At 32.7% G+C, this 71,529-nt stretch overlaps 8 protein-coding genes across 14 annotated transcripts in view; 2 read left to right on the top strand and 6 right to left on the bottom strand.

The window, feature by feature from the left end:
- LOC112419868 (F-box/kelch-repeat protein At3g23880) overlaps window positions 1-2,893 on the bottom strand; it is a 4,765-nt gene extending 1,872 nt beyond the window's left edge. The window contains exons 1-2 of one of the 2 annotated variants that reach the window (XM_039832333.1): window positions 699-2,893; window positions 1-254 (exon numbers count right to left, since the gene is read on the bottom strand). The exon at window positions 1-254 is cut by the window's left edge and continues 54 nt beyond it. In XM_039832333.1, the coding sequence (XP_039688267.1) occupies window positions 1,663-2,829 (1,167 nt within the window). In that variant the 5' untranslated portion in view covers window positions 2,830-2,893 and the 3' untranslated portion in view covers window positions 1-254; window positions 699-1,662. The remainder of the gene's footprint in view (window positions 255-698) is intronic. The other variant, XM_039832332.1, reaches the window with a different exon arrangement.
- Window positions 2,894-7,601: 4,708 nt separating this feature from the next.
- On the bottom strand, window positions 7,602-15,301 carry LOC25488543 (putative disease resistance RPP13-like protein 1). 3 transcript variants are annotated; one of them, XR_005645421.1, is made up of 3 exons: window positions 11,479-15,300; window positions 11,202-11,353; window positions 7,602-7,927 (listed from the first exon to the last, which is right to left on the bottom strand). XR_005645421.1 is itself a non-coding variant. In XM_039832339.1 (3 exons), exons 1-2 carry the CDS (start codon window positions 15,131-15,133, stop codon window positions 11,492-11,494), a joined length of 3,537 nt encoding a protein of 1,178 aa, XP_039688273.1. In that variant the 5' UTR covers window positions 15,134-15,301; the 3' UTR covers window positions 10,955-11,353; window positions 11,479-11,491. The 3 variants fall into 3 exon arrangements, 2 of the variants coding, with proteins under 2 accessions (XP_039688273.1, XP_024633639.1); XM_039832339.1 differs by lacking the exon at window positions 7,602-7,927 and having other exon boundaries at window positions 10,955-11,353; window positions 11,479-13,510; window positions 13,616-15,301; XM_024777871.2 differs by lacking the exon at window positions 7,602-7,927 and having other exon boundaries at window positions 10,955-11,353.
- LOC25488544 (proline-rich receptor-like protein kinase PERK8) lies at window positions 7,904-10,634 on the top strand. Its single transcript, XM_013603429.3, has 4 exons — window positions 7,904-8,022; window positions 8,278-8,493; window positions 9,088-9,243; window positions 10,006-10,634. Exons 1-4 carry the CDS (start codon window positions 8,020-8,022, stop codon window positions 10,195-10,197), a joined length of 567 nt encoding a protein of 188 aa, XP_013458883.3. The 5' UTR covers window positions 7,904-8,019; the 3' UTR covers window positions 10,198-10,634.
- Window positions 15,302-16,534: 1,233 nt separating the features above from the next.
- On the bottom strand, window positions 16,535-22,016 carry LOC25488542 (transcription factor MYB65). Of its 3 annotated transcripts, none has more exons than XM_013603427.3 (5): window positions 21,700-22,016; window positions 21,294-21,438; window positions 20,015-20,391; window positions 17,327-18,290; window positions 16,535-17,046 (listed from the first exon to the last, which is right to left on the bottom strand). In XM_013603427.3, the coding sequence occupies exons 3-5, from the start codon at window positions 20,372-20,374 to the stop codon at window positions 16,808-16,810; spliced, it is 1,563 nt and encodes a 520-aa protein (XP_013458881.1). In that variant the 5' UTR covers window positions 20,375-20,391; window positions 21,294-21,438; window positions 21,700-22,016; the 3' UTR covers window positions 16,535-16,807. The 3 variants fall into 3 exon arrangements, with proteins under 3 accessions (XP_013458881.1, XP_039688212.1, XP_039688213.1); XM_039832278.1 differs by having other exon boundaries at window positions 21,294-21,429; XM_039832279.1 differs by lacking the exons at window positions 21,294-21,438; window positions 21,700-22,016 and adding an exon at window positions 20,953-21,228.
- Window positions 22,017-31,643: 9,627 nt separating this feature from the next.
- On the bottom strand, window positions 31,644-32,555 carry LOC25488541 (adenylate isopentenyltransferase 7, mitochondrial). Its single transcript, XM_013603426.1, has one exon. It carries the CDS (start codon window positions 32,553-32,555, stop codon window positions 31,644-31,646), a length of 912 nt encoding a protein of 303 aa, XP_013458880.1.
- Window positions 32,556-43,631: 11,076 nt separating this feature from the next.
- LOC120579323 (uncharacterized) lies at window positions 43,632-47,484 on the bottom strand. The gene is made up of 10 exons (XM_039831278.1): window positions 47,206-47,484; window positions 46,913-47,122; window positions 46,584-46,832; window positions 45,131-45,718; window positions 44,839-45,050; window positions 44,593-44,757; window positions 44,396-44,503; window positions 44,243-44,312; window positions 44,024-44,119; window positions 43,632-43,923 (listed from the first exon to the last, which is right to left on the bottom strand). The coding sequence occupies exons 1-10, from the start codon at window positions 47,482-47,484 to the stop codon at window positions 43,816-43,818; spliced, it is 2,085 nt and encodes a 694-aa protein (XP_039687212.1). The 3' UTR covers window positions 43,632-43,815.
- Window positions 47,485-48,165: 681 nt separating this feature from the next.
- Window positions 48,166-51,360, bottom strand: LOC112419835 (uncharacterized). Its single transcript, XM_024777810.2, has one exon. The coding sequence runs from the start codon at window positions 51,358-51,360 to the stop codon at window positions 48,166-48,168; it is 3,195 nt and encodes a 1,064-aa protein (XP_024633578.2).
- A 14,692-nt stretch (window positions 51,361-66,052) lies between these two features.
- LOC25488536 (protein NCA1) overlaps window positions 66,053-71,529 on the top strand; it is a 5,853-nt gene continuing 376 nt past the window's right edge. Inside the window, exons 1-8 of one of the 2 annotated variants that reach the window (XM_039831785.1) lie at window positions 66,053-66,187; window positions 66,968-67,255; window positions 67,345-67,576; window positions 68,028-68,173; window positions 69,235-69,322; window positions 69,433-69,579; window positions 70,467-70,616; window positions 71,321-71,529. The exon at window positions 71,321-71,529 is cut by the window's right edge and continues 376 nt beyond it. In XM_039831785.1, coding sequence (XP_039687719.1) covers window positions 66,990-67,255; window positions 67,345-67,576; window positions 68,028-68,173; window positions 69,235-69,322; window positions 69,433-69,579; window positions 70,467-70,616; window positions 71,321-71,392 — 1,101 coding nt within the window. In that variant the 5' untranslated portion in view covers window positions 66,053-66,187; window positions 66,968-66,989 and the 3' untranslated portion in view covers window positions 71,393-71,529. Of the gene's footprint in view, window positions 66,228-66,967; window positions 67,256-67,344; window positions 67,577-68,027; window positions 68,174-69,234; window positions 69,323-69,432; window positions 69,580-70,466; window positions 70,617-71,320 lie in introns of both variants that reach the window. The other variant, XM_024779382.2, reaches the window with a different exon arrangement.

The following is a 71,529-nucleotide window of genomic DNA, read 5'->3' as shown; positions in this document are numbered from 1 at the left end:
ATGATTATGCACACAAAAACTCAAATAAACCAAGCACGGTAACCGTGCAAAAAAAAAATTTTAAGCCTATCAATGCTCCCTCCCCGCTACTTGCAAAGGTTATCTTCCCCAAACCAAAAAAAGAAAGGTTGTAGCTTATAGTGAAATTTTCAAAATCAAGAAATCATCTTGAAATTTCCCAGATTCAATAGCAGGCAATCTTCTCAGGAGACTCGACACTTGCCTTAATAGTAAATTCTCACAAGGAACGTCACCTGTTTTTAAAAGAATTAAGGTTTAAATGGTTTTACTTCAGGGAGATACAATATAGGCAGGCTATGTATAATATATGGTTGAAACAGGAAACGAAAATATTATTCACAGAATCAATGGGCATTATTAGTCTATTACTCTGTTGAAAATGGGGTTGAAACTGATTTTTGAAATATAATTTAAGTATTAAAAGTCCTCCCTGCAATAACAGAAAACTAGTTTAAACTGTCACTAATGTATTTATTCTAGCTTTTATTTCTCCAACTCTTTAAACACTATTGGTAAAGTATTAGCGACTCAAAAGGCCCAACAAGTATTTATTTTTTAAAAAGGAAAAAGGCCTGACTAGTTCAGATATAAATAATATGCTTTTATACAACTGGAATAAACAACAAAAAATTTATCATCATGCGAGTTTTGCAGAGACATGATTGATACCCGCGTACCTTTTTCCATAGCAAGAAGATAGTGATGTTGCACCTTTATTCTGCTATGAAGCATTTTGCCGCGTTGAGAAAAATCGAGAGTTAAGGTAAGAAGATAGTGATGATTCAAATTCTGCAGCAGATGTTATTTTCAAGGTACCACAGCAGCTCTCAGGGGATGAAGCGGCGCTGTTTGCTTGTATTTTGCAGAGTATTTGGAAGCAATGCAACAATACACTTTGAAACAATAACCTTTGAAATTGATACATATTTCTAGAATATTCTAGTTAAAAAAAATGACAATGTCTATTAGAAAAAACTAGAATAGCTTAAAGTTGCTACATATTTTTCTATTAGTGAAACAATTTCAGTTGCAACCTACATATTCAGACTAAACAGCATCATGTTATGTTATTAATACGAGGACACACATCAAGTACATCCCAAAAATGGCTTTGAAGTCAAAGTCATGAACTAATTCCTCATCCTTCTCTTTCATTTTAATTCAATGTTCATATTTTGGACAGAATGTGGACTTGAACTTGATCTCCACATTACTTAGCAGAAGTTTTCCCTTCCATTAAGGATACCAGAAAAAGTAAGAAAAAATGGTATGGGGATAAGTCATGTTGAGAAGAACCAAATAGTAAAAGGCATGACATGTCATTTTCACAATGACCAGGGCATGTTAAAAAACATGATTTTGGGATAACATCTAAGTTGATAATTAGAAAATCTAACCTCAAACCAAGTAAATCAATGCACGATTTTGAACTATATAAAATGAAAGGCATGAGAGAACAAAACCTTCTAACAAAAATAAATAAAAATAACTACTGCATATTCAAATGAACCTTAACAATAATCCATGAAGTAACCAATCATCAGAACAAGTACAAAATAAATATCCTAAATAGAAATTGACATAAAGGTTTTAGTTTAGTCTCACTCTCAAGTGATATAGCCCCACATCTGCATTCTAGCATTAAGAACAAGGTGATATCAAACTCTCAACGCATACGTCACGCATGATTTTCGACTCACTAAACTTAAAAGTGCCATTTCTAGAATTGTGAAAAACCAACTTCCGTGTCCTTTCCCCTTCATAAATACAATCCAACAACAAACAGCCATCCTTAAAAATATGTAGTACTTCAATAGTGGCAAAAGATGAAGGAAAATCTCGCATGAAAGAAACACTATACAACTTAGCCCACGAGTCATTATTTCCATGTTCCTTCATAATCCAAACATCGTGACCAAACACCAGGCACAAACAATCCCTCAACACACCCAAGTACCAACGCAAACGCAGAGTAGATGTATCCACCTCCTTCGGCAGCAAAACTTCCTTACAAGACTCGCTTCCCAGATCAAGTGAAACAATACAATCTTGAAATTTGTTATCATACTGTCTAGCAACCAACCAATTGATGGTGCCACTCACAGATTTTCCCAAAAATTGCAAAGGAACACAACCAAAAGGAAATTTTGGAATGGTTTTCCAAGAATTGGTGCCCAAAGCATGAACTTTCACCTCATGGTTAGTATCACGTACGTGTAAACCAACCACCACCTTGTAAGCATTAGCAGTAACATCATAGCCAAAGCCATAGATTAATTCGTGACGAAGAACATTTTGTTTCTTTTCAAGAGAGGGCAATTCCTTGAATTTTCGAATGGAAGGGTTCCACAATCGAAGATTCAGGAAGCCTCCATGTTCACTTACAAGAAGTAGGATGCCATTGAACGAGCCAACACAGGAAAACTGGTTGGAAGGTAGCTCAAGCTGCGCGATGGAGGAGTTAGTTGTTACATCGTCGGTGAAAATAGAGTCGAGTAGGTAAGACTGTAGAACATTGTTGCTTGAGCGATTGGGATGGACGAGGTACGTATTTGAGAGGCGGAGGTGTTTTATGGCGAATTTGGGATCGGAGATAAGATAATTCCATGACTTGGAGACAGATTTGAGTTGAAGGAGGTGTTTCACTGGAAGTCTAGTTAGAATTTCTGAAATGAGATCCAAAGTAACAGTGGGAAGTTGTGGTGGCGCGTGAAGTGAACACGATGATGTTAGGGTTTTGGCTAATGTTTCATCAGTCAATGAAGGAGAAGAAACGGTGTCGCGTTGGTGGTTGCCTTCGCTGTCCATGTTGTTAGCACCGATTTGATTTGATGAGCAAAAAAGAATAGGGTTTAGCGGTTCTGTCGTCTTCTCTGCAGGTTTTAAGTCGTGACTGGAGAGGTGTCTATCTTGCTGGTACATGGGCCTGCTTTACCATTAGAACCAGCCCAATGTGAGAATTGCTTGCTGTATCAAATTCTGAGGGGGTGAAAAGAGCAAACAGGCACCCTAGATTTACTATGGACGATTCGGATTTATCGGAGTATAGTCGAGGTGAACAAGCACATCATTTGAGGTTGTTATTAGATGTTTATAGAATAGCTAAATGAAAAAACTTTCAGGAGATTAAATTACGGAATTGATACGATAAACTATTGTAAGAGCCATGGTTATTACCAATAAAAATGATATTTTTAAAAAGGAAAAAAGTTCAAACTAGCTCCAATGTTCTACTTAACCGAGTTAAAATCCTATGCCGCCAAGAAATGCAAAAGAATTTTGCAGGCAACATACAAAATAATGAAGGGTGGTGGCTCGACAAACGATCAAAATGAAAACTCGTATCATGCCATGGAAGCATTGATAAAAATCTGGTCATTTCCCTTTGGAGGAGGGGGCATGGGCATGGTAATATGGTCATTTCTCACGAACCTTTTTTACTCCCTATACTCTTCAAATCCAAGCAATACTAAGCTTTAATAACCAATGCCTAAGCAACAAAGAGAAGAAGACAAAAATCTGTGCCTACAGAGTTGGAAACGTGCGTCGAAGCTGTCCAAAGCAAGACATCTAGAAACGAGCAACAAGGCAACATTCACATGAAAGCAGTTTGTCCACCCCTTCTTAGTGTAATTGAATATATTTAAATTTATATATTTCTAAATAAATAAAAATTAATTTGATATGCTTTTTTTTGTTGCATTATTTTGTAATTTGTAATAAAACACGAATAAGAAGAAGCGAATTTGTTGCTTATGAAGAAAAGGATCAACGGGAAAAAGAGAGGAACTAATCATTAACATGGGAAATGATTATACAATAATTAATAATGGGTATGACATTAATGATTTTAATTAGGAAGCGGTACTCCCTCCGTCCCAAATTAAAAAATATTTATCCTAAATTGTATGTCACTTTAGAATACCAATGAAACATTAATGTTATTTTTCCTATTATATCATTAACTATTTATTACTCTTTCTTTTTTCAATTCTTTCATTTATCTTTCTCATATAATTTATTAAGGATAATTTTGTAAAACAACTGATAATATCTCTTTCCCACACAATATAAATTACATTTCTTAATATGTGTGAAATGCCCAAAACGTCATACAATTTAGAACGGAGGGTGTATTCATTTAAGATGTTATGCTTTCATAATTTTTTTCTCTTCAGTTCCAATTTGAAGTGTTGAACTTGGTTTAATACTCATTTAGATAGAAAGTAAGTTTGACAAAATCACGTTACTTGAGTGATTTTAGAAATCCAAACATGAACTTAATAAATGAATATTGTCTTGCATGTGCATGTTTTGTGTTTTTGATTTTCTACGTCTCATTCATTTTTCTTCTATTTTGATGTGCATTATGCATTGGAGTATACAGGTACCCCTATCTCTAACCTCTTTTTATTTGAAGTTTTCTCTCTGATCTGGACTACATTGTGTTTTAGATTTTCCTTGTGATGTTCTTTATGATAAAGTACAAATGTATATGTGGAAAACTACAACATTATTCCAAAGAAATCATGAAAATGAAGAATGTTAACCCAAATTATGTCATAAATTTATTTTGTAGTTATTGTAAATATAATTTCAAAAACAATATATCCTTCTTTGATGCTTTGACAATACCAAAGGAGTAAGAGGTTGTCGTTTTCCAGCAAAAACATTCAACAGTCTTGATCTATGGGACAGAGTTCGTGAATATGATGCAACGTCAGTTGCTGAAGACTTCACGCCGGTTCTTACAAAGAAGCAGAAACAGAAAATTAAATTGCAACAAGTCTTGGCTAAGCAGCCTCCTAAAACACGTGCTCGGGGTGACAATCATACGACTGCTTAATGAATTTCCTCTATTGGAATGTTAGAGGTATCGATAATTCTGATACTCGGATTGCTTTAAAGAATTTATACATGTCTCATAAACTTGTTCTAATTTTGCTTGCTACTGTGATGTGCAAGGAATGGTTTGATTGTCTTCTCTCCCTGATGGGGTTGTTTTCTTTAGGGATAGTTGTGGTTTACCCAACTTTAGATTTTCATAATATGTTGTAGGGTGTTTTTTATATTGTTTTCTTTATTCTTGTTTTTTGTTTTCTCTTTGGAGGTTTTGTCCTAGTCCCCCCTCCTTTGTATTTATTTTCCCCCTTTTTTTAATAATATTTTAGAGTTTAGCAGCATAAGATGGAGGTCTCTCGAATTGCCAACCTAGTTGGAATGTCGATGTTGCTTCTTGATGACTGTCCACTCTCCTTGCTTATAAAAAAAAAAATTATATTCCTTAGACTTTTGGTCCCACTAAAATTTTCTATCTATGAAATTAATCCTTACTTTTTATTCAACTCATGTCTAACCTTCATATTTTTCAATGAAATTTCCCATAAAATGGTAGAATATTATGACAATCTCTCCCAAAAGAAATTAGAATTTTTTAACAAAACTTGAATTAAATATGAATTTTTATGTTTTTGAATGCTAAAAAATTCATATTAAATTCATGTTCTGTTAAAAAAAATTAATATTTTTTGGAAAATATTGTCATAATTTTCTTCCCATTTATGAAGAATTTCATTAAAAAATATGAAGGTTAGACATGAGTTGACTAAAAATTATGGACTAATTTCATGAATGGAAAATTTTGGAGGGACCAAAAGCCTAAGGAAAATTTTAGAGGGACTAGAATCAAATGTTGGTATATTTAGGAGGACCATTTACTTATTTAACTCTGATTTATAAGGTTGGGTTGTCAAATTTTGGGGGGGTCTGGAGTATAGGGGAAAATTGAGAAATCTTTCACGTTTTTTGAAAGAGAATTTTTTTATAGGGTGATAAACTAATGTTTATGATTAATATATTTTTAATTTTAAGAATATTATAACAACATATATTATAAATTTAAAGAGTTCATATAAACCCCCCAAAACCATCTTCCAATACAATTTTTTAGTTCCCTCAAACAAGAAGGGTTTTATATTTTGAAATTAAATAAGCCCCCAAAGCCTCTCCTCCCAATTTCCTCTATTTCTTCCACTTCCTTTTTTTCCAAACACTCCCCTCCCTTCCCCTGCAAACTCGCAAACAAAGCCTAAGAGTATGTTAGGCATGGTTAAAGAGTTTCACATCGGTTGAGAGGTTGTCTGGATAATAGAAGCAATCATCACCCTAGATCATAAGTCGATTTTGTGGGTTTGTGTTATCACACGATGATAGGCATGTATGAACACTACAAAGAGAGCTTTGACATTTATTAAAGTATATACAAAAACTTACAAACTGTGATTTTCAAGAGAGTAGAGACCTTTGACATTTATTAAAGTATACTCCCTCCGTCCTAAATTATAAGCAAAAAAACAAAAATCACATTTATTAAGAAAACTAAAACATAAGAATTTGTAGCATAGTTTTTTTGTATTTTCTTTGGAATAAGTTTTATGGGAAGATGTAAAAATAATTTTCATTGGCTATTGGTTATGAAAAAAATAGAAGAGAGAGAAAATTAAATGTAATTTGTATTTAATTTCATGAGAATAAGCAAAAGTTTTTATTGGAAAAGATGATTTTTTTTAAAAACAAGATTAAATATAATAAAAGTTTGTCTTTTTTGCTTATATTTTAAGACAAAGAAAATGAGTTTTTTTTACTTATATTTCAGGACGGAGGGAGTATACAAAAACTTACAATCTGTGATTTTCAAGAGATTAATGTGTAAATCTCTTCAATATTATTTATTTTTTCCTTAATTAACAAGATCTCTTGAACATTGTTTATTCTAGGTATATTCCAACCTTGTATAGAAATTATCAATCATTATCTTCAACAATGTTTCTCTAATGACTATATCTCTTTAAAAATAATACAACATATATATAATCCAAATAGATATCATCAGGACTCTCTCTTTTGGAGTTTTCTTCGTTTTGTACTATATTGCTTTAAGAATTTTATTCCTTTCTTAGCAAGTCACATTAACTTTAACTTAAATTAACTAAAAGCTAAAAAGTTGACAACTACAATAGAGAAGGATCTCATGCAAAATAATAAATAAACTAAATTCTTATAGTTTCAAGCCCTAGTATCATTCACTAAGCATCCTTTGGAATCGTAGTGTCAACATTGTCCCTTACAAAATCCAATTTTGAAGGCTATAATTCCTAGGCTAATAGAACCTTTTTCAAATGGAAAACACTACAAAAAGGGTTAATGTAGATTCTAGCTCTCCCTTTTGCCAAACAAAAATGTCTCACACTCATATCAACAACCATGAAGAACATCATCAAATAGTTGAACAAACATCGGAGAAATCTGTTTGCTCAATGTGCTACAACAAGAGACCAAAACTTGATTGGACAAAAAAAGAGTTCACATATGCTGAATTATATGCAGCAACACAAGGATTTTCTGCAAAGAACTTTCTATCAGAAGGTGGATTTGGTTCTGTCTACAAAGGAGAGATTCTTGGATACAAGATTGCTGTTAAACAATGTATTCATGCAAGTCACAAACAAGAAAAGGAGTTTAAGTCTGAAGTTGATGCATTAAGCACAGCAAGACATGAAAATATTGTCATGTTGCTTGGATCATGTTCTGAAGGAAACCATAGGCTTCTTGTTTATGAATATGTCTGCAATGGTTCACTAGACCAACATTTATCACGTATGGTATATCAAAATAAAACTTTAGCAAATATATTAGTTAATGCATCTCCTGATTATGCTTTTACCTTGCAAACAACAAATTGCAGGAAAATGCGGCTGCGATGCCAGATACCTCAAAACCCTTTATTTCTGTTTACTTTAGAGTCTAAATTTACAATAAGGTGATACTCACTTTGAATACAATTATGATGCAGAATACTCTCGTAAACCTCTTTGCTGGCAAGATAGGGTGAAAGTAGCTAATGGAGCTGCCAAAGGATTGTTATACCTTCATCAGAACAACATCATACATAGAGATATAAAACCAAACAACATTCTTCTTACACATGATTATGAAGCTATGGTAAGCTTAACATAATTGAATTTGTTACATATATATTTAGCATAATCAGATGTCGTTATTTGTTATTGTTCGTTTTTGTACTCAACCTGTAATATTGCTATATTTCTTTCATATACTTTCAGCATGAAGTAATGTGCATTAAGTTTTTAGAATATAAATAAAGGATTCAACTGATATGCATTAACATCGTAATGATTTTTTACACTGTCAATCAATCTTAGAGAGAAAACTAAATTGTTCTTATATTCTTCCCAGCTGGGTGATTTTGGTTTGGCCAAAATTGCAAGTGAAGAATTATCATGCTCAATAGAATGTCCTGGAAATCTGGCATATTGGGCCCCAGAATATGCAGCATATGGTAAAGTATCAAATAAAACAGATGTATATTCTTTTGGAGTGGTTCTTGTTGAGCTAATAACCGGAATGAGGACTACTGACAAAAGACTTGGAGGAAAGGGTCTAGTAGGATGGGTAAGAACCTCAATACTATTTGAAAGTACATACATGATGCAATATAATACTTGTGATCGTGATTTTAATTTGCGGTTCCGGTTATGTTGGAAATCTTGCAGTAATATGCTAACAAATGTGTCCGTTGCAGTCGCAATTGCAATTGCAGGCCACAATTTAGAAATGTGATTGTGATTTATTTTATTATGTCATGCTTTCTTACTTTAAATAGCCTTTATAATTTTTCATGTACTTGGGAGGAAGTTTAAGGTACAAACAAAAAGGTTATTGGGATATGTAATCGTTGAGTACGTTTCATTTTCACTATTAAGTAGGTACGCGCTTGAGTGTAGCGATGCGGAGTGAGGGATAAACTTGTAATCTGAATTGTAGTTTTTAAACATTGCATTGTACTCTGTAGCTCTAAGAAGCATAATCACGAAACTATAGCATTCAGTCTGCTGTCAACCACAATAATCCGAACTCTGTTACCATTCGTTTGTGTTCTTGAGTGTTCTTATTTATCTGTTTTTCTTTAGACCTGGATTTGCTGTTTTAAGAATAATTTAAGAAGTCCAACATCCGAGGAATTTCAGTTAGTCATATTTTTTCCAGGCTAGACCACTACTAAAAGAAGGGAACTGTCAAAAACTTGTTGATGGAAGGATAATGGATTCACATGGACATGATTGTCATCAAATCTTTTGGATGAGCCGTCTAGCTGGAAATTGTTTAAACAAAGATCCTCAGAAACGACTTGATATGAATACAGTAAGTTTGCATTTCTTCTATTTCTTTATCTTCCACTTTCATTTTGACAAAGTCGAGCTGCAAGACTTAATTTTGGGAGTTTACATGACAATCGAAGCCTAAGTTTATTCTGGAAATGGATTTGATAAAACAAATTTTTGTCTGCACAATCACCGCATTAAGTAGATCTAAGTTGTTGAATGAAGATCGGACAGTCATACCAACATTTTGTATTTTAGATCCGATTTGGCAAATTTAGATATGCACCATCCAATCTTTTAGTCACCTTCTGAGATCTATTGATATTAGCAACCTATGAAGCAATGACACAAACACGGACACGACACTGACACTAACATGTTGACAGCGGTAGTAATTTGAGAAAAGGACAGAGTTGAATTTAATCACGTGTATTGGCATCGTGTTGATGTCAGACACGGTTTTAATCTGATGTTCCGGTGCTACATAGTTATCAACTATTTGACACTAACACAAACACAAACACTTCAAAATAGTAAGTCTGCCATGTCATAACCCATATCAAACACTTATAATTATGTTTTACAGTTTTTCATTGTTATTTATCTCTTTTGATTTTTGCTATTGTAATAGGTTTATACTAATTTCAAGTGATGCATTACAATTTTTAAATCTATCATATTCCTTTGTTCTTGTCCTGCCATATATCCGAGCTTCTTAACTTGCTAAGTACACTACATATTTTCCATATAACAAAAAATATATCTTTCATTGTGATTTTTTTGTACATATTATTACTACTAGGTGGTCAAAGCCTTAATACATATAGAAGAAGGTTGCAGTAGCTGCATTGTGGAAAAAGACAGTAGTACCCTTCCCATGTCCGACTATTCTAAATCAAAAGATGATATGCGGGAGCGGGACTCTTCAGAATCAAATGGTGCTAGTTCCAAGTCGAGGACAGCATATTGCTACTATAAGTCTAGTGAAAACTAAAATTTGATATTGGGATGTGTTCGGATTGACTTATTCGAGCTTATCTATTGACATAAGTACTTGAAAGACTGTTTGGAAGAACTTATAGAAACAACTTACTACATGTCCATAAGTTATTTTTAGCTTATTTATATAATCTCTTCAGTGTAGCTTATGAAAACAGCTTATAGCTTACATGAAAGCAATTTGATTTTTTTATCTCTTGTTAAAAAAAAGCTTATGCATAAGCAATTATATGATAAACACCTATACTATAAGCATTTATTTAAACTGTTTATCCAAACTTGGCTTGGTCCCCGATACCATTTTCCATGCATCATTATTTGCGGACGATACCATCTTTTTGTGTGAAGAATCTTGGGATAATTTGTGGGGCTTAAAAACCATACTAAGAAGCTTCGAGTTTGTAACGGGTTTGACAGTCAATTTTCACAAAAGTAAGCTCATAGGTGTTAATGTTGAGGCTGCTTCATCTTTTCTAGCATGTCAGATTGAACCTACTCCATTCAAGTTTTTTGGCATCCAAGTTGGAGAAAATCTGAGGCGTAGATCGACATGGAATCCAATTATAGAACTCATGCAAAAGAAGTTTTAAAGCCATAATGATTGACATCTATCAAGAGGGGGCAGAGTCACTCTAATTGATTCAGTATTAAGCAGTCTGGCCTTATAGTTTTTCACTTTTTTCAAGGCTCCCGTGCAAGTTATACACAAGTTAAATCAAATCCAAAGGAAATTTCTTTGGTTTGGCATAATGGAAGACCGAAAGGTTTTTTAAGATTACAGTCACGTAACATACAACGATGTTTGTTTGAGAGTACAATCTTTGCATTTACATAAGCATTACACCCATCAATAAGTTATCATTTTTTGTACATGCATAACACGTATATGTTAAAACAGAGTGAAAAAACTAAACAATGGAATATTAGTTAATCAAATTGAGTGTAACTTTTGAAAGCTAATAACCAGCATCACTGGCGAAGGGTTCAATAAAAACTCACTTAAAATTGAGGCTCATTGACAGAATTGGAGAAGTGGAAAACAGGTCACCGGTATTGGAGAAGTATGTTACCTTCATGAGCAATCCACTTCAGCAGCAACACACAGACACACACAATTGGCGAATTCTACTCAATGGTAGCACCTATTTGGGCTGGTCGCAAGTAGAAAAAGAAGAATAAAATATCCATATTGGCACAACAACAAAGGAACAAAAAATTGTATTTTGATGATGGCTTAATAAGAAAGAAACAAAAAAGAAGTATTTCAGTGACTCACCCAAATAGGAAACTCATGTGATCAGTTCGCCATCGATAACTATGGAGAGAACGTGAGCAATGTTACGCCACTTTTTCCCTTGCTTCCTCCGCACACTTGCTTCTAGTAATGGACAACGGTCCATAATTAGCACTGAAAGAGATGTAGGCAATCCTTTTTTTGGCAACGAATTGAGTTTGGGAGCATTAACAATCTCAAGCTTTTGGAGAGAGGTGAGATGTTGAAGCCACTTCCCATCAATTCTTGTACCATTAAAACCACGGATGCATAGCATCACAAGCGATGCTGGTAGTAATGGCACCATCAGCGTGTTCACCGTATCATCGCCGTTTATTCTCAACACTGAAAGACAAGTGAGATGTTTCCAAGTTGGCTTAGTATACTTCCACATAATCCCTCCAACAGAGCCAACAGTCAGTTCCTGTAAACTGATAGGCAAATCATCTATGACAAAATATTTAAGATTTGGTAGATTATCAATTTCCATTTCTTGAAGGCCAGTTAGAGTGTTCATTCCTGAAGGTAGTGAATGAAGCTTATTACACTTCCATATTGCAATATAAACAAGGTTTGGAGTAGGCAATCCACTTAGTGAAAATGACTCCAATTCCTTACAATCCCATATTTTGATGCTTCTAAGAAATGAGAGACTCTTTTCCGACGCTCCTTCTCCAATTAATGTGTATTTCAGATTTTTACAACCCTCAATAAACAAACTCTTGAGGACAGGAAGAGCACCCAAGGTAAATGATATCATTGAATTACAGCTATAAGATATTTTCAATTCCTCGAGCGATGTGTAATTGTGCAAGTCTTCATCAGGAAGGAACTCTAGATTCTCACAATTACTTATTATGAGAAATTTCAAGGTTTTCCGTAGACCATCTGTTGGGAGAGACGTCAGAGATGGGAAGCCTTCTATGGTCAACTGTCGAAGAGAATTCAAAGGGAACATCAGCTGGTTGAATACATGATTTGATGATGGGATCGGCTGCACCAGTAGAGGACATTCTCTTAACTCCATTTTAGATAAGGAAGGAAATTTGTCAATTATGTTTCCTACACTCAGTTTCGGGCACCTACTTAGTGACAAAGTTTTTAGACTAAGAAACTTTGTATTCGTACCTCCAATCAAGTTTCGTTCCTCCCACTCTTGCACATCCTCAAAGGGAAGGATCTCCAAGGAGGGAAATGGTTGAAATGAAGAAACATCACTTCCATAGAACTCAGTACCAATTGCTTGTACTGATTGCATCTCTTCAATTATGAGTTCTTTCAGATTACTCAATTGACCGAGCGGTGGAAGCCATAAACAATTATCACAATTTGAGATCCTTAAATACACCATGTTGCTAAATGAAAAATCACCCAACCAATTTGGAAAGCTGATTCCACCATAGCCTTTGATGGTGAGACTTTTCAAATTTGTTGAAGGTTGCAAATGTTCAAGTACAACACATTGAACTTCTGATTCAGAAAAAGTACTACCACAGTCCCATTCTAAAGTTAAGTCGTGTATTCTCTCTTTCATCTTCAAATTGGCTTGAAAAGCTTCAGAGGGGTCCTTAACATTTTGTAGTTGTGAGATGGAAATTTTTCCATTTAGGTGGGGAAATTTTCCTAGCTCTGCAACCTTCAATCCACCATTATGTTTGCTGACAACAAAATCAGACAAAGTATGCAGATTTTGTAGTTTAGCTATCTGTACGGGCATCTCCCTCAATGCAGTGTCACTAACGTCAAGGTGGCATAGATTAACCAATTTTCCCATGTCCTCTGGCAATTCAATGAACCTTTTACATCCTGACAACAACAAGAACTGAAGATTGTAAAGCTGGCATGTTTCAGAAGGCAGCCTTTCAATCTCAGTATGAGAAAGATTTAAGTACCGCAGGTATAACAAATTTCCAATAGAGTTGGGAACCTCAGTGATACTCTTGTAGTTTGACAAAGACAACACACGTAACTGTTTCATTGTTGGCAGCAAGTCATGTACTACCTTGTTCGCTAGCAAACAAAGAGGAAATTGTCCCTGTAATGGCAATGCTAGAAAGGTACGCAAATCTTTAAAACCAAACAATTTATCAAATTTATTAAATGACTCATATCTCTCTCTATTGTATGACAAAGTATGTACCCTTTCATGTAAGATTTGTTTGTCAAACCTGATACAGTATGGATATGAAACCCTTGAGGCTAAATCATGGGTGAAGTTATTCATTTCAAACCTTGCTTCCTCGCCATCAATAGATCGTCTCTGTATTAACGACCTTGACACTAGTATATCAAAGTATTCTTCCCCAACTTTTTCCGAACTTGCCTGACTTGTGGAAGATTCTACTAAGCCTTCTGCAATCCACAACTGAACTACCCTCTTTTTTTCTAAGATGGACTCCTTTGGAAAAATTGAACAATATGCAAAGCAGCGTTTTAAAGGAGTCGAAAGATAGAAGTAGCTCAATTGTAGACCGGCTTGGACCTCATAATCTATCAATTCCCCAATGTTAACTCCTAGCACATACTTCCAGTTATCTACAGACAATTCAGTATGAAGAAGAGCCCCAACTGATATTGCAGCTAATGGTAATCCGTCACATTTTTTTGCAATTTCTCTACCAATTTCTTCTAGATCAGACCGTTTTTGGTTGTCCAATGCTCCAAATGCATGTCTGGCAACTAAAGACCAGCAATCTTCTGTTTCCAGATGTCTCATATAGTGGACATAAAAAAAGGTTTGCATGGATATTGGAACTCTTTCATCTCGTGTAGTGATGATGATCCTACTTCCAGTTTCCACCACATTAAAGATGTCCATCAGTAATATCCAATTGACGGATCTTGCATCCCACACGTCATCCAATACTAGCAAAAAATTTGGGTACATGGTATTCACCTTACTTGTGTCATTTCTTTTTGTATTCAAGTTAACATTACTGGTTTTTTGTGATGTAATAGATTCAAGAATGGTTTCAAAAACACTTGAATCATCAACATATCTTAAGAGACGTACCCACACTATTAACTCAAATTTGTCCCTTACTTGGGAATCATTGTAAATGAGTTTAGCAACGGTTGTTTTACCAATCCCTGCCATACCCGCAATCGAAATAATTCTTATTTCACTATCACTAGACAACAAAAGATGTTTAAGTTTGTTTTTATCACTATCTCTACCATAAATACAAGATTCATCAGCCAAAACATGGCTGGGATTGGAAACAACTAATGCACCTTTCTGTCCATCTCCTGAACTCAATAACTCTAATAATTCAATTATTTTTTGCAATTTTGAATTAATCACTCCATTAAACCATTTGAAGCGAGCAGAAAGATTTTTCAGAACCTGATAATTAGGATTTATTAATTGATAGTAAGCTCCATCTTTGCAGCTGAACGCCTCAATATTGATTTGGTTAAACAGATTGTGAACTTCAAAGACAGCATATCCCAGCATATCCTTGATATCAGCAGCAGCAGCATCATCATTAAGTAGAATTAGAACCCTCAAAAGTGTTGTCTTCATATTTATCAAGAGTGAAACGTCAAGCTTTGCGTGTCGAAAGATGTTGACGAACTCACTAGAAGAAAACTTGTCTAACAAAATCTTAGCAGAAGTTGAAAGTGAGACGAGTCTTTCTCCCTCAATACCCTCCATTAGCTGCTTTGTTTATAACAAGAAGAAGAATAGCTTCAGAAGAAATCAGAACAAAATGCAAGCGGATAAGAAAAGTCTGCTCCTATTTTATTTTAGGAAGTCAACACTGAGGTGGGTGGGCTGTCAAGTGAATAAGAAATTAAGGGATATTGGTTGAACTAGTAATTGTAACATTCCTCATTTTTTTCCTCTAATAGAGTTAGAATATCTTATTAGTGTCCCTGTAATTTTATTAGCATCAGCTTCAAATTCGGAACTTGAATCTAATGTCAGCAAAATTTCTATTGTCAATGAGTTTGTTAGTCTTTCAAAAACTAAAGACCCGTTGAACTAAGGCATGATTCCTAGGTTTTGAAGTTTATTGTGACGATTCCTTGAAAAGCTTAGGATGTGCTTTAAAGAAAAACCATAAAGTTGTCGCTTGTGCTTTTAGACAATTTAGACCTCACGAGGAAAATTACAATACCCACGACCTTAGAGTTAGCAAGGATAGTTTTTACCTTAAAAGTTTCAAGACATCATTTATATAGTGTTAAGTTTGAAGTTTATAGTGATCACAAAAGTTTGCAAAACCTTTTCGACCAGAAAGAATTAAACAAGGTAGAGGAGGTGGTTGAAGTTTACGAGTAATTATGACTTTGAACACATGGGCAAGGCAAATGTGGTGGTCGATGCCTTAAGGAAAATCACTTCACATAGTCCACTTGATGGTTCAAGAGAAAAAATTGTTGGAAGATTTTGCAAACCTCAAGTTAAACCGAGAGCCACTTGAGGCAGAAGTCTTACTTTAACATTTGGAGATTTTTTGTGACCTAGCTACGACGGAATAGGATCAGGCTAGCTTAGATGTGGTGGAATGTTGCAAGCTAAGAGGAAGAAATAAGAACAATAACACATGAGATGGAAGAAATAAGAACTTCATCATCACATACATCATTTGGTTAATCCCAATCCTAGAACAGAGAGAGAACTTACTTAACCATGTTTAAAACATAAACCACAAAAATCAATCTAAGTATTGAGTAAATAATAACAAAGACTGGAAAGCAGAGGAGTGAAGATAAAAACTCATATTTTGCAAAGGACCTCCTATAATTCCTTACTGACTTGAGGAATTCCTTTGTTTCTAGATTGTGTTCTTCAAACTTGTCAATCATTTTGTTTCTCCTTAGATTAATGTTTTCACTAAGTCTTTACGGGACATAATCCATATATAAACTAATTTGAAGAAGAGTGTTGGTAAACAAGTAAATAAAGCAATTCAATGGCATATATAAACATGCTTGTAATAATCCAGAAGCTATCAAAGCTTCCACACTTCTGCCAAACTGACATGAGGTGGGGGTGGGGGGACCACATCAAAATCATCATTATCTATGTTAATCAAGCTACTCAAATCAATGACCAAATATCAGCACAATATGCAAACATGAACAAAGAAATACAAGACATAGTCACTCCATTTAGCAGCTTGCAATCCAAAGTTTCAAGTGCATGTCATTATACAAATTATTCAAATACCTGAAAAAGCACATTATCCTAAGAGTTTCAAGATTGTTTACAATAAGGGCATATTACACTGAATACTCATGTCAAAAGAATAACATGAATGCATAAGGAAAAGTTCATAATATTCATTTCAACAGTTTTCTCAATGAAGATCAGATAAGCATGTCATGCCATGTGCATAAAGCGACCCCCTGTACTTGAAGAATAAGTCCCACCAGCCACATGCTTATAATCTGTTAGGTTGTCACTAGCCTCAGTCATGTTCTTCTCATGCCCATAGCACTGCTCATGCCAATCTGAAGCTAACATGACATCTGGCCAAGTGATGTTCAACATAGACATAGATCGGTTTTCACTGTTTGGGGTAGAAACTTGTTCAACAGGCTCATATTTGACATTGCTGCCTGCAGAAATTTCTAACATCACAACTTTTGCAAGGAATTACTATATAGATTTCTTGCAATTGACAAACTAAAAACAGAAACTAAAGGGGGAAATCTACCACTGATTTTAAGTATTTATTTTTCAAATGAAATAATGAAGCATGTAATAAAGCAATTAATATAAAAAAAATAAAATTGTGAAGTCTTGCATGGTGCCAAAGGTGTATGTGGAAGTGTGCGCGAATTTGAAAATGCTTTTGTGAAGTCTTGCATGGTGCCAAATGCATTAAAAGGTACTAACCACTAAAGTTCTGAGCAGCTGTCAATTTATCCCATGAGTTTGTATTGGTGTTAACAGCATGGCACTCATTCAGGATTGAGGTTGCACCGAAGGGAGATGCGTAATCATCCCATTCTGTCTCATTCATGTTCAAAGCAGAACTCTCACCTCCGTCAACAGGAGTTGTAGTAGATGAATGTGAACTCTTGTCAGAACAATTGTTATTTGAATTTGGAAGAGTCTTCTTCTGATAAATAATGGCCTCGAGCGTGCCACTATTATTTGGTGAAGAACAACCGGACTCTTGCGCACAATGTGGCAGAGGAGACTGATTGAATACATCAACAGACTCATTCAGTGGAGATGGGGGAAAGTTACCCCCCCAGCCACCAAAGCCGGTTTCTGGATATTGGAGTGAAGGGAGCTCCAACTTCACAGCCTTGGATGTCGGCTTAGAAGTAGAGGAATTGCCATTTGATACGGAATGGCGGTAATACATTGAGTTATGTGAGGGGAGACCAGGATCAAGAGGAGAATGCAATTCGAAAGATTGTAAGGTCTTATCAGAACTATGATCCTGAACATGGTAAAAGGGATAAAACCAATTCTTGTTCATTCCACTTGAACCAAGAAAAGACATTGTTGATGGCAAAGGATTGCAATATGGAGGAGAATCAAGACTGTTTCGCATAATGCTATTAGCAGAAATATCAGGATTCTCAGGCAAAATTGTAATAGGTAAGATTCCCTGATTTTCCTTCAAATTGTCAAATATTGCATCATGCATCTCATAGTTGTTTTTCGGCAAGAAATCATGATGCCCTCTATCACCATCATTGATTCCACCAGTGCTTTGGCCATGTTTACTCCCTTTTATTGCTCGCAAACGCACTTCTGGAGGATAGATTGGCAAGCCTGCCCGAGTACGCCTCTTGGTCCGGGTATTCCAATAGTTCTTTATTTCATTATCTGTACGACCAGGCAACTAAAAGCAAAAGAAATCAATCATAAAAAATAGTCATGGATTAAGAAATTAATGTGGTAATAGAGGCAAAAATTTATTGGGATCAATATCATTCTTTCCCCTTGACGGAGGATAGTTCTTTATTTGAAAAAACAAAATGTCCAGGAGTATTTAGGACACAGTTTATTAAAAGCATTTATCTGAAAACTAAAGCTATCAATAAACCTCCTTTTTCACACAGATTTAGCTCCTCTAAAGTGAGAGATGCATCTCCTATTTTAGAGAAGACAACCATTTTTATTGATATAATTGATCTATCACCTCATATTTTCACGCAACTCAAATTTATGTAGCACTTATAAAATGTCTCAACAACCCTTAACATTTAGGCTTTTCCAACTTATAAATTTTGGAATGGAGCTCCTAATGGAATTTAGACAGTAATAGGGATTCTGCATGTGGGAGATCAAATCCCCCGTGGCTGTGGCCCCATCCGACAGTGGCATGTCCTTAAAAGACGAGAGGTACTATATGATATGATATGATCTAAGGCTCAAACTTAATTTTTAAAGAAAGAAAAATGATATTTTGGACTGAAAGAAAAGGTGAATGAGTTTAGCACGAAACTGATTACTGCAATTACAAAACATTGGGTGATATGCAAGGAGAGAAAGAAAAATAAACAAGTTTCTTTACAATTAATGCAATCTCAAGAGTCAAGACAAAAATGGTTAACCAACGTTCAAAAACATACAACATTATCGTTACAACAAAAAATACTCAGATTTACACAGTTTGTCTGTTGGCAACTGATATACTTTAAAATTGATGTAAATGTCATTTCATTAAGCTACGTAAGAAAAATTTTGTTGAGCAGCAGAAGACCACAAATTCAAGAATGATGTGACCACCTGACATTGGAAACCTTCTTTTTATTAGGCTTCGACAGTTTCAATGATATATGTTGAATAAAGTTAATGTTAAGAAAATTCATAATTATGTTAATACATTTCGGTATGCATATTTAAATTAACAGAGATCTGTATACATAAAAAAATGATTAGATGCTCTGATATGAATGTCTTCTGGAACATTGTACAATACTGATTACTCAGTTCTTTAAACAAACAAGATGATATCATGTAAAATCTACAAAGATGTTACAAGGCTCTCTATTGTGTAACAGTTGTCACACAATTTTTTAATATCAAATGGTGTTTATACAGACTGTTTTATTTTAAGTATGAAATCTTACTAAATGACAAGCAACCAGCTATTGAGATGAAACCATACGTATTTAGATTATTTAAACGATTTAACTCATATGCTGTCAGTGTAAAGTATGTAAGATCATTAAAAATGTTTGACTTTTATCCTTAATAACAACTTCTGAAGTTACACATATGGAAAGTTATGATGTGCTGACAGTGTAAAAAAAAATCATTGACGGTGTATGGTAATTAAACTCTTATTTAAATAGCCAGTTTCATTCATTTATCTACATTTTTGTGTTGAATAGTGCTGTGTTGCATAAATATAACTATTTTATTTCATATAGCTAGGGACAAATTCAACAGAAAACAGGGTAATCATAAAGAAGATACATTGAAGATGAACACATCACTGACATCACCTATGGCAATTGGCAAATAGCATATTCATATATTAAACAAAAAGCAAAAGAAACAAAAAAATGAAACACGAAAACTAGATGCAAGGCAACGAAAAAGACAAAGTGTGCTTACGTGCGCAGCCATACGTGCCCATCTGTTTCCCATTTCGGAATGGAGTTGAGCAATCAAATGCTCCTCATCAGCAGTAAATGATCCTTTCTTTAAATTTGGCCTTAAGTGATTTGCCCATCTCAGACGGCAACTTTTTCCACAACGAGACAAGCCCGAATGCTTCTGAACAGCGTTCCAGTTGCCTTCTCCATGCTTCCTGACGTAGTCAACCAAAATAGCATCTTCTGCAGATGTCCACGGCCCTTTCTTCAGAACAACTCCACCATTAACACTTCCTCCATTAACCTCACCATTCGACCGTGACCGTGTTTGATCGTTGCAGAGCATATCATCTTCAATCTCATTTTTCACTCGACTCATCTCTTAAACAATAGTGTCTGCAAATCATTTTACAACCACAAATTAAATTACTTAAAAACCGAAAAAAAAAATGAAATGAAACCCTTCATAAAAAGCAATTAATGTCCTAAATTTACTCTGCCATTATTTAGATCTTAGTTTTGCGTGGGGGACCGGGACACGTTGCATCACAAAACAAATATATAATTCAATTCAATGATCTTTATCAAAGTGTCTCAAATACAAACAGCGCTGCCACAATAAAAGCCAAGCAAAATCCATCCTTTAAGATGAAAGAGTTATGTAAGCATACAAAATTCAAATTTAAGTTTCTATTAATAACAGCTCTGAGAAATCATTGATGAAATCCTGTAAATCAGGAAAGAGACCACTAAAATGAAACCAACTAAGATTTATTGCAGTTTCATATCATATTAATTATGCCTTTACTAAATTAGGAAGTAACATAAATACAGAAACAGTATACAAAATTTCCCAATTCATCCTAATACTATCACAAAATTAATAACATGAGAAAATGAACATATACAACTTATCATCCACCTAATTAATTCATAAATACTCACAACAACAACAACAACAACAACAAGTCTTATCCCAGTGAGTCGGGTCGGCTACATGAATCAAAGACGCTATAAACTATAAAGTTCTTTCCAGCTCAACATGTATAAAATAATAAATAATTACTATCAAATGAAGGAGCTTGATAAATGAATAAAATCTAATACTTGTTTAAAGCAACTTGGAACACAATTATCACAAAATTAATAACTTGAAAAAATATTATTCACCTAATTCATAATTTTTTTAGAGAAATTCATAAATTACTATGTTCAGATTTCAACAAGTATAAATAAATAAATAAATTACTATCAAAGGAAAGGAACTTAATAAATAAATAAGAGTGAAAAATATATACCTGAAATAGAAAGTGATAGTAATGAATTTAAGATCCAAAGGTGTTAACTGAAATTCCCAATAAAACAACAATCTATATGATGAAATAGAAGCTGAAATTCAGCTACAAACTGAATGAAACAGTGAAAACTGTGTCCCTGAAATTCCTGCATCAAAAATAAATTAACAAAAATTATTAAATAAAATTGAAAAATTAAACAGACCCATTTAATTGTTTAACATTAAATGCAACAATTACACACACACAAACAGAAAGAGACTAAAAATCTGAATGAAAAATTCCAAAAAACTAAAATTAAATTAAAAAAAATAAAAAAGAGAAAATTAATGTGACCCATTTAAATGCAAGAATGAAATAGAGAAAAACAAATTGGATGAAACGAAAATGGTGGAAAATGGATCCAGACCGAAGTTTGTGAAGGAGTTGAAGAAGGATCCGAGCGAAGAAAGAGCACAACATTGGGAATGATAGAGATAAAGACAGAGTTACATCGTGTGAGTGAAAGTGAGAGAAAGAGAGAAAATGGTACTTAGGAAGAGAGAGAGAGAGAGAGAGAGAGAGAGAGAGAGAGAGAGAGAATGAGAAAGAGAAAATGAAGGAAAGAGAGAGAATTGGAAGAGAGGAGGTGGTGGAAATGGAATGGAGATTTTGGTACCTATGGGATGCTACCACCTATCATTCTCTTCTCTCTATTTTCTTTCTTAATCTCAACTTTATAGTACTATGCTACATATTTATGGATGGATTTTGGAGTATATAGTATACAATAATGTAAGAATTAAATAATAAAGTCTTCATGTCCGCCAAATAATAGTCTTCATTATTAAATATGGGTTTTTGCTTGTAGCCACGAAGGTGTCTTTTAGCAATTCACACCTTAATGTGTGATTTTCACTTTTACATATTATAACTCAACTAATAAAAATATTGAAATGGTGATCCCGTGAGCATATCTCAGTTGGTAAAGACAATGCATTGTATTATATGAGGTCGGAGTTTGCAATCGAACACTTTAGTTACTCATCTTAAAAGCTGAATTATAATCACTATGCTACTTGATAAAAAAAATATTGAAATTGTTATATCCTACTTCGTCATTGGAGTTCAAATCTTGATTCCTTTAGTGGTGTGTTTGAGTTTTTGATAAATATAGTTATTTCATCTATCTATCTGTAACATCCCACACGACTTTAAGCATTGTCGATTGATCCTACAAACCAACACGAGTCTTTTCAACGTGTTTTGTCCTCACTCGCACGCTTACCGAGAAGGTCACTCATCCAAAGACTACTCCAAGTCAAGCACGCTTAACTGTGGAGTTCTTATGGAATGAGCTACCAAAAAGAATATGCATCTTGTTGATATAGGTAATATCAAACAATTTTTATAACCATTCTTTCAACCATGTGGTCCCATACCTGCACGGCCTCGGGATCCCTCTCATTCAGGTGTGATTCGGTTCGTCTAGAAGCTGTTAGGATCCGCTTATTATCGTGTCTTGTGCACCGGCGACCACTCCCCGTCCTCGTCAATCTTGGGTGTTACACTATCAAAACATATTTTACTCTTTTTTTTAACTCATAACAAAGTAAATATTAAATTAGTCTTTGACTTTGTAATACACTTCCAAATAACCCTTATGAATATTTCAAAAAGGTCACTTACTTCATCAAAATTTTAAGGGTCATTTTAACCAGTGTTTCCGGAGCACTAGTTAAGAAAGCTCAAAATAGAAACTTTTATTTGAAAACAACAAAATTTTGACTCTTAAAAAGTTGAACATAGCACTTTTTAACAATTTTCAATGCAAACTTTTTTTATTAGTCTCCTTAACTAGTGCCCTGGGAGCACCAGTTAACATTACCCAAATTTTAATCATATTTGTTCTTATGAAAATGTTATAGACAAATTTGATAGTAAGTGGTTAAAGATAGAGACATAATCGATAGTAATTTGTTAAAGTATTATAATTTAATTGATAGAAAGTGTTAAATTTATGAAGCAACTTGATAGTTAATTAAAATCGGAATATCCACAATTCTAGATTTATTTGAGATTGTCTTTTAAAATTATGAACTATTTAGTGGTTTACTCGCCACAATTTAAATTATTTTAATTTGATACGAGACTCATCATCAAATCAACAACAAACTTGTATCTTCATAGTTGTACCATCTCTAATTTACTCCCACGCCTAAATCACCAAACCAAATTAATCGCTTTACTCCTCTCCAAAAAATAATAATTACCAAACCAGTTAATAACCATTATATTGTGTGAAAGCACGTGTGATTGTATGAAAGAGATGCGGGATATCACAATTCAGACGCAATTAAATTAGTTTATAAACAATTTATTTTCAACATTCACTCAGCAGGTAAAATTGATTTAGGTTTCACCACTTTTTACGTGAAACTTATTTTTAAAGTGGAAGACCCTTATTGATTTCACTCAAAAGGAAAATGAGTTTTAAGTCATTGTTCAAAGAGAAGTGTTATTTGGTACGATAAATTTAACGACGAAAAGTAATGAATGGACACATGTAAAGAATGGAACAAGTATAACTCCACATTTGGCGCAAAATACATGTTGTTTAGTGGGATGAATTAAGCTGGTTAAAACCTTTCGTTATTTTTCGTTGATACATTGCTCGTAACAATGAGCATTACGCTATAAATTATAGATCTGACTACATATGCAGTAGAGAACCTACATCAATGCAAGTCCAAGTAGAGAACTTTTTCCATTCCCTACCTATATCATTTTTCTTTTATTAAATATAATATTAGTTCAACTTTTATATTAATTTATCTATAACTTTAAATCGAAGATTAAATCGTTAAATTTAAAATTAAATAGTTAAATTATTATATTAATGATATCTTATGGTTTTATCAATGAGTACTTAAGTAGATTTAGAAGCTTAATTTAGGTACCGTTTGACCAGGCTTTTTTTCAGTCTAAAAGCTACTTTAAAACAAAGTTAAAATAAAGCTCTTCAAGGAAAAAGGTTAAAGCTGTTTGGTTTCTTTATTTGTTTTTTAATTCTAAAGTTATTTTTGAGTTAAAAGCTGTTTGACAAAATATTATACAAAACTTTGAATTTATTATTTTTTGGTGGTGTCTGGGGTTCGAACCCGGGACCTTGCATATATTTATGCATTGTCTATAAATAAAAAAACTTTGAATTCATTATGAATTAACATAATAAATAAAAAAATGTCTAAAATATTTTTTGAAGGGAAAAAATGTTTAAAATATAAAAGATATATTTTTACCAATACTATATTTACTCAATGACGTTTATTTTGTGTAACATGAATACAAATTTGTATCATCATATAAACGACTTGTTAAATATTTGAATAGGATAAATAATTTAAGGAGGCTCAAATGATAACATAAATAATATCAAAGTAGTTTGGAAAATTAAAAACAATAATCATTTTTTTTAAAGACATAAATCATCACAAACTCAAATATTTCTACTCTCCATCAACGCAACTCCTATTTGATTTCTAACTTTATTCATGTAGCCTCCATCTTGCACTCTTCCTGGATTATATGAACTGATTTTTTCATTTATATTGCTTTCTTCGTCACGCTCAATCATATCTATAATATGTATATGTGTGTATATATAATGAGAATAATTGGTTTTTTCTTTTCCATTATACTCTATAACAAATTTTGTTATAAGAATACCATATTTTTAGTGTTGGTCAAAAAGATAAGAATTTATATATATAATATTATATTTGTTACATTGCTGGAGTCATTGAAAAAGATATGTTTAGTTTTTTTAATAAGAAAAAGATATGCATAGTTTGTTACAATACAAATGTGTAAATTATATATAAGTATAATTTTTTTAGGCAACTACACTTGTACTTTTAATTAAAATCAAAATTTTATAAAAATAATTATACGCATTACACAACACTAACAAAAATTATACGCATTAGCATAACAAAAAAAAAAAAACAGAAAGAGGAACATAAAGTATTACTCTAAACACTAATGTGTGTGTATTTTCGTGGTTGAAGAAAGGGAATAAAAATATTCGGTGTCATTCATTGACAGCGTGAATACAAATATTTGCGTGGTTGTGATGATCAAAAGATATTGAAATTAATAAGTGATAAAAAGATAATAAAATTCCTTAAAAAAATAGATAATAAACTTAAATGGAACCTCATTAAAAAATTAAATGGACCGGTTAAAAAAAATAAAATGGATGAAAAAAGCGTATTGAAAAAATAAAACAAAAGGTTGCCGGCGGGAGTTGAAGAGAGGTGCTTGTGAAATAAATTGGGGAGAAATAGTTTTTTTGAAGTAGCATTCAACAACTTTTGGTTAAAGCTCATTCCATTCAATTTTATGCATTCTAAAAAAAGTACTCTTTTTCGAAGGTACTTTATTGATATTGTGTTTGGCCTAGCTTCTCCTTAAAAACGTAGAAAAGCTGAAAAAAAGTCGGGCCAAACGGTACCTTAATCAGTAGGTTAGAACCTTTTAAGATGTAATGATCCTGAGTTGTCTTGATTTTGTGCATATAGCAATTTGTTGGCTAATTGGCTGTTTGGGTCTACGTTTAAAGGCTGGTTCTCGCGTTCCTAGACAATTTTGATGTGAAAATAAAGAAGCTATAAAAGGTAGCTTTACACCAAACGAAGTTTTACTAACTTTCCACTGCTTCAACAAACACACACTAAGTTTATTGAAATGATGCAAAATAGTATAACGCTCTAGCGCATTTGAAGGGTCATGTTAACCAATGCCCCTTTAGAGAATCCAAAAAGGGTTGTTTTAAATTAAAAATGAAAATTTTAAAACTTTTGAAAAATTGACTTTACAACTTTTAAAGTATTTCTATAATAAATTCCTTAACTAATATCCTAAAACACTCGTTAGCATTTTTGAAGTAAAATGACAAAATTTTAGATACCGAGTCGAATGAATCTTTATTGGAAGAAGAGAATAAGCCAGAAAGGAGGACAGAAAGTGTACAATGACATGTCATATATTAATGACAAAAGAGAATGCCAACCCTAATTTTCTGCACCCTCAACCTCAGTCATTATTTCTTGTTTATCATGGCATTTCGATTGCATTAGTCATCAACCTCATTTTGGAGCCATTTGAGCTAATTCTTAAAGTTTTCTAGTAGAGTGAATGAAGTGTTATTGTGAGCTTATGGTAATTCCCTTGCATATATCGTTTTGGCTTGTATTTCCTATCACATAATTTCAATTATTAGTTGAATATTGTTATAATGAACTTATTTATGTATAATCACGGTTCATTTGATAATTCCTAAGCTCAATATGAGCTAAATCTATTTTCTATTTAATGATTAATGTGGTTATAAATGAAGTTTATATGTTTGCATGTTTAGCTTCCTCTTAAACAAGTTATTTTAGGGTTAACTTTATGATTTAGCTTGATCACTTAGGTTTTACTCTTACTCTTTTGAGCTTGGAAAAGGAAAAAGATGACAAATGCTAGAATATTGTTTTAACAAAATGTAGCCAACACATGTCTATAAACCCAACACTTGTAAAATATATTGATGTTAAATGGCTAAGAATAACACATTCCATAGGAAAGTCGTAGGATTGAATTTGTTCCAAGATTAAACTTGTTGCATGAACCTAAGGAATATTATTAGTTTTTTTTTTTTTTTTTTTTTTTTATCTAAAGGAATATTATTAGTTGTCAACCAAAAATTATATCCTAATTTTTTATGCACAAACAACTTATTCGTTTAGAAAAGTTTTTAACTTATATTGTCTACTAAGAAAATAGTGATAAGCAGCATTGCACACACAAGCATAATTTAATTTGGATAATTGCGGCCATTTGAACAGAAAAAATAGTAATATAAACTAGTGGAATTTACCTGTGTCTCACTCTCGTTTTGATTTCAATATTTATTGTATACTATACACTAATGGGATTTACAATAATGTCTCTAAAGTTTTGATGATAACAATGTATAGAAGAATAATTGGATACTCTAAAATTTGTTCAAGTGTGTATGATATATAAATTAAAATATGACTTGTAGTTAACACTTTGATCGCAAAACACACTGCTCTAAACAAAAAAGAGAAACTATGATACCTAAGACAAGCTCTGATATGACGATGGTCAACAAAAAGTCAAAACTCTGATCAAATATGAATCAAATTATAAATGCAAGCTCTAATCTGAAGATGAAGATCTGAAAGATCAAGTCAACGGTCGATGCTCTGAAAAATATCTAGCTAGTTTTGTCTTCTTCTGAAGAAAAATCTTTGTCCATGATATGTCCTAGATCAGTAGTACGTTTTGTCCTTAATGAATTAAAAGAAGACATGTTGCATAAACGGACAAATCTCTATGAAAGACAAATTAGATGCAACAGATCATTCTAAAAAAAAATAAAAAATTGAAGTACTGTTCAACACAAAATTATCCTTAAGAGGCAAAAGATTTCAAATTTGAAGAAAACTTCTCAAAGAAGCTTGACGCGGTTGCACTCTCTTCAAGCAACGACCCTAATCAAATCTCCTGTAAAAGGGCTTTGAGTGTAAAAATAGAGAACTATACGCTTTCAAGTGTGCCAAAACTCTTATCAAATTTTTAACGCAAAAACACTTAGACTTGGATTATAGGAAGTCTTCAAGGATTATAGGAAGTCTTCTAGGAAGTCTTATAGGAAGTCTTCTAAAGTGAAAACAAACGTCAAATTATTATAAACTCTTAATCGTTGGATTATAGGAAGTCTTCAAGGAGAGGCAGGAAATCTTAGACTTGTGTGTCTAAGAGCACCTCCAGCGGTTCCATTTTCAGGTCCGTCCGCTAGCTGTAACTTCAACTATGAGTTTTTTTGCCAAAATTCATGCATGGAGTGCGCCAGCTGTAACAATCGTTACTTCAGAAAGTAACGTTACTTTGAATACAAAATAATAACAATTGGTACGGTTCTAGCAATAGTAGGCATGCATATGGATTTTTAATAGTACTTTTTGTTACTATTAATATAATAATAATATGTGAGGTAAATTTGTGGGATCCAATATGTGTTTTTTTAGAGTGCATCATTGAAATAAAAATATGAATGAGTTGCTTTAAGATGATTTGTCATAATAGGATCCACAAAATAACCATTTATAGAGATCACCAATGGAGGTGCTCTAAGTGTTTTGTAACCAAGTTTCATTATAGCGGAAAAATCTCTCAAGTGTGAGAGGAGTTGACGTGACGTAATCCTAGATTATAGGATGAGCCAAATAAATATCTTTGTTCATTTTTTCTCTCTCTTCCTCTGCTGCTTTCTTTCTTGCTTCTGATATGTATTTAACTTCGAATATATTTTCACAAAAAGCCAACACATTAAACACTCAGCCCTCCTTTCTTGTGTTTATTTGAATACAACATCCTTAGACGACATTCATTTTAATTAAAATTGAGAATAATAACAAACCCCTACTCCATTAATTTCCACAGATTTAAAAGGTAGGATCCATTTTTATTGGGGATTGAAGACATGGTCTTAGCGGATTGGTACCATGCCTACTTACATCATCATGAAACTTAGAATATTTTGTGAAAGACTATCACATTGATGCACACATAGTCCAAGCAATAACTCTTCTAGGGTTTAATGCCAAAAACAATGAAGTGTATCTCGATTTCTTAATGTTTGAGATAGTAGGCTATTACATCATCAAGCCGTTTACTTGTGGCAACCTACCAAAGCCAATGTTTTTGTTCTCTCTATGTCTAACCCATTTAGTAATAATAATAACGTGTATTATATTGTTTGTATCTCCACACCCATTACCAATACCAACTGGGTTAAGGTGTGAGGTCATTCAACGACAAATATAGATGCCAATTGTTCTCTTTTTTTATTTTTATTTTCTTTTGCTCCCTCTCCTGTTCAAAGAGCTTTTATTTGGATGTTACATTCTTTATATACATATCTTTTCTAATCTTTCTTTTCCCGGATTATCTTTATGTCCCCTCATGTTTTTTCTCATATTCTTACTCCAAAGATGGTGAGTTGGCAGCAACACCATGATCCTCAATGTTGATAGTAGTGTTTTGACAAATTAAAAAAAAATGGATTATGGTGGTCTAATTTGCAAGCACAATGGCAGTTTTCAACTTGGTTTTTTCGAAATGTGGAGATCTCTAATATCCTTCTTGCTGAGATTCAAACTATAAAAAACTTATATGTTACTTTGACTCTCTTCATATGGTACATTTGGTGTCGAAGAACACTTCACGTTTCCATCACTATGCAAATATCTTGGAACTCATCTGGAACTATCTTAGTAAGGATTGGACAGTTACTAGTCACCATACCCTTCAAGAAGGAAATTCATATGCAAACGTTCTCGCTAAGTTGGGAGCTAATAATTCAGACCATCTTATCACGGTCAATGGGCTTCCCCCTTATTTATCATTTGCTTTAATGGATGATGCCTTAGGTGTGTCCTTTCTAAAGACCTAGTTTTTTTTTCCCTCTTTTTTGTTTTCTTTTCCTTTTCTCTTTTTCTCATGTAACCAGAAAAAAAAAATCTATTAGTAATTTATAAACAATAATTTAATTCTTATACACTATCATTGTAAAGTGCTTTTTCAATGTCAATAAATTATAAATGTTAGATCATAAAAAAAAAAAATTGAATTTAATCAAAAGCACTTCTATTATAAAATGTTTTTTCTTTCAAGTAGTCTAATGGCTAGAATCCACCTTTTTCAAGGTGAATAAGTTGGGTATCCGGGGTTTGAACCCCAGCCCCTGCATATAACAATGTATGTCCATGCCAACTAAGCTATGTTCACGGGAACTAAAGTTTTTTTACAATGTCAATAAATTATAAATGGTAGGTCATAAAAAAATTACTTTAATCATAACTTATTTACCAAAAAATAAATACTTAGTGTTTGATGCATAATAATTTCAGCAAAGTTTTGGCACTATTTATATGTTGTGCAGTCTACTAAAGTTCAAGTCTTCATTCCTTTATATTGAGGTATGAAAGAAACGTTGTAGAGGTGCCAACACATCAAAGAGTCGTTGTAGAAGTTTGATCAATCATCATCGATTTGTTGCTTGATATGGTTAATGACCTCAGAAGGAATAGTTTGAAAATCATTCCTTATATGGAGAATTAACCAGCAGAGACACAACTGTAGCTTGTACTATGCGCATGAAATGTTGGAGTAGTTGAGTAGTGGTTGTATTATTGTCCTTCATTGTCCTTACTTTGTGGATAAGCATCCAATGCCTTCTAATTCTTCAGAAATATTTGTTGCATCAGTCTTCTATTCCTTCTGTACATTTGTGTCTTCAAACATCCATTTAACTAACTTCAAATTCTTCAATACAGACTCTCATGATCTTTAGACTCTGACAATCAGCTTCTCATGGTCTTCAGACTCTGTCTTGCAACTAAGCTTCTCTTGTAAATTCTTTTGCTCTCATTTATTCTTCCAGAACCAATACCTTGTTTTAAGACTTATAAACTTTAATTTATGATCCTCCACACTTGAACAAATATTAGCATATCCAATTGAACTTTTAATATCTTGTTATCATCAAAACTCAAAAAGACATTGTTAAATCCATTTTGTTCCAACACATCTAACTCAGTTTTGTTGTTTGGGTATTTTTTTCAAAAAATATTCGTGTAACTTTCAATTTTCTAGACATTCAGTTATTTGAGTCATCTAAAAGAGAAATAGGCGCATCTTTCATCATAAGGAAGAACTTATCCATTTGTTAGGGGAAAGGGTTAAGCTTCTAGCATATTGGTGGTTTAAATCAAAATATGTTTTATTCAAGGTGGTTTAAATCGAAAAATGTTTTGTTTGATTTTGACTACAATTATTGGCGGCTAAATCATTTCCTTTGTTTTTATGCTTTAACTTAGCTTTTCTCTTTTTTCTTGTTGGATTCTTTCTATTTCTTTCAATAGTTGTATCATGTAACTTTTAGGTCTCCTTAACGACGTCTTGTGCTGGATGACTTTTTCTGGTTGGTAATTTAATCTATTTTACCGTCTTAAAAAAATTAATTACAATTCATTACAAGACAAAAAATGTCAAACATAAGTATAATGTGATTCTAATCAACATCTATTACTTTTGTATTAAAAAACAAAGAACTAATTTTGCATTCAATTTTTTTTTTATTTTATGCATTATTTATTACAGTAAGATGACAAATTCCGTAAAACCCCCACCCACCTCAAAATTATTCCAACAGAAAAATTAAACAACATAATTCATGCATTTCTCATACCCGAATGAAAATAATCAAGTAAAAAAAGTTATTTTTGTCCCAATGTTTCAAACACCATTAGATGTGTGTTTCCCATTTTCATTTGAATATTTTGAATTTCCAAATATAGGGCTTGTCTCCTCTAGAAATCTCTTCACTATCTTCATACTTGGATTAATCACAATCTCTTGATGCAAATGATGATAATCTTCTCCCCTTAGAATGGCCTCAAAGACTTCTGTAGAATTTATATTGTTTATCATTGATCCAAGCTTATCAGCCATATTTCGGATCTTCGAGAGTTGATTTTCAGCCAATATGAAAGTATTTTGTTTGGTTTTTGTAATAGCTTCCTTTAGTATCTTTTCTTTTTGAGCATCATCAATACATTCTTTCTTTTCTATCTCAAAATAAGAATGAAGCTCAGGAACCCCAATAGCCCTTCTAATTCCTTTTGTGTAATCTGCTCCAGGTACAAAGAAGTCTCTTATCTCATCTACCATCCCTGACTCAACCATTTCATCAACTCTTTTGTCTAAGTATGGACATAGAATAGGCAAAGACACGTCGACCCAAATAAAACAACAGTCATATTTAGAATGAAATGCAATGGTTGGGTCCTCAATTAATTTTTTTAGGTAAGAATTTGACCCTCCTACAATAATAGGTAGGTGTCCATTTTCAGTTATGAGATTTAAAGCTTCAAGCACGTGATTGCAAAAATCATCCACGGTGAAATCATATTCGGGATCGTCAATGATGCCTAAGATATGATGTGGAATTGAATGACGTTCGGATTCTTGTACCTTATTGGTGACAATGTCAAGGCCTTTATAGACTTGAATTTTGTCTGAATTGATGATCTCCGATGGGAATTGAGTTCCTAAGTTGATGGAAAGTTTAGTCTTCCCAGTTCCTGTTGCACCCAATATAAACAAAACCTTCTTCTTTTCTGTTAGGGTTGATGTAGTCAAAGCCATGAAATTCTTTTGGTGTAATATCTGAAGAAGAAAAAAACACATAAAACGTAATTAAAATTAGTAAAAAACAAATTTAAACTTGAATCGAGATGCATTATTTCTAGCTATCTAATTAGTAAAAGGGAATGAGTTATACCAAGAAGAAAGTTGATATATAATAGTTGAGTAAACTTGTCGTTTGTATTTTTGTTTTGTGATGAGTGAACTGAACTCAACTCTTGTATATATATATATATTATAATGCTCTCTAGGAAATCATTGAATATGTTAATTTTTTTTTTTAAGAGATAAGATTGGAAAATTTATAGAAATAATTTTTATTTAGTAACTATCAAATATTAATTAATATTGCAGTCAAAAAATTTGAAAAAATAATATTATATATCTACTATAAATGTGATTATAACCTTATATATAATTATGTCTACTAACTTTGCATATAAAATTTAATAAAAATAAGAATAATCAGAAATTTTAAGAGTATGGAATATATATAATTGTTTTGAATTCGGTCAATGGTCATACAAAAGATAATTAATTCATTCTTAAAGCTCTCTAGGAAATCATTGAATATGTTAATTTATTTAAGAGATAAGATAGAAAAATTTATAGAAATAATTTTATGTAAATAATATTATATATCTACTATAAATGAGATTAACCTTATATATAAATATGTTTACCAACTTCGTATATAAAATAATAAAAATAAAAATAATAAGAATTTTTTTAGAGTATGAAATATATATAATTGTTTTGAATTCGGTCAATGGTCATACAAAAGATAACTAATTATTTCTTTCTAGCTATTTTTTTCTTTTTAAACAAATGTTTTCTTGCTATCTTGTTAGTAAGGATGTGAATTATTTCAATAAGAGGGTTTATTGAGATATATTTTTTTTGGTAGATAGACGAAATGGCAAAGCTATTATAAACTCACACACACAAGTGGATGTACCAGGATTCAAACTTCGGTTATGACATCCGGCTTAACAATTTCGGCATTTTGCCAGTGGAGCTAGGACTTCTGGATTTATTGAGATTTTATTGTCAAGGTATAACTTCGTTGGTGAATAATATATAAATTAATTTAATATTGTCTGAGATGAATGAACTTAATTGTTCTCTAAAAATAAGAGTATGCATTTAGTCATATCGTCTTAAACGAAGTCGTTTATTTTAAGTACGCATCTCATTCTGGCAAGTGTCCTTGTAATGCATGACATCATTTTGAGGTTGCATGAACTTTTTTATTTTATTTTTTTCTAAGCAGAGAGAAAGACAGACATCAGGAGGCTACACTGACATCCCAACTAGGTTGGCACCCTGGAAAGCCTCCGTCCTATGCCCATCTAACTCTAAAATTTTATTAAAAAAAAGGGGAAAAAAATATACAAGGAGAGGGGGGACTAGGCCAAAACCCTAAAAAAAAAAACAAAAGAAAACATAAAAAACGACTACTAAAATCTATAATTGGGCAAGCCAATTATGTCTCGAAAGAAATCAATATGCAACTCCGCTGGAAGCCTGTCTAACCAAACAAAATTTTGAACTCAGACATTTCAATATGCATAAAAAATTCATTGGCGGTTTGGAGAAGGTCCCCTAGAACGGGTGCTATAAGGCGGCTTCCCATCAAGAAGTTCTTTACGCATTATTTTTTGTTGCTTCTTTGTCAAGGCCATTATTGTAGGATCCTCAGCCGCTTTTTTATCATATTCCTTGATACGATGCCAAAGGTCCAGATCTTGTTGAAGTCTCGGAGGGACTCGTTGGAAAGGAACAACACCATGGGGGGCGCTCCCTATCAAATTAACATCAGTTTCTACAGTTGTTGAAGAGGTAGCCATTGTGGAGTCGGTAGTGTCTGTAGGAACCGTGACTGGATGTTCTAAGGTCTGATCTGCAATTTGAAGTTGTTTCTTGACATGTTGCTTCTGTTTCTTTGATAAAACCGAAATAAATTGGTTGGCTGCATTTTCTTTATCATAGGCACGGATACGCTGCCATAAATCCAAGCTATCCTGAATTTTGGGATTAACTTGAGCTTCCTCCATAGTAACTGAGTTTCTTTCACCATCCTGAAGAGAATCAGTGGATGCATTAAATGCCTGTGGATCTTCTTGGTCTAGTCTCTCCATCTCAGCTATAAATTCAGTCTCTACTGGGATTGAACGGACAAGAGGAAATTGAGAGTTTGCTTGCACGCCATCTTGGGCTACCTCTTGCTGCGCTGGTGAATCCTCCCTAGTGGAAGCGGAGGAAGTCGATTCATCAGAGAAAATTTGCACATCATCATGCGCATAAGATGAAAGTGTTGTCGTTGCCTCCGTGATTCGGGGAACCAACTCCTCCTCCCGAATTACGGGAATAGACTGCTCCACGTCATCAAAATACACGCCATCGTGCGCTACTAGGGGATCCATTTCAAACACCGTACTCGTCGGGAGAGTACCTGGAACAATGTCGTCTGTAACATTTTGTAATGCAAAAGAAAAAGATGTGGTTTGAGTGTCACGTTGCTTCGGAACCTTAGGGTCTTGTGCCGGAGCTGAAGTGGTTGGAACCGTGTTTGTAACAGCGTGGGGGGGGGGGGGTGTAACACCCCGTTTTCCCAATATAAAAAAAAATTCTAAACATTTATCAGAGTAAACAACAATTAACGGGATATCACATTCTTAAAACCTTCAAAACATAGATAAATAATAATTTATCCTTCATCGACAAAACTGCAGCGGAATTAAATTCAAAATCATAAATAAAGTCTTGGCACACAGGCCTATTTAAAATATCTCGTAAATAATCACGTAAAAGAATGAAGCATGCATATCATAAAACCCCATCCCGTTACGTATCAGAGCGACCTAGACGACTCAGTGAGGCAAGGCCACTCACGACAGCAAACTGCACACTAAGCACGATCATCTGCAAGTTATTCATACGAAGAGCAACATTTTCAAGTAGAAGGGGTGAGATTTCATAACACAATAATATTAATCAATATAATTCAAAATCATAATTGACATCATAAACAGTCTTAAACATCATTGCATCTTTGATAAACAATTATCAAGTAATCACATCATTCAACCATCACCAATAACATAACATAACATCTTTAGACTCGACAAATGCGACAATGCAACTTAGACCTCTTATATGCATGTGGTACCAAAACTTCATCATAGTATTAATATACTTTAAGCATCGTGGGGAGGACAAAGCTCCAATCGTGGTGAGGACAAAGCTCAAATCGTGGTGAGGACAAAGATCAATGTATGCTAATGCATGGACTCTATCATTAAACATCTTAATCTTCAAATCTCTTATACATCCAATAATTTGGAGTTCATCATCAACTTGATTATCTTATTCAGACTCATGCAACTTAGTTAAATAACAATAGCAGCATAATCAGATCACATCAACAGCTTAATATCAATTTATTTTCATCAACTTCTTGATCATTCAATAATAATTCCAGTAATGCAATCAATCAATAAATCACATTATAATCACTTAGCATTTCATAATAGCTTCACAGTTAACAGTTAACATCTTAAATAGGCCTCACTATTACCTAAAGTTCCACTCCTAATCAATCTAAGCAACTCAGGTCTCAAACTCCTCAAATGCACTAAGTTCTGGAAGTGCTCGCGAGGCGAGAGCATCTGCTCGCCATGACGAGTACAAGCCAGATTCCCAACTAAGGTTGTTCCAGGTTCAATCTTGTTCTAAATCATCCTCTAATCTTTAATAGACACCTAAAGGTACTCAAAAGCATCTAAGGTTCAACTCAAAAGTAAAAAACTCAGAATTCGACATGCTCTCTGGTCATGCTCGCTATGGCGAGTTGGGTTGCTCGTTGTGGCGAGCTACGACATGTAACTCGCGAGGCGAGGGGTTTTGGCTCGCGTGGCGAGCGATGAACTTCATCACTCGCGAGGCGAGGATCATCGTTCGCCAGGGCGAGCGATGAATGTTGGCTCGGGCATAATGCAGTTTTCTTCAAAAATTCACCTAACTCATGGTTTAAATCCTAATTTCGATTCCAGAACTCATCCTAAACATATTCTAAGGTTATAGGACAGTTTCTACATCAATCTAATCAATTTTTACCGTTTGATCATCAATTTTAGGGATTTGACCTAATTACAAAACTTTTCTAATTCAATCCTAACTTTATCAATTAATCATCAGAATCATAGAAATTAACATTACTGAATTATTAGTCTCACCCTTACCTTAATTGAAGAAATCGCAGCTCTCCTAGGTGTTCTTGCTCTTCTCTTGGTTTTTCCTCCTTTTCTCCAAAAACAGTCGTACGTACAAAACGTTTTCTAAACCTAGGTCTTTCCTTTTTATATCTCTTCTTAATATCTTATCTTATCTCACTTTCTCCCCCAAAACTCTCTAAAATCTCAAAATAGTCCTCAACTAAATATTTTATTTTATTTTCAAATCTTATTTTATTTAACAATAAAATAAGTCTCATAATCTCATCAAATCATCAAAACACATTAAAATCATCCAAATCATCTAAATCAACAAAACTCACACATATATTATATAAATATAATATAATCGTCTAAACTCGGTTAAATAATTAACTAAATGAAAGTGGGCGTTACAGGGGGGGTGCTTCAAAGGCCCTGGAGGAGCCGATTCCCGAGGGGTTGTCTTTCGAAGGTTTCCAAACAGGTTTTGTTGTCGTTATCTGTTCTTTTCCCTTATCGCTTCTTCCATTCTCACCCGTAACTTTAGAAATAGACTCATTCTTTATAGGGTACAACTGACGGCACTTGGAAACAAACGCAAAGCCTTCACGTTCTACCATTACTTCATAAAAAATATCTTTCGAGAGATCCATGTCAACCAGGATGCGGGCATAATGGCCATAAAGTCTGTTTCTAGTAACATTATCAATGAGTAACGGAGTTCCCACCGCCCCAGCGATCTCATATAAGGTCCTTATCAAATGTAAAATACTTAAAAAAAATCCTCATTTTATGAGTAAAAAAAGTTCTTGGCATAATGCACTTTTACCCACCTAGGCCCGGTTTGGATAAACAACTTATATAGATGCTTATAGCATTAGGGCTTATAACATTAGAGCTTACATCATAAGCTCTTATACTTGATAAGCTATTTATGTTTGGATATGCACACTAAAAAGTACTTACATAAATTGAAATGTTTGGATGTGACATTATATAAGCAATTATCGAAATTTTAAATATTTTTAATTTAACAAAAAAATCAAAGAATTGAACCAGAATTATCAAGATTTTTTTTGATGAAATTAATCAAGGCGTAAAAAAAAAATTATAATATATTAATTATAATTATATATATATATATATATATATATATATATATATATATATATATATATATATATATATATATATATATATATATATAGTATAATCAATATTTGTCCTTAAAAAAAATATCAATATTCATATAAGACAAAATTAACATTAGAGGTGTAAATAAACTTATCATATATATAGATAGATATTAGTGTACAGTTTGTTACAAAAAAAAAAAAAAGACAAGTTAAGTTTGTTTTTTTTATTCAGTTTCATTTTGTTACGTAGCAAAAAAAATAATAAAAATCTTCCTTAAAAAAAAAAAATTCTTAGTTAGGTGTGTTACTTTAGTAAGATAAGTATATAGCAATTTTGTTACTCATGCACCGCAAAAGATAACTAACATTATAATTAAAATATTCCTTCAAAAAAAGTTATAATTAAAATATATGTTTTGAAAAAGTGGATCCAGAGAGAATCGAAGGAGGTTATATAAATTCATATATAAGCTCCTTGTTAAGCCAGAGGGTAAGCTGAAAATTTAGGCTTATTAAAATATGGCATAAGCAGCTTATGAAACTATGATAAGATATTTTTATTTATTTACCCAAACACCTTTAAAAAGGCTTATGCGAGTAGATAAACCCACATAAGCTCAAAATAAGTCAATTCAAATGGGGCCCTATTTTGATTAATTTTGAATTTTAACCCCCTATTTTAAAATATAGAATTTTAGTTCCCAAATTTTGTATTTTTCATAATTTTGCTCCCCTACCACATTTGAACTCATTTTTTTGATGTGGTAGTGCTTACATGGATTATTTTTTTTTTATTATCTACCTAATTAATTAACATTAAATATTATTTTATTACTTATTTATTAAAATTCAAATATTTTAAATAATAAAAGTACATGAAAATTGAAAAATAATAATAATAAAAGTCAGCATCAAAAATAAAAAAAATTATTAGAAAAAGAGGTAAAATATCATAAAACCAGTAAATAATCCTGTGACAGTTAGATGATAAAATTCGTAAAACCCCCACTCACCTCAAAATTATTCCTACAAACAATAATACAGGGCTTGTCTCCTTTAGAAATCTCTTCACTATCTTCATACTTGGATTAATCACAATCTCTTGATGCAAATGCTGATAATCTTCTCCCCTTAGAATGGTCTCAAAGACTTCTGTAGAATTAATATTGTTTATCATTGATCCAAGCTTATCAGCCATATTTCGGATCTTCGAGAGCTGATTTTCAGCCAAGATGAAAATGTTTTGTACGGTTTTTGTAATAGCTTCCTTTTGTATCTTTTCTTTTTGAGCATCATTAATACATTCTTTCTTTTCAATCTCAAAATAAGAATGAAGCTCAGGACCCCAATAGTCCTTCTAATTCCTTTTGTGTAATCTGCTCCAGGTATAAATAAGTCTCTTATCTCATCTACCATCCCTGACTCAACCATTTCATCAACTCTTTTGTCTAAGTATGGACACAGAATAGGCAAAGACACGTCGACCCAAATAAAACAACAATCATATTTTGAATGAAATGCAATGGTTGGGACCACAATTAATTTTTTTAGGTAAGAATTTGACCCTCCTACAATAATAGGTAGGTGTCCATTTTTAGCTATGAGATTTAAAGCTTCAAGCACGTGCTTGCAAAAATCATCCATGATGAAATCATATTCAGGATCGTCAATGATTTTGAGATTGATACAAATTGTTGTATAATGTGATTCTAATCAACATCTATTACTTTTGTATTAAAAAACAAAGGACTAATTTTGCATTCAATTTTTTATTTTATGCATTATTTATTACAATGAGATGACAAAATCCGTAAAACCCCCACCCACCTCAAAATTATTCCTACAGAAAAATTAGACAACAAAATTCATGCATTTCTCATACCCAAATGACAATAATCAAGATAAAAAAAGTTATTTTTGTCCAAATGTTTCAAACACCATTAGGTGTGTGTTTCCCATTTCCATTTGAATATTTTGCATTTTCAAATACAGGGCTTGTCTCCTCTAGAAATCTCTTCACTATCTTCATACTTGGATTAATCACAATTTCTTTTGGCAAATGTTGATAATCTTCTCCCCTTAGCATGACCTCAAAGACTTCTGTAGAATTAATATTGTTTATTATTGATCCAATCTTATCAGCCATATTTCGGATCTTCGAGAGTTGATTTTCAGCCAATATGAAAGTGTTTTGTTTGGTTTTTGTAATAGCTTCATTTAGTATCTCTTCCTTTTGAGCATCATCAATACATTCATTCTTTTCTATCTCAAAATAAGAAAGAAGCTTAGGAACCCCAATAGCCCTTCTAATTCCTTTTCTGTAATCTGCTCCAGGTACAAAAAAAGTCTCTTATCTCATATACCATCCCTGACTCAACCATTTCATCAACTCTTTTGTCTAAATATAGACATTGAATAGGTAAAGACATGTCGACCCAAATAAATATTCCCTCCAGTTTTAAATATGATCGCAAAACTCAAAATGTATTTGATCTTAATTTAGGTTAAATATGTTATGATTTTTGTTTATATTTAAAATCAGATGGAGTACATAAAGTCAAAATGTATTTGAACTTAATTTAGGTTAAATATGTTTTGACTTTTATTAATTTTGTAATATGGGTTCAACCTTATATTCTATGTTTTTGAAAAGCAAAAAATTAAATCCCGAGCAGCTTAAGGTATTCCTCCACTCATAATATCAAAAAATATCATAATTTAATATTTTCATTTATTGACTTATTAAAAAAATCTATCAAATTTTTTTTCAACATAAAAAAAAATTAATGGTTTAAATGTGTGTTTAGTCCCTGCACTTTCGCCCAGTTTTGGCATTGGTCCCTACGCTTTTTTTTGTTTGGCATTAGTCCCTGCACTTTCTAAAACTTTTGGCTTTAGTCCTTCCGTTAACTTTCCGTTAAAAAAAAAAAACCAAAACTAACGGTGTGCCACGTGGCCCAATCATGACACGCCACGTGGCACACTAAAAAAAAAAATCAATTTTTAATTATTATTTAATTCATTATTTTTTTACTTAAAAATATCATTAGTCCCTGCACTTTCAGCATTTTTTGATATTAGTCCCTGCACTTTGGTATTAATCCTTGAACTTTTTTTAAAAAAATAAAAAAATACTTTCAATCAAATTATTATGTTTTAATTATTGTTTTGTTCATTATTTTTAATGAGAATAATCATAAAAAAATAAAATCAAAAAATCTTTGTTAAAAAAAATTAAGTAATAATTGTATTACATTGCAAATGGAAATTGTATCGTATTAACACCGTAACAATAGATAAAAATCAACAAAGAAGATGGAAATTAAATTGCACTTTGGATTTTTTGTTACGGTGTTAATACGATACAATTTCCATTTGCAATGTTATACAATTATTACTTAATTTTTTTTAACAAAGATTTTTTGATTTTATTTTTTTATGATTATTCTCAATAAAAATAATGAACAAAACAATAATTAAAACATAATAATTTCATTGAAAGTATTTAAAAAAAAAAAAAAAGTTCAAGGACTAATACCAAAGTGCAGGGACTAATATCAAAAAATGCTGAAAGTGCAGGGACTAATGATATTTTTAAGTAAAAAAATAATGAATAAAATAATAATTAATTTTTTTTTTGTTTTTTAGTGTGCCACGTGGCGTGTCATGATTGGGCCACGTGGCACACCGTTAGTTTTGGTTTTTTTTTTTAACGGAAAGTTAACGGAAGGACTAAAGCCAAAAGTTTTAGAAAGTGTAGGGACCAATGCCAAACAAAAAAAAGCGTAGGGATCAATGCCAAAACTGGGCGAAAGTGCAGGGACTAAACACACATTTAAGCCAAAATTAATCAACAAATCTGTCATTGAAAAATGAAAAAAAGGAGTATTCCTCTAATTTTGGCAGAATAGTGTGTGTGAGAGAGAACGTTCAATTAATTATAATGACGATATTCTTAGGTTGCACATATTCACCATAGTCAAACCTAAAATCTAATTATATATGTGAGTTAAACCTAATTGTATATGTGAGTTTCGAGTGATACTTACCACTTCGTCTACATACAAATATTTGTTCACCTTTTATTGTTCCTATTTTTCTCTTTTTTTCTTTTCTAGAGATAGATTAGGCTTATCTTCTTTTAGATTTAGTTCATTTTAGTTGGTTTTGGTAAATATCTCCCACTTTTGTAACCTTGTTTTTTTATGAATCAATAAAAATTTCCTTTTATTAAAAAAATAATAATACTATTCGTTCACATATATTATAAGAAAATGGTTATAATTTCAACAATCAAAATTGCATTTATGAATATAATTGTTTGAAAAAAAAACTTCATGAATAAAAAAAAAACGATTAAACATGGGAACTTTTTTTTTGAAAAGCAAATATGAACTTTATTAAGAATAAATGAGACAAATACAAGTAGTACTCAATCCACAAACCGAAAATAAAGTACATAGAAAAAAATTAACCATCAACTAAAATCAAATTCAAAGGGACAACACCACCAGCATCAACTTCTTGTCAAGAATTGCCTTTTAATGTGAAACGGGGAGTCGCTGAAAATATCCTAAATTCTGCAATGGAAACAAGAAAGATAGTTAATTTAAAATCATAAAAATATTGAAGTCTAAAACTACACTATTAATCCTCATCAAATCCAACCATCCATCTAAAATTTATTGCTATTAAAATATGATCAATTAATTTTGTTGGATTTGTTGCATATATTAGAGATGCAACACTATATTTGCATTGTGACAAAACAAAGAAATTAATACCAAAGAAATTAATAAAGTAAAATTAGTGCAATAAATTACCTTGTTATCTAAGCAGCACACAAAAGGGGCAAAACAATCAAGCAAAGAATGTCCACAATTTTTAATATAATCATACACAATTTTGTTGCGTTCTACAATCCCAGGATTTATGATATCCACATTGTTATCTTCAAGATCATAGAAGTAAAAATAGAGGACAGATCCCAGCTTGAAATATACCACTTCATGGTATGGATGAAAGGATAACAATTTCCCATGTGTATTAAGAGGCCCTAAAAGCATATGATGGATGGTACTCATCTCTTCCCATGTATAAGAGGTAGCATTGTTTGCTACACATTCTACGAGTTTAAAAATCACAAGATCCTCATTTCTAGACAAGACCAACAAGAGCTTGTCATCTTTAGAACTTACATCCCAATGTGAATCATCCAAAATACACTAGTACAAAAAACCCTTTTTAAGTCGGTTAAAAAAGGCTTTTTAAGTCGGGCGCGCGGCTGACTTAACAGCTCCCGTAGTAAGAAGTTTCTTCCTTTTAAGTCGGGTATAGCAACCGACTTAAGGCCTCCTTGTTTAAGTCAGTTAAAAAAGCTTTGTAAGTCGGGCATGCGTTCGACCTAACAGCTCCCGTAGTAAGAAGTTTCAGCTTTTGAAGTCGGATTTAGCAACCGACTTAAGGCCTCAATGTGTAAGTCAGTTAATATTTACCCGACCTAAGATATTAACTTTGTAAGTCGCACAGTTTTAACCGTCTTAAAAAGTTAATACTTTTTTTTTTTTATATAGCACACATGCAGAATTGGCTTCCATTTTTTTTTTGTCCACTGCATGCATGCAGAATATCCAATGCACTATATTGCAGTGTAATAGGAAGATACATTAAAGTGCATAACCAAAATACACATGTACTATTTAAAATAAACCATTGAACTTCAATGTCATTAGAAAGTAAATATTGCCACTGTGCACCGACAGATTAAAGTACATATTAGAACCAAAATGCAAATAATATAAAACTCAAAACAGGGCTAACACTAAGCTAAAACCCCAATTGCTAAAAAAAGAAAACCAGTCTCACTAAAGCTTACTCCCCCCACCTGCTCCAGAAACCAATCTCGCACTACAATGAATCCTCATTTGCTTCGATAAGTTCCAGAATCAAATTTGCACAGCGTTCTTGAACATTTTTAACTTCATCCTTTTGAAAGGGAGTTGAATCCGCAAATATCTAAATAAATAAATGATGACATAATATTAGTTTATCATATTAGCATGTAAGAATAAAATTAATTAATTTATAATATTTGTTAAAAAAATCTTATACATACTTGCATCCATGAATCCACAACACCACTGGATATGATGTTCAACATATGTAGCATGACAAAGTATCCGCTCTCGTAAGAAACTGATTGCCTTCGACTCTGAAATTGAATATGATCAAATGTGACCGACTAATCGGTAAATATTATTACAAACAGAAGCTATTTAATATAGAAACACGACAAAGATGATAGATGAAGTAGTAGCATGTGTAAACAACTTACGGTGGGATAAAACCATACTACTTTACTATGCTTTCTCACCCCTTGTAGATTATAATAACCTTCCAAAGCTCTACAATAATCAATACTTAATCGTTAAACTTATATCATTAAACATATGACAGTTCATGTATAATAAATAAATTGAATACTTACGAATCAACAATGACTGGTAAATTTTTATCCGACGGCTTCTTTCCTAATGAACAGAGAAAGGTTACCTCACGCTTCTTAGGATTAATTATGAGCAACTGCCAGTGACGACTACAAGGGCATTAAAAAATTAAATTATTTGTAAAATTCAAATCTCTATATTACAAGTGATTGAATATAAAGAGAGGGGAAAAAATTACTTGTTAAAGTAAGGAGCTAGGTACAAATCCTTTTTATTATGGTCCATTGTGTTTTGAATGTAGGTTTGAACACTAACTCGGTCATTTTGAGCAAGAGTGTAATACGGATCAAGAAATCCGTACATTCCACTTTTGCCCAATTCAACACAACGACGGTGTAGATACCTAAGATAGTGCAACAAAATTCATTATAAATAAAATTAAGTAATTGAATGACCATTAAATTTACAAACAAAATATACTTACGTGAGCCACACTTGCAAAATAGTCAAGTGTAATTCTTTTTTACCCAAACACAAGTCCATGATATCATCCCTTGGTAGCTCAATATCAATCCCACTATGTTTAGCCTTAAACTTCAAATCTTGTTCCATGTACATTGCCTTCACTATCAATTTTTGACAAATAGGTTCTGACTTTTTTTGTGGAACATCAACTTTCATAGGTATATCAACATCCTAAACCATTATAATAAAACATTACACAAGTCTAAACAGTATGAAGTGTAAATAGTGATAGACACAAAGATAATAAATACCTTATTAGTGATAACTCGCAAAAGTCTTTTTGGCCATTTAATGAAAGTGTTGACGGCCTGAGCAATTGTTGTCACCTCATCAGTGGGCACAGGTACTTGAGCTTTTGCATCTATCACCTTAGTAACAGCCACTCTAACCATATCATTAGCTAGCACCTGATTGTGTATAGTGGGCCCTAGGTTGTACACATTAGCATGTGCGACCACATAATTGCTTCCATCAACATACAATTCACACTCTTCTGGGATATCGATATCCTCTTCATCATCTGGTGTCTGTGGAACAGTAGAGCAACTGTCTTTTGAGCTAACATGTTGAGTGGTATTAGGAGAATAAATTGGGAAATTTTGATTTGGTTGAGTGCGAAGAGTCTGCAGCACGTCCTGTGTAATCTTCTTAGTCAATGCTGCTAGTTGGGCACCACTGATAACAGACGGGGTGGAATGAGATTTTGATCCAAAGTATTCTCGAATTCCCACACCTCGACCAACAGCACGAACACGACCAGGGTGTTCATCTTGCCCAAGGGCTTTCACCAAGATGTCCTCACGTCCATTTTGCACAAATCCGTCTGACACTAGAGAATCCTACAACATCAAATTTATCATATTTATCATTCTTTATAATACACACAAGACTGACAATGAAACTATGCATATATATATAATAACCAATTTAGAAAAAGAAAATTGCAGCTCACATGTTTCATGGTCAAATACAAATCCATATGTCCCCTCAAATGCGTTAAATTAAATAGTAGTAGATATGAAGAATTTTGTGCTAGTTTAACACACTTTCATGAATCAACGTGGTTCTACTAGGCAATAACATTTGTCCTGTGATTATTGGAAAATTAGCATTTCTGTTTGTGATTCAATGATTTAATAATTTGAATGATGATGGATGATGCAACCATTCCATAGAAGAAATACAACTTAAAAGCTACATGAGAGAGTAAATAAACTTTCACTTTTATCGATGTTAAAATATGGTATTACATATTGGTCTATAAATAAGAATCCCTATATATGATTACACATTTTTTTGCTCATTTTTTGTATCACAATACAATGGAATACTACTTTCCTGATCTATCATCACAATCTTATAGGTAGTTTCTATTAATAAAATATATGACAAAACAATTGCTTGTTAATAAACTAGCATGAGCACAACTACACAACCTCCATTAGTTTCAACTGGACCGTGGAATTGACCAATAGCCAATACATAATCACAAACACAATCAACAATAAAAAGAAAAATTATAGCTATCAAATTTCTAATGTTCTACCAAGATAAGGCAGTGAGAATTTCCATTGATTGTTTTTATATAGATCATTTTTGTTGGATCCTAAGTGCTTTTAAAAATATCTTTTTGCTTTTCTTCAAATCATTACTTTGATCCAATATATTTACAAGTTGGAAAAAAGAACTTAAGCATTTACTTACAATTGTCTCTGCAACAACACGAGTGTCTTCTGATGTATACTCTCCTGATGGTTTTATTCTGGCTCTTTTCCACTTCTCATGACGTTGAGGTGGAGATGGAGGTGGAACTTCTATGTCTCCAGCTGCTTCTTGTCTTTCTTTTAATTTTTCTTCCATCATCTTTTTCTCAAGTAATTCATATCCCCCTTGAGACAATCTATGAGGATATTTATTATGAGCTTGAGTCTGTTGTGCATTCAGTCTTTTCTCCTATATAAACAACACATTGATTCATTAGGTAATACTAAAATGAAACTTGATACAAGAACTACATAATAAATCAAACTAACCAGAAAGGAAGGTTCGGCTCGCGTCCTAATAAACTCCTGCCATATGTCCTCATCAATAAAATCATAAGTCTCCATAGGAGACTTGTCAATATTTTCACCATCAAATAAATACCTACTTGTTAAACTATATTTGAATGCTTTCCATCGCTCACCCGCGTACGATATAGTTTTCTTTTTCACAATCTTATCATTCGGCATATCCCATTTAGCCTACATTACGCAACAAATATAGGAGTTAGTGTATGACAAAATTAAAGTTAAGTACAATATTGATAAACACAATTAAAAATTACTGTGATTGATTTCCAAATCTCATCCTTTGTGGCATCAGGAACACTATTCCAATCACTTATCAGAATACTTGTACACTCTCGAGCAAAGGAAGCCACCTGGAGCTTGAACCTTTTCGCGTTTTCCCCTGAAGGTAATCCATTAGATTGGAATTCAATTGGTAATTTCTCACCATGTGCAGTTTTCATTTTCAAATTCTTCATACGGGTGCGACCTCTTCCCCTTTTTCGATTAGATTGAGTATTCGACCCACTTTGTGAAGGACCTGCTGGATCACCCATATGTCTGTTTAAAAAGAAACATAACAACAGTTAGTAACAATGCAAGCTCAATACCATTAATATAGTGCACAACCAAGAATCAATTAAAAACTGCATATTAAACTCACCAAGGAAATGAAAATAGAACAGTAGGCAAAAAATGAGATTATACTGAGGTTTGACACTAATAAATTGAAGTCAAACTATTCATTATCATAACAGTAGCAAAACCCAAACTACAAACTTGATACACAGTGTCATAATAGAATGAAAATTCAAATATGGATTTGTATCTCAACAAATTATAAATTTTTCCATATGTAAGTTACTTCTACATAAAACTAGAAGTCATTCGTTAAGGGCAAAAATATTTTTTTTTTTTTATTAATATAGAAGTCAGATGAGTTTGCAAATAAAACGAGCGAAAACATTAAAAATAAAAATGCAAAAGCAAGATCAAGTAGTTTCATAATTTAAATGACATGAATTGTGGTAAGCACCATTTGAGAAGTCACTTTGTTTACAAAGTAATATCCCAGCAATCACAGTCATATGCTTCTATGTGAAAACAAAACTATTAACTACTTCTCTAATGGACTGCAAATTCACAAGTAAAACTATTAACTACTTCTCTAATGGACTGATACTCCAAAGTTTGGAATCTCTATGATACAATTGAAACAAAAGTCACCATTTTATTAACTAAGATTGATTTGATTGAATATTTTCCCATATCCCTTCGCGATGATCATCACGAGTGGCATACACATCGTCCACTAAAGTTTCCTCCATTGAAGTAGATTGTCGTTGTGTGAAAGGAGTCTCATAAGTATATAGCGTTGAATGCAGATTGTCATTGTTAGGTTCGTGACTGATTTTACCTTGGAGAACCACTGACCACTTTTTGTTAGAAGGATCAGAAACATAAAACACTTGTTTTGCTTGAGATGCCATAATGAAAGGCTCGTTCGTATAAGCTATCTTACCAAGGTCCACCAATGTATAACCAAATTCATCTATTTTGACACCGTTGTTTATGTCAATCCATTTACATTTGAAAATAGGAACTTTAAGTGTAACGAAATCAATATCCCACATTTCTTCAATGATCCCGTAGTAAGGTATTGATGCCATGATAGGATTTTTATCTTTTGAACTTGAGAAGTGCATAGACTCGGCTACAACCATAACCCCACTATTTTGAACCGTACTCTTGTCATCCTTGGTCCTTGTATAGAATGTAAAATTATTCACGTTGTAGATGGTCCAACTTATGGCATCAGACTGAGGTTTTCGTGCTAGACATTTTAAATTTTCAGAACACGTATTGTCATTTGAAATAGTTTCTTTAAACCACTTCAAGAAAGTCTTGTTATGCTCTTTTAACACCCATTTTTCATTCATTCGAGAATTTTTTTCCTTGACAATCCTTTTGTGAGTAGAAATGTAAGGTTGAACTTCATCAATATTATTCAAAATATACAAATGTGCTTGAAGTACTTCCACTGAGTCCAAACTCTTAAGTTTTAAACCTTGTATACCTCCACATCTTCCATCGTATTGAGGCTTGGGAATTCCTATCGCTTCCTCTTCTGGCATATAGTTAGTATTACAAAACTCAACAGCTTCTTCTGCGATGTATCTTTCAACAATAGATGCTTCGGGATGATGTTGATTCTTCACATACCCTTTTAAGATCTTCATGTATCGCTCAACTGGATACATCCACCTCAAATAAACAGGACCGCATAATCTAATCTCTCTCACTAGATGAACAATTAAGTGAACCATGATATCAAAAAAAGACGGAGGAAAATACATCTCTAAATGGCATAAGATTATAGCAGCTTCATTTTCCAACTCCTCTAATTTTCGAAGATCAATTACTTTACTGCATATAACATTGAAGAATATGCACAACCTAGTTAAGATAGCTCTGACCTTTTTAGGCAATATGCCACGAATAGCCACCGGTAGTAGTTGTTGCATCAATACGTGACAATCATGAGACTTCGTGCCAATTAATTTTAAATCTTCCATTGAGACAAGACTATTGAAATTTGAAGAGTAACCTCGTGGAACTTTTAATGTATGTAGACACTCACAAAAGCTTGTTTTCTCTTGTTTAGACAACGTATGACAAGCCGGAGGCAAATATGTCTTCTTATTATCTGCTGAATGCGGAGCTAACTCTTGTCGTATGCCCATCTCAACCATGTCTAAACGAGCATTCACATTGTCCTTTGTTTTACCATGAATATTGAGAAGTGTTCCAATTACACTATCGCACACATTTTTCTCCACATGCATCACATCGATACAATGTCTAACATCTAGACTGCTCCAGTAGGGAAGATCAAAGAACACAGACCTCTTCTTCCATATCTTTTTCTCAGTGGTTTTTTGTTTTTTTTTCTTTTCTTTCTTTCCAAATTTAACATTGATATCCTTCACTCGTTGATAAACTTGCTCTCCAGTTAGGGCTTGCGGAGCAGTTTCAAACTCTTGCTCTCCATTAAACGCTTTTCTCAACTTGCGATATGGGTGATTAGGTTTGAGAAATTTTCGATGCCCAAGATAAACAGTCTTTTTTCCATGTTTTAATTGTTTGAAGCATGTTTCTTCTTCACATATAGGGCAACCTTTATGTCCTTTAACACTATAACCACACAAGTTCCCATATGCAGGAAAGTCATTGATAGTGCAAAATAACATTGCACGCATCTTGAAATTCTGCCGAGAATAGCCATCAAACACATCAACACCTTCTTCCCAAAGCATTCTTAAGTCTTCAATCAAGGGACTTAGATACACATCTATATCATTTCCTGGCTGCTTTGGGCCCGATATCATCATAGATAACATCATGTATTTTCGTTTCATGCATATCGAAGGAGATAAATTGTAGATAACTAGGAGAACGGGCCATGAACTATGGTTACTACTTAAGTTTCCATATGGATTCATTCCATCTGTAGCAAGTCCAAGCCTAAGGTTTCTTGCCTCTTTACCGAAATCCGAATACAATTCATCAATTTTCTTCCATTGCAATGAATCAGCTGGATGACGAATTTTTCCATCATCTTCCCTATCACATGCATGCCATCGAAGATTCCTTGCATCATTTTCATTAGCGAATAATCTTTTGAACCTTGGAATTATTGGAAGATACGATAACACCTTTGCAGGAGGACGCTTTAAGCTTTCATCATCATCACCATCCTTCACTTTGTAGCGTGATAGCCCACATGTAGGGCACTGCTTCTCATCCTCAAACTCGTTTCGGTACAATATGCAGTCATTAGGACAAGCATGTATTTTCTTGTACTCCATACCCATCGGACATAATATCTTCTTTGCATCATAGTTACATTTCGGTAATGTGTTGCCTTTTGGGAGCATTTCGCACAACAGCTCAAGAAGTTCAGTGAAACTTTTATCTGTCCATCCATTTTTCGCCTTCAAGTTGAACAATCTCAACACTGCAGATAACTGCGTGAAGTTCTTGCACCCTGGGTACAATATTAATTCATTGTTAGCGCGTAAATTGTTATGTGCATGTGCACGCTGAAAATCCTCCTGTCCAATATCGCAAATCATGTCCTCCATCTGATTGTCCATCTCAACGTCCATGTCATCTCTTTCCAAGACATCTGGGATGTTTGACGATTCACCATGCCATATCCAATTGGTATAAGTTTCGCAAACGCCCTCACAAATTAGATGATTCCGTAGTTCTTCAACTGAAAGTAATGGAAGTCTATTCCCACACTTAACACAAGGACAATGGAACTTCCCGTTATTGTTAGGAAGGTTTTCACAATATTGTAAAAACTCTTCCACTCCTTTCTCATACTTTTCACTCAAACGATTAGCTTTCATCCAACTGCGATCCATATATTGTTTCTGAAAAAACCTCCTTGAAGGAAGTGAGTAGAAGTCTGTCAGTTTAGAAGGTGTGAACCTTCGTTATGTAAGTCACTTAGTATGTGACTTACACCTAGGCAGAGATTAGTCTAGTTATCAGTCCAAAAGACTGAAGCTAGTGGAAAGACTATGTGTAGCCAATGGGGTGCCAAAGGTCCTAATTACGTGCCTTCAAAACAAAAAAAAAGTGAGTGAATATTTTTGGAGGCCTAAAGTAATAACTTCAGCATATGCTTTCTCATAGGAACTGAATGATTCTAGAAGATAAGTTCACACATCTCATATATGCCTAAAGTTTTCTTTTTAAAGTCCATGACTATATCTAATAAGTCTGTTAAATTAAATTAAATTTTTTGTTTTACAGCTCACATAATTATACTTTGTTAATGATTGAAAGAAAATTGAAAGTTCAATATGTCCATATATTTGTTTTTCTTCTAAAAGATTAAATGCCTAATTGAAGACATTGTTTCTAAAACCTTTGCTTTTAGAAAATGACGCCCCACATACATATATTTTTGCTTATAGTTTGTATTAAAAATAAATAATATCTTTAGCCTCTAATAAATAAATAATACCTTTTTGACTACATAGGCTTAAATTACAACAATTTGACTCGGTTAATTAATCTTGTTTGAATGAAGATGAATGGTGAATAATAAAAAAGAAGTATGCACAAGAATGTTGCACTTGGCATAATCTTCATTCTAGTACATTTACTTATGTTTCTTTTGTATATGTTGAACATATTTCAGTTGAAACACATTGGGTAATATCTACATTTACCGTTCCCTTTCCCTACTAGAAAAATGAAATCTGTTTATAGAGATTCTTACTACTATAAGGACCTTCAATTTTTTTTATGGACACCTCTCATACCATCTTATTTTGGTTTTATCCTTTTTTTTTTCTTTTCAGCTGCAGCCACTGAATTGTGTATGTCAATTTAGATCTTTGTAAATCAATTTAGATTTTTGAACATATCAAAAGAAACTGGTTCCTACCTTAGTTTTAGTTGTAATTTGGACATATTATGATTTTTGAATTTCTCTGATTTTGTGCAATTTTGTTAGCACAAAAGTATCATACAATAGTTCTATGTATAGCTAAGATGACAAAAAATAAATATCAAGGTATTAATAGTATGTAGGGTGGTTAGAGTTTCATAATTTAAGATTTTTGTGCAAGTGCATTCAACCTTCAGATTATAGACCAGACACAAGATCATTGATAAGGTGGATCCAAGCACTTCCTAGCTATGTTATACACTCTGATACATTTATGTAACACCATTTTATCCATTATGTCTCTAGCTTCTAACAATATTGACGATGTCCTATACTAGTCACAACTATTTTCATGACTATTCAAATGAGTTCCAAATCATAAGGCTTAAATCAAAACAGAACAAGATAAATGAATTTTTCACCTTTCCTACCATATGTTCACTCATTCAACTCAAAATTATCAAAGTTTTTTAGCAATTTATACACACAACTATTTTCATGACTATTCAAATGAGTTCCAAATCATAAGACTTAAATCAAAACAGAACAAGATAAAGGAAATTTTCACTAATCAATTGAGGTTTATATATTGTAGTCTCTAAGTTGAAGAAAGTCAATTAATTTAGTATCAATTACTAGCAGGGAGTCAAATACTAGCAGAATTCGAATAAAATGCCCTAATGCTATGAGCACTTAATTAAACATTGTATCCAAACAGGGCTTAACACAATTCCCTAACAAAGCCACCACTTAAGCTAAAACTAAGTAGCGAGTACTTAGAGTTTAAAATCTAAAAAAGGGGTTTCAAATTAAACATTGTGTCCAAACAGGGCTTAACACAATTCCCTAACAAAGCCACCACTTAAGCTAAAACTAACTAGTGAGTACTTAGAGTTTAAAATCTAAAAAAGGGGTTTCAAATCTCGATCAATCAAACAAAACAACAAAACCCATTGGAGGAAACTTTGGGTTAGACAAATAATCAAACACTTAATGGTCAATATGGAAATCACACGAAATCAAATTAATCACTGTCACCACTACTATCATAGAAAAATTCCAATGATAATTACGAGAATCATTCTAATAATCAAGTGGATTAAATTAAATACCTAACAGTTGAGGTGAATCTGGAACAATGATCGATCGTGATGAAAAGGACGATGTTGCTGTTGTTGCTGCGATGAACCTCACAGTACGAAGTAGACTGAAGCGAGACGAACTTCTTTTTAAGAAAAAAATGTTTATTTTTTGTTAATCGATCGCGATGAAAAGGACAATGGTGTTGTTGTTGCTGCGATGAATCTCAATCTCACAGTACTAAGTAGACTGAAGCAAGAGAAACTTCTTTTGAAGAAAAAAATGTCTGTTTTTTTTTGTTGAGACATAAAAAAAATTGTTTTTTTTTTGTTACGGAAAAAAGGTCATATAACTATTTTTTTGTCAAACATATAACTATTAATTAATTTCTTTATTAAAAACAACTATTAATTTAATTAATAAATTTAATTAGTTTATTTATTTAATTAATAAATAAATAAAAATAGTGAAAGTTGATGATTCACCTAGAAATAGAGAGAAAAATCCTTAGGTCGGGTGTTGAAGCGACCGACTTAAGAAAAAGACTTCTTAAGTCAATTGGTCAGCCTAGTGACTTAAGGAATTTATTAAAAAATTTTTTTTTCATTATTCTATCAATCGTAAGTCGGGTAATCTTATAACCGACTTAAGGAAGTTTAAAATAATTACGAAACTGCCACCGCATCAATTCTTAAGACGGGTGGCAGAACGAACCGACTTAAGCACGAATCTATAAAGTATATTTTGTACTAGTGATACAACCAGGATGTAGTGTTATTACCTCAGCTTGATCCGAAACATTCTCCTGAGGATCAACTTTAATTTTCACTAAATACCCCGACTTGGTGAGCCGATAAATAGACCCTTTAAAATAAATTGATTTTTTTATCCAATCAGACTCGTAAATGTAATCTGGCAAACTAATATTCAATGTCGTCCAATTACCAGTCACGGAGGAGAAAATGTTCACATGACGAAGACCCTGAAAACGCACAATCTTGAAAAACCAAGATTCTGCAGGGTCATATGCCAGAGCAGCATATGAATACCCACCAGAGGTTTGTCCTATGGGCTTCATAACAGTCACACATTGTTTTGTGACTGGATTCAGGACATAGTAATAATAGACACCACGCAAGATGTTGGTAGCCTCACCATCATTGTGGCAAAACAATAGTAAGCCATTGCATGTGTTTATCAGCTTTTTGGGTTTTGCCCTAGAACACATAACTAATGAGCACCAATTGAATAATTGTTCCAGCTCGATAAACGGGTTATGTAAATTGTGAGCAACAACAAACGGTAGTAATGGGTCTTTCTTTGGTAAGGTTGTGTTTAGAACGTGATTACGCCATTCATTCGAGACACACATAGCTTTTGATTGATCCTCCAACGACAACCTACAAAATATTTTCGTTTGAATATTTATGGGGAGATTGTTGAAGAAGGATCTGGGCTTCCTTTTCCCCATAGTTCTCTTCTTTTTAACAACACAACTCTTCATTGAAAGGATGAATAGTATTGAGAGAGAGAGAGGTAACAATCGAGGAGTATTAGTGAGGTCTCTACTGTTGAAAGATATGATTCTTATATAGAGGCGAGACAAATGAAATGAGATAGACATGCCAGACAGAAATTTCATATTAGGAAAAAGAATATAATTTAATATGAATTTATTGCAGGTTCATTTTTTATGAATAAATTAATTCGAGACAAATTATTTTAATTTATATATTGTTTGACTTTGTTTGTAATTTATTATTTACTTTAATTAATATTTTATGCACCACCTTTTAATATTTTTGTTTTTATTTTTAGTAAATGAGTTAAATCATATTTTTCTATAAACTAAAAATATAATATATTAAAATAATTAAAGGTGTTAAACATAAGAATTTAGAATATAGTTTTTTGTGTTATCTTTGGAATAAGCCCCCCACCCCAATATATTTTCCCTCTTTTTTAAATAAATTTTGATATTGGCGGCATATGACGGAGGTTCTTCGGGATGATGTTGTTACTTCCTCCTGATGCATGTCCTTTCTCCTGACTTATAAAAAAAACTTACTAATAATATCAATTTATTTTGAAATAAGAAATATCGACATTGAATTCATTCTATATACAATATAATAAATTAAAATATTTTATTTGGTCAACTCTATACTAAGTTAAAATATTATTGTCATCATTAAATAATAATATAAGAAATTAAAATAATATGTTAATTAATTATTTTGATACATAAAATATTTTATAAATGAGAATTTTATAGAAGACTCAGAGAATTTATTGTTTTTATATTATTAAAAAGACATAGTTTGATTAAATATTTTAAGTACCATTTGTTTTTGATAAGCTACAAAAAATTTATCAAAAAGAAAAACAAAGTTGGGGACCAAACCAAAACCCAAAAAAAATAAAAATAAAGTTTAGAACACAAAACAATTCCTAAAATATCAACTTAATAAAACTAGGACTAGTGATCCACCATAAAAAACAATGGTCTTGACTAGCAACAAAAACATTTAGCTTTTCCAAACTACAGAGCCCTAATCGAGATGACAATACCATCGTATACGTTATATTTGCTAGATTTATGATTCAAAGACATGTCATTGTATGCACTTCATACCTTGTCATACCAAATAAATGTTATAGCCTTAAATGAAAGTGATGGTTTGGGTATTCTTATTCCTTTTAACTCTAATATCATTTGATGACTTTGAAAAAATATGTTTCTGGCGAAAATTTAACTCTTCACCACCTGCCACCTAAGTTTAGCTTTCTTCACAGCTAGGCAGTGTCAACAACCACCTCCGATCATCATGCAAACAACCATAATTACAGGGCCTTGTCTAAAGGATGCCACAAACCAAACATATCTCACTGATAATCCGACAAAAATTACACCTTCCAACATAAACCCTAATTCTGGAAAAACACCTAGTGTTCGAAACACCAAACCCCCAACTATTATTATTCCTTGGAAATGTCTCCAAAATGTTACTGATAGATCAGATACTACCAAAATACAACCAAACATGGCATGGACTTTGGGCGAGCATATATTTGATTGGAATTTTGACCTTAATTAGCTTTCTAAAGACCTTGATTAGCTTCTAAAAATCTTTGTCCTCTTCCGGTATCACGTTGTCTTCTTCTTGGCACAGAAGCTCACACATGGTGTTTATCACTATGTCATTAATAATATCAGAAAACAATGTGTGGCTATTTCGATGCCTATTGAATTTTTTTCTAAAGGATATTCTTATGATACCCTAGTATATGATCCCGAAATGTTTTGGTTTTTTCAAATTGTGCATTTTCAGCGATGTCGTTATGTCAATGTTTTCTCCCATGAGAAGGGTGTTTGCACTCCACTGTTTCTTTGTTTACCTAAATGTATTATTGCGTCTAGTTGATTCTTTCTCAAGTCCACATAGCAAGAATGTGGGTCTAAAGGATCCCAGCCCGAGTTAAAGCTCTGTAGGACTAGAAAATGAGGCTAAAAACCCGCACTCCATGTTTATAGCACCACTAACCACAAATCACGATGTGGTGTGAAGTACGTTCTTGTAGGAATTGGGCACCAAGGACCATGTCAATGAATTATGTTGTGAAGAAGGAGACTCAAAGCCAAGCATGGGACACACTTAACGAGGAAACTCATGCACTTTCCTGCAAATTAGTCGAGCAGACGTTGGACACTATATAGGCCACATTGTTTGGTTAGTATGGATAGTTTATGCCTATAAATACTCAATTAATACATTGTATACAACACATCCAATCAAACAAGATGTTTATTTCTCAACTTTTATCTCTTTATCAATCTGCCTTTATTTATCTTTCTTTTATGCATTTTGTTGTTTGGTAGCACAAATCCCAAAAACACTTGTACTTAACGCTCTACTGGAGCAGTTAAGAAACCCACAACTGAGGGACACAAATTTTTCTTTTGCATCGATCGCTTGAAGAAAAGAGTCATAGTTGAGGACATTATCCGAAACTCAGCTAAAATCTTTTACCAACAACACAATCAATGAGAAATTACAAAGATATAAAAAATAAAAATCAATACAAATGTAAATTATATTCTATAACAATCAAATAACCTTATTTCAATTTAATAAGTTATAAATAATATTTTCTTAATGAAAATAACTAAAAAAAAGAGTTATCTTTATGCACATCATATACATTAATTAGTATGAGTAATAAATTACTAAAAATGGGTCTTATGGTGTTTCTTTAGGGCTAAAATGAATCTTTACTATAAAATGCATCCTCCTAAATTGAAAAATGAAATAGATGACAAACAATCAATAGAAACGACTATGAAGTTGCAGCTTTAAGTAATAGTATAAATATGCATCAGAACAACAAAAACTTTGATAGTAAATGTAAGTCTAAAATGCATAAATAGTAACATAAGTTAGTATATGAAACAAAAATATCATAAGGTGGCACTTTAGGTAGGTCAGATTACAAATAAAAAGAATTAGGACACTCAATCCAAGAAAGTGTGGATGGTTCATACCAAGTTTCTATCATCACTCAAGTGAGGATTGAGCGATCTTACAAAAATAGGGCTACTTGCTGAAGTAAGTGGGGGTGGTTCTTACCAAGTTTCCATCATAATCCAAAAAGGATATTAGTTACATGATTGTTGTGAAATTCTTGGAATTAGAACGGCAACCAAAGGTGAAGGCCATTTTAGAAAAGTAAAAAAAAAGCATATCAAATATGCCATTGGCGGCACTATTTGGTAAATTGCATGAACATAAATTGGAGCTTGATCGATTGGAGAAAAATGAAGGACGTGAACAAAAGGTTAGTGATTATGAATTAAATGAAAAACCTACATATGAGAAATTAGAAAAGTTATTTCATGATTTACATGGAGAATGTTTGACTCTTTCTAAAACTTGTGCAAAACAAAAGAAATTAATTTCGTCTCTAGAAAGAAAGGCTAATGACACAAATGTGGAATTAGAGAAAGTAAAAACTTCTACATGTAATAAATGTCAAGAACCTGAATCGAAAATTGTTGAATTAAACCAAGTGATAAAAAATTATGAAAAAGGTCAAATTGGTTTAGAAGATCTGCTTAGCAGACAAAGATATTCTAATAACAAAATTGGGTTTGGATTTTCTAATTTATATAAACCAAGCACAAATAAAACAATCTTTATCAAAGCAAGCACAACTTCTGACAACATAGAAACAAAGAAAATGCACAGTGTAAATCCCCCTAGAAGATTTAATCTTAGAACTAATTCTAACGGTAGAAATTATTCTAATTCATATCATGTTCATAAATCAACATGTTTCTATTGCAACACAAAAGGCCATACCCCTAATACTTGCTACATAAGAAACTATGGTGTTCCTTATGGTGAGTATGTATGGATAAAGAAAGGAACTAATCCGAGAGGACCCAAAGAAAAAATGGGTATCTAGAAAGTACTATTAATTACTTGAAGACTATATGCAAATCTTGTTAAATTAATATTGGTTTTTCAGGATGCCCGACCATATGATATGGTAGGTTTAAAAATTTATTGAATTGAAGGTGATTTGAGAAAGATTGACACTTTAATATCAACGTTGACATCAAATTATTGTGAAGAAGATAAGTTATTTTTACATAAATTTTTTATTTCCCTTATATTACGACCATTTGGATTTTACTTTTTTCTTCTTTTTGATGATTTCAAAAGGAGGAGAAAGTGTATGCTTGTGTTTTGTGCTTAAACTGTTTAAGATTATCCAATTGCAAAACAATAGGGGAGATATACAAGATGAGGGAAGTTTCATTGAACAAACATTGTCAAAAAGATATGACTTATCATCATCAAAAAGGGAGAGATTGTGAAGAAGATTTTCTTCTTAGACTTGGATGAGTTTCGATGATAACAAACTCACATCACAAAAGAAGAAAAACTACAAAAGCATAAAATAAAGATGAAGACTTTTAGATTATATAATGTGAATATTTCTAATTATGGTCTTTATCTTTGCTTTATCGCTTTCAATAGTTATATAACTTAGAATGCTAAAACATTCATTTGAACTTTATCACAAATCTTTTTCTAAGTTAAATATAAGAGTCTATGAGAAACAACCTGATAGATATTTTAGCAAGTGTACTAAATACTATCGAAGTAGTAAAAATATCGTTCCCACGAGGACTGTGTTAATCTTAATTTAGCAATAATGTTAATATTTAGGATGTGTAAATTATTTTAATGCCTGAGGCAGTAGTTTTGGTTTGCATAAAATTAAATAACAGAATATAAAGATAGAGTTGGAAAGAATAAGAGAGAGAGATGAGATCAGGTCTTTCGAATCATCTATGTTCCCCTAATTGGTATACTGCACCTATTCTTATGAATGATTTTCTAATTCCACGATAGTTAACAAAATAGTCCTAATCAATCCCTTGAGTTAGGACCCTCTTCTCAAACTACAGCCCCTAATTCCTTAGGTGGTCTAATAATCTTTGAAGGTTTAAGCACGTTAACCTAATATCACTAACAAACGATTATCCATTCTTAGACTAACCCTGTTTATTAGAACAATTCAATTCTGTCTAAGTAGAAAGCTATGGTCAGTAGTCATTCATTCTCACTAAATCATGTTTATATTTGATCAGGATATAAAAAGCATTAAGAACAATTGAATTGAATAAAAACTAGATTGTCATTCACAATAAATAGAGTTTCACAACAACATGGTTCAATTAGGGTTACAAAGAATCATCTCAGACCTAATCTCTAAGAGATTTAGCTACTCATAATTGAGTTTACAAATAGCATAATCAATAGTGGAATTAAAACATACATAAACTGATAGAAGGTTGAAGAAATCGCCCTCCTAGCCGTCTTTAGGTCTCAAAATCGCACTTTGCTCTCTCCAAATCGTCACCCTTGTCTTTGGAATAGACTTCACCTTAAATAGGCACAGAATTCCGCCTAAAATCGTGGCACGATTTAAGTAAATCGTGGCACGATTCTCATTGAATCGCAAATCTCTGAATTAGGGTTTCCTCAGATCGTGCCACGATTATGCCATCGTGACACGATTTCTTCAATATCGAAGCTTGATTTTGGTCTTCTAAAATCGTGTCACGTTTTTACCAAATCGTGACACGATTCTCTTCTTTGTATTTTCTTCAGTTTTCTACTCTTTTGCTGCATAAGTTGCCTTGCGAACTCCACTTTATGATCAAAATACATATAAAAAGACTCTCAAAATAGCGAATGACGGACTGTCATCACAAGCTTTTAAATTGATGAAAACTTTTTTTTTTCAATGTTGTAATCGACTACCACCTTTAAGAATTCAATTGTTTTAACATTGGAACATGGTAATCAATTACCACATTGGTGTAGTAGATTACCACATGTCATAAAGAAATTTCATGAACATATGCTATTCAAATGATTAGTAATTGTCCATGAAACCCCTTGGAACTGATGCCTTGCATCATGGATGTTTTCTGAAACCTCTATAAATATATTTATGATAAAAAAAAATTATAAAAAAAAAAAAACATCAACCAACTTTCATATTCAAGAAATCTAAGATCAAATATCACTTTCTAACAAAAACTTTCAAACTTCAATTTTGTGAAACCTTAATTATATTTTCATATCCAAAAAGGTTTCTCAACATTAAGTTATACTCATTTGAAAAGTGATATTGATTTGATACAGACATACGAAAGTTCTTCAATACTTGTTCAATTGTTTGTAAGAATTTCATCATGGTGTTTTGGTGAAGATTTTTGTTCAAAGGTTGTGGGAATTTCATCATAGGGTTTGGTGAAGATTCTTGTTGTAAAGATATTGGAGTGCTATCTTGTAATTGTTAGGAAGATTGTTAAAGAGGCCTTGGGGTGAGGATTGGTTTGTAACAAAAATTCTAACATAGAGAAATTCTTCAGGGGTGTGGAGGAAGTGGACTACCCTTAGGTTAAAAGGGGAACCACTATAATTGCTTTGTGTAATTTTTCTCATCTCTACTCTCTTTATCTTTCGGCATTTCCTTCATTCCTTTACCATAACTTTTCGAAAAAATAAAAAGAACTCTAACATCTCTAAAATAACTGAAAAAAGTCGCAAAACCTAATTCACCCCCTCTCTCTCTCTCTTAGGTTTCACTCTGAACTTACACAGCTAAGGATCGCAGCCACTAGAGTTCTAACCATCTCATCTCTTCCATGGATGAGGATGACTGCTAGTTCTTATAAAGTTAGAATTATGATTACTTAGGTGAGTGATGCAAAGAGCTCACATCTCCTCATTTTGGACTGTAATATTTCTTTGAACTATAAACTAAACTCTTATATTAATATATCTATTATATTTTTATTCATCTCTTCTTTACTTTTTGTTTTGGTGGTTAAGTTATCATGAATAAACCCCTTTAGTGGTTTAGACATGTTGATATTATAATTATATTTGCAAAAGAGTAGATAGTTACACCTTTGAGTTTATTTTAAACAAACTATTTTCATGCTAATCTTCAAAAAAAAAAAAAAAATTGATCAATTTTACATTTATTGTCAAATTCCCCAAGATCGAAAGAAGCTGAGAATGGAACTGTTTGTTTGTTATGAGTTACTTCCCTAAGACTGAAAGGAGATGAAATCTTGAAAGACTGCTAGAAATTAACATAGATTTAGAACGCAAAGTTAAAAGATCAATCTAAATTTCTTTTCATAGGCAAAAGGCTCGACCTCTCCATGAGAAGCGCCACTAAGACCTCACCTAGTAATGTTGCATGATAAACATTGTGAGTGTACCCCGAAAGGGCAGTCGTCCCATGTTTATCATGATGGTAGAGTTTAAAGACCTTTAAGATCACTAGGTTTCCAAGAAACTGTATAGATCTATATCAAACTATATCATTGTAAAACCATCTCATAATTGATTCATTGTTCTAAACTACACTTTTATTCTTGAGATCTTATGAGTGTTTTGTTGCTTTCTTAAACTATTATTAATTTTAAAACTTCATCTTTGTTGTTGTGATAATGAATGATTTATTTTATTTTTACACAAACAAGTTTACCACTAGAAAGATACAAAAAGTTACATCATCTCAGCTCCTATGGGTTTGAATTTTTATACCATATTTTGATGAGGTAGTGTATACTTGCACTAGAAAGACTCCTGAAAACACATAGTGTTTTCAATGATACCAGTAACCTTCATATTCTCAACTAATTAGGTGATATATTTTCCTAATCATTACATTACCGTTTCCTTTAAACAGGCTTAGCCGAAAATTCCTTTTTTCACCATGGTAATCCTCCCTTGAATTTTCTATGAACTCAAATCTTTTGAAATTCTCTCATTTCAAGCTTTGTACAGCCCCCTGATTTTATCTCCACCAAGAAATATCCCAAACAACGACCTTGACAAATATTTTGATGAAGGTGAGGCCCCTTTTACTGGCTCCTTCCACTATTGAGGTATAGCATAAATATTGTGTTTTATTTATTGTGTGTTCAATACATTGTACATAATAGTTATTTATAGGAAAATCTACTCCTATTGGCCAAAAGAACATGGCCTACAATGTCTAGCATTGCTCGACTTTTTTTGCGGGTAGTGCATGAGTTTTTGTTTGTTGAGGGGTTCGTGATGCCACACGTCCGCTTGTTAGCTTTCTTCTTCACGACATTATATGTTGACAAAGTCCATATCATGCAACCTTTCCTCAAAACGTGCTTCCTTACTCACCAGTCCTTGTTGTTATTGGCATTGTAAACAGAAAATATGGGGTTGATGCCTCATTATCCAATTCTATTTGAGGTTTGACTCGGTTTGGTATCTTCTAGGTCCATGTAATAGTTAGTAGACTTGAAAAAGAATCAATATCCCTAACTCAACTATTAGAGCCTTTATCTAACCTTCTATCGGTTGAAAGGAAACTCGTACAATCTTCTAATAGTCTATGTGATGATTTTGACTAACAATTTTTTTTTTATGTAACACACTGAAATCATTTTTTTTTATCTTCTTTTCTTAAGTGTGCATTGATAGTATAACTTTTGTAGAATAAACATTTATTTTTGAATAAAAAACAAAGAAATTTAGTTGAGACTATATTAAGAGACTAAACAAAAACAAAACAATTAATGTATCCTAGAGGGCTGTTAAAACGGACTATCCGACCCGTTTAGGGCCGGTCCGAACGGTTGCACGTTTTTTAGGGTCGGGCTAAAAATCCCAATTTAAATACGGGATGAAATAAAAGAGCCGAGCCCGGCCCTATACGGGCTAACGGGCCAGCCCGCGTGTACTTTTTTTTTTTTTAATTTTTTTATCCTTGCACAATTTATGATGTTTGAAGTAGATTAGTCTAATAAAAATATATACTAGTGACAATAAGCAATTGTTGATACTCCAGTGCAAATTGTTTGGTGTTTTTCAATGGGAAACCATAACTAAAGATAACTCAGAGTGCGGTTCACAAGTTTAGATATTGCAGTGAAAACAATAAGTGACTATTTAAAAACTCAATAAGTACTAAATATAAATATTCTCAGCACTAAAATGATTTTCCGTAGCATACAATGAAATTATTAATACTTTTCAAGTTTGAAATAAGTGAAAAAGTGCTAAAAAAATTCAATGAATGGGAATTCGCTAAATGCCTTTTGTAGCAATAAAAATCATTTCAAACATCATATATTCAATGTTGGAGTGGCACGTTACATCTCTGAATTAGACTATTCTAATAAAAAAGTCTTCGCATGTTTCAGTGCAACCTTAAGCAGAAGAGAGTCAAAACTACAGTTCTCAGTAACTACTTAAAATTTTCCCATATGCATAAGTTTATTGATTTAGCAAATAACTTCAAGAATCTTTTAATCACGAGAAAATCTTTATAAGTTCATAAATACATGAAAAAGGTTAAACAAGAAAGCAGAAATTGGGTCACACACATCACACATAAGAGGGCTGAATTTTTTTACGCGGGCTGCCGGACTACCCGTAGCCCGTACGGGTTATGGGCTTTCACGGGCCGGGTTAAAAAGCCCTAAAGAAATTCGGGCTGCAATTTTCAGGCCCAAGCTCTACGTTTTATTCGGGCTTTCGGGCCAGCCCATACGGCCCGACCCCTTTTGACAGCTCTAATGTATCCTTTACAAAAATATTGATATATGTAAGGATTTCTAATATGCAAAGTTTATGCGAAATGGGTTTTATATATGGTCTGAGCTCAATTCGACTCGATAAAAATTGGTTCAACTTAAAACTCGACTAGAGTTTGATACGATTGATTTAGCTTGAGTTTGACTTTTTCAAAGTTCGCGAACGACTCAATTCAACTCATTTACTTGAATCATATACTCCATTCGTTCCGGATTAACTGAGTCATTTGCTCATTTCACACATATTAAGAAAAATGTATAAATGAAGGAGAGAGAAAAATGGTTTTAAGTTCTTTTGTTATGTATTGCTGCATTCTCCACTGTCATAAATGCAAAGTGGAATAAATCGAATTGGGAGTGATGAAAGTAATATTAATTAGAGTTGTAATTAGAAAAAAATAATTAATATTGTATTGAAAAGTGAAATGGATCAGTTATTTTAGGACAATATTTTTTTTACAAAAAACTATATTATTATAGGACGGATGGAGTAATTCATAAGTCGTCTTTTTGGTAAAAAATATAAATTCTCAGATCTTTGACCTTTTAATATATATGGATTTGCTAGATCATACCAACTAGTTTTTATGTTGAAGTGTTTTAGCAAAGCTACACCTTAAGGTGTATTTAACCACTTTTTATTTATTCACTTGCTAAAACACTCATTCTAAAAAATAAGTGGGTGTATCCTAGCAAATGCCTATATGATTTGCTAGAAAACACCCACTTAATTTTGTTAGAATGTGTGTTATAGCAACATACAAAAACAAAATTACAAAAACACACCAAAACTAATACATGTAAATATAACATAAACAAAAATCAGTAAAATTCCACATACATACATATAATCAACTCATGAGCAAACTATATATAACTCATGTTAAACTCATTTAGTTAAAGGATTTATTTTATTTTTAGCTCAAATTAAACTCGTATGATTTCTAAATCAAATTCAACGAATTAAATCTCAAATCAAATTTCGAACTATGTTTGAATTGTCTTAATTAATTATCTCAGTCACCCCTAATTTCATATGTCCTTGCATTATATCTGTCGAACAAAGTTCACGTTTTGTGTTCAAACGGATTTTTTTAATTGATAAGATTATAAATTATCACTAGTTTTTCCCTAAAAAAATATATCATCAGTTTAATAATTTAACTATTTAATATTAAGTTTAACAACTGAATCTTTGATTTGAAGTTATAGATAAATTAATAAAGATTTATACCAAAATAATAATAAAGATTAAATTATTAAGTTAACGATATAAAAAATTGTTTGAAGTTTTTTTTTTATGGTATTTAGAGGATTTAAAATATATTTAACCTTTTTATTTAATTTATTTGAAATTTTTTCTGTTTTGTTTGGTTGAGTATGAAATGAAATAAACATTAGAATTAAGGACTAAAAACTAAATATAAAAGATAAGCCCAACTTCGATCTCCAACCAACCGCATCATCACACAATCCACAATTTCCTCAGAATTCATCGCACAATTCTCTCACAAACGAAGACACCTGCAACAACGTTGTTTCTTTCAAATTCGTCTTTTCTCTCTCTTGATTCTGTAACATTCTCATCTTTTTTATTTTTCTTGAAAAAAATTGAATCTTGATATTATTTTTGCATACCCTTTTGAAAATTGATGATGTTGGAATAATTTGGGGTACTTGGGTAGTGTTCATTTTTTTTGAAGTTCATTTGTTATGTGAAAAGATTGAAAATTTGTTTGTAATTCTATTCTGGGTATGTTTGGTTTGATTTGATGGAGATTTCATTCATATTTTATTTGTTGTAAAAAAATGAACTTGAATTATTCACTTCTTCATGTTTTAATTTGATAGAGTTTTTTGATTTTGTCATTTTAATTTGTGTGTATAACACTATAATGATGTAGAATGATACTTTTGTGTTTTTGGTTGCAAGTTTTGTTTATATAGGAAGATTGTTCTTAAGTCAACTGAATGCAAAGAATTTGCATTTGTTGGTTTTTTTAATTCATATGATTTGTGATGTTATCATTTTGATTTGTGTCGATAAGACTATAATGATGTAGATTGATACTTATGTGTTTTTGGTTGCAAATTTTGTTTATATAGGAAGATTGTTCTTAAGTCAACTGAATGCAAAGATGTTGTTTTTGTTGGAGTTTTAATTGATGGTATTTCTGATTATTATCATTGCAATTTGTGTCTATAATTTATGAGGATTGAATATTACTACTTTTTTCGTGTTTTTGGTTGCACTTTTTGTATGTATTTGAAGTTGTTCTAAAGTTAACTGAATGAAAATGTCCTGTCTTTGTAGGTTCTTGTTGTGGAGATTCAATATGAAACCAGTATGTCCTTTTGTTAAAATTCCCCGGCCAGATGACAGTAATGCTTCTAAAAAATCGAATGAAAACTCAAATAAACATCATGTAGAGCATGACAGTAAGGTGAAGAAAGAGGTTAAGGACTCGGCTAGTGTCTCACCAAAGTGTCCGTTGGGATATGACTCACAAACATTCAAGATTGGTCCTCTTAGTTGTATGGTATGCCAGGCACTTCTATTCGACACCAGCAAATGTGTGCCTTGTTCTCATGTTTTCTGCAAGTATGTATCGCGGCCCGTGTTTATTTCTTGGATATATATTGCATATAATGATTTTGACTCATTTTTTATTTTGTCTGTCTGATGTGTAGGGCATGTATATTGCGCTTTAAGGACTGTCCGTTATGTGGGGCTGATATTGAGAAGATCGAGCCCGATGCTGATCTTCAAGGTGTAGTTGATCGCTTTATTGAAGGTCATGCCAGGATCAAAAGGTCTGTTAATTTAGACAATGGCGAAGAAGCAGCAGAGAATAATAAGCCTGTCATATACGAGGATGTGTCTTTGGAAAGAGGTTCTTTCTTGGTGCAACAGGCCATGAGGGTATGTCCTTTTTAAATGTGAATGTAGTCTTATATATGAAGGGTTAAATTAAATTTGTGAAAGAGTGGAAGATCCTTGAAAATTTTTTCATTTACTATTATCATCTACAATGAAAGTGGAGAAATGTTGATTACTTTTGATACATTCTGAGCTGGTAAATATTATTTGATGTTTAATACTTTGGCCTCGTTTGGATAAACCGCTTCTTAATTAAGCACTTATGCTATAAACACTTATTTTCTAAGGGATTATATATAAGCTATTTCTATAACAAAGTTAAAACAAAGTCAAATTGTTTTCATATAACCTATAAGTTGTTTATTTGGATATAACATCGTTGATGGGGACCCTTGCTCTGCTGAAGCTACAACTTGTTGTTTTACTAAGTTTGTTTTATACTTTGTTCGGCCACTTGATAATGAGCATTTTACCATATGTATTCCAAAAACAGGCATTCCGTGCTCAGAATTTAGAAAGTGCCAAATCAAGACTCAACCTATGTGCAGAAGACGTTCGTAGTCAGATTGAAAAAGTTGGTAACACTTCAGAGTTATGTTCACAGCTTGGAGCAGTCTTGGGTATGCTTGGTGACTGCTGGTAAGTTGTTTGATATTTTCAATGTATTCTATGATCAGATATTGTTTAGATATATGGTTGGTGCTTAGCGAAAGATCGAGAAATTTTAACCAAGAGTAGTGTATCTGTTAGGACTTTTAGGAGTCAAATAATAAACTGATATATAAAGACGCAGTCGAAATACTCGTGCAAACAGTAACCAGAGTTGTCAAATAGCGGCTATAGTGTTATAGCATAACAAATTTGGAACAAATCTCTATTATTTCGCAATACTCTATTTAGGGTAAAGTGCTGTCAAATAGCAGCTATAGCGGCGTTATAGTTTTGTAAGTAACAAAACTAGAGTAAACTTCTATTTTCCACGATCAGCTATTGACAATACCGACAGTAAAACTGAATATAACTAGACTGAGACCAAGAAATGTAAAAGCAAACCAGAATGTTTAGACTAGAATCAGTGGAGATTGGAAAATTAATGTGTTGAATTCAAACCATCTTTGGTATTGAGGGTGTTGAGTTTTGGTTATCTGTGTGTAGTTGAAATTATTTCCATTTTTATCTATATCTATATCTATATAATGCAGTATCAACTCTGCAATTTGCTAAAAGCAGTATTTGCCTTTATGGTGTTCAGAATCAGTTTTTGCTACTTTTTCTGTTCTCTCGCACTTTGAAACGGGTCCTAAAAGCATTAATTTTTTGGGGATAGGAAAATGTTAGTATATTAGCTGTGAATGTGATGTTTGTATTTTCTGCTTCACTGAGGTTTGAACCGTGGTCCTTTAAGCCTTAACTCCTTCGATTTCCTTACTCAAAGTAGTTGACCTACCCAATCCCCCCCTCCTAAACACATCATGATATAGTTCCAACATTTTTCACATAATTGTCTGTTACGATTCATTCATGGAAATATTTTGTGCTCTTAAATCTTTAATTTTATGTACTTCATACCTTTTGCTCTTCTCTGTTTGATTCATCTTGAACCATATTTCTTACTGTTTCACAAGTTATAAAAGAGTATAGTTCAATGTCATGTTTAAGACGTTGATTGTGACCTTCATGTTGACATCAATATTCTGCAGCCGAGCAATGGGTGATAGCAGCTCTGCAGTTACTTATTTTGAAGAAAGTGTTGAATTTCTGTCAAAGTTGCCAAAAGATGATTTGGAGGTTATTTCATTAGAACCTTGCTTGTCTTGGCTTTAGTGAAAAATAATAAATTGTAAGATCAAGCTACTTTTGTTTTTCATCAATTAATTTTTGAACTTCTTGTCCTACAGATTACACATACACTTTCTGTTTCTCTTAATAAAATTGGTGATCTTAAATATTATGATGGGGACCTTCAAGCTGCAAGATCGTACTATTTTCAATCCTTAAATGTTCGCCGTGATGTTGTCAAGAACAATTCAAATGTTTCATCTCAGGTTGGTTAATACTATCCACTTATATTTGAATTATATCTTATTGTAGGGTTTTCCGCCTTGCTTTAAAGTTTTATTTGACTCATTTAGGCTTATCTACTGACATAAGCACCTACCTATTAGACTGTTTGCGAGAACATATAGAAACAACTTATGACATGTCCAAAGGATGTTTTCTGTTATTTCCGTTACCTATCCAGTATGGCTTATGAAAATAGCTTATAGCTTATAGGAAAACAGTTTCTTTATTTTATCTTTGTTATACAAATAACTTACACATTAGAACAACTGCACAAGTTATATGATAAGCTCTTACATCTTGTGGTATAAGCGTTTAATTAGTTGTTTATCGAAACAGGGCCTTAGTATGTGGATTTTAGCTTACTAGTTGATTTACTCACCAAATATTTCATGATGCACAATCACGTTAGTTAGATTCATTTCTAGACATAAGGAGGGGATAGAATGATGGCTTGGTGGCTGAGGTGGGAGTTAAGAAGCAGACTGATAACCCCACTCCCAGCATAATAATAACATTGTCCGATTCAAAATAAAAATTGCTTTGACAAGGTTGGGCTGCTGTTTGGCAACTTAAAATGTTTTTTTATGTTTTGTGTTCTGATTTCTGAGATTTGTCCATGAAAATGATAAAAACATATAATAGTTTCCTCATTGCGTGAGTTCTTGTAACTGTAGATATTTTTCAGTTTGATTTTGTTTCTCTTTTGCAACAACTGAACCATAAGTACAATTTATCTTTCCCATTAACCGCTTAGGTTAATTGAATCTTTAACCACCCATGCACATTTCCACGTTAGAACATGTCATTTGGACGGGAAGGCATGGCTGATTTTGAAATTAACCATCTACCATTGTTTATATCAATTCAGGTCTTAGATGTTGCCGTTTCTCTTGCAAAAGTAGCGGATGTGGACAAAAGTCTAGGGGATGAAAAGTCTGCTAGTGATGGATTTCAAGAAGCCATAGACTTGCTGGAATCGCTTACGTTGAAATCCGAAGCCAGTGGACTTGAGCAACGGGTATGTTGTTGAAGTAAATTAAGTCTATAAATTTTCATAGAAATTTAATACTAATTGATCGTAGTAAGTTGTTGAAGTAAATTAAGTCTATAAGCTTCAAATCTAATATTCTTATGCAAACATAGACGAGGATCATAGATTTGAAGACTGGAAGACCATAAGAAAATAAAATCATGAATTTTAAGCTTAAAAATGTATATGAAAATGAACAAAAAGGACCAAATTGAAATGAAAAAAAGATAAAGGACCAAACTGTTACCTAAAATTAAGTTAAGGGACTAAAAGTGTAATTTTGCCTTATTTTAACATATATAGTGGGTGATTTAAACTGCAAAAATGATTATGAAGATGATATAACTTGATTCAATGGTGTTAGGTAATAGATTGTTAAATTTGCATTTTTCAAAGTTATTAGATGACATATATTTAAGCCTAGTGTGAAGTTATTACTTACTAGGTAAAGTGTCAATATTTTACAACAGAAAGTTTAATATACTTTAGAAGAAGTGATATTATGTAGAATTTTCTAGTTTGTAGATATACATTTCTACCATGTACTTCAGTTTTATTAACTTTCAAGTGATATTAATAACCATTTTTAGTATAGAATGTACAACTCTTGTTTATTAGATATAGAATTTTATTTTTATGCTGTATTTGAACATAAGATCTTGAAATTAACTTCAATTTCCATCCTTCTATAGCGGCTATCGGTTCTAGACTTCCTCAGAAGCCAAAAGGCCAATAAACAAGAACAAGTTGAACAAACAGTATGAGGTCAGATGCACGTCTTGCTAGCAAAAGGAAAAGCATCAATTCGGATGCAATAAATGTTTCTGTACGTGATTGGATTCATGTGTAAAATAAAGCTCAGGTGAACAAAGGCATTATAATAGAGAAAGATAGAGACTTT

This window comes from Medicago truncatula, chromosome 3 (assembly GCF_003473485.1).
Source record: "Medicago truncatula cultivar Jemalong A17 chromosome 3, MtrunA17r5.0-ANR, whole genome shotgun sequence".
In the NCBI taxonomy this organism is placed as follows: domain Eukaryota; kingdom Viridiplantae; phylum Streptophyta; class Magnoliopsida; order Fabales; family Fabaceae; genus Medicago; species Medicago truncatula.
Note: the sequence above shows the minus strand (reverse complement) of the source record. Positions and strands in the feature narration are given on the sequence as shown.

What these genes read in the sequence shown, in the direction of transcription:
- LOC25488544 (XM_013603429.3), top strand. An exon ending in GAAAGGGTCTAGTAGGATGG is followed by an intron (nt 8,494 to 9,087) that starts GTAAGAACCTCA and finishes TATTTTTTCCAG; the next exon opens with GCTAGACCACTACTAAAAGA. An exon ending in AACGACTTGATATGAATACA is followed by an intron (nt 9,244 to 10,005) that starts GTAAGTTTGCAT and finishes TATTACTACTAG; the next exon opens with GTGGTCAAAGCCTTAATACA.
- LOC25488543 (XM_024777871.2), bottom strand. Translation starts at nt 15,133, where the DNA reads ATGGAGGGTATTGAGGGAGAAAGACTCGTCTCACTTTCAACTTCTGCT.
- LOC25488542 (XM_013603427.3), bottom strand. Translation starts at nt 20,374, where the DNA reads ATGAGTCGAGTGAAAAATGAGATTGAAGATGATATGCTCTGCAACGAT. An exon ending in GGGCACGTATGGCTGCGCAC is followed by an intron (nt 18,291 to 20,014) that starts GTAAGCACACTT and finishes TTTTGCTTTTAG; the next exon opens with TTGCCTGGTCGTACAGATAA. An exon ending in AGCTGCTCAGAACTTTAGTG is followed by an intron (nt 17,047 to 17,326) that starts GTTAGTACCTTT and finishes AAATTTCTGCAG; the next exon opens with GCAGCAATGTCAAATATGAG.
- LOC25488541 (XM_013603426.1), bottom strand. Translation starts at nt 32,555, where the DNA reads ATGGCTTTGACTACATCAACCCTAACAGAAAAGAAGAAGGTTTTGTTT.
- LOC120579323 (XM_039831278.1), bottom strand. Translation starts at nt 47,484, where the DNA reads ATGGGTGATCCAGCAGGTCCTTCACAAAGTGGGTCGAATACTCAATCT. An exon ending in CTAGCTCCTTACTTTAACAA is followed by an intron (nt 44,504 to 44,592) that starts GTAATTTTTTCC and finishes ATGCCCTTGTAG; the next exon opens with TCGTCACTGGCAGTTGCTCA. An exon ending in TTGTGGATTCATGGATGCAA is followed by an intron (nt 43,924 to 44,023) that starts GTATGTATAAGA and finishes TTATTTATTTAG; the next exon opens with ATATTTGCGGATTCAACTCC.
- LOC112419835 (XM_024777810.2), bottom strand. Translation starts at nt 51,360, where the DNA reads ATGGATCGCAGTTGGATGAAAGCTAATCGTTTGAGTGAAAAGTATGAG.